This window comes from Phallusia mammillata, chromosome 2 (genome assembly GCF_965637545.1).
Source record: "Phallusia mammillata chromosome 2, kaPhaMamm4.hap1.1, whole genome shotgun sequence".
NCBI classification, from domain to species: Eukaryota; Metazoa; Chordata; class Ascidiacea; order Phlebobranchia; family Ascidiidae; genus Phallusia; species Phallusia mammillata.
The window spans coordinates 27,599,473-27,669,275 of record NC_137253.1 but is presented as its reverse complement, the minus strand read 5'-3'; the positions used below and the strand labels follow the sequence as shown (position 1 = coordinate 27,669,275).

Genomic DNA, 69,803 nt, shown 5'->3' with positions numbered 1-69,803 from the left:
TCTTTTGTTGATCCCATAATTGTCAAGTCAAATGAGCATACACTTTATCTTTATTTTTTTATTGCAGTTCACCATCCGGAAAAAATGCTTAAAGCTTGAAAAAATCAACAGAAACATTCCATATCAAAAAAATTTAAGGAAGTCTTTCATTGTGGAAGAATTTTGTCGACAAAAACAGCTCTCTCTTAAAGTGTCAGCAAAATCATTGATGTATACGACCTGTTACTTGCCTCACAGGAGAAAATTGTATGTCGAGATATGCACCACATACTTTAGTTTTACATGAATCAAATCGGAATATGTGTTATTTCTTTTCCACTGTTCTACCTGCCTGCAAGTTTATTTATTAGTTCTTATACCCAAATTAAGAATTTGTATTCAAACATTTGTAGGCGTTGATATTATTTTACCTCCATGGTGATTATGGTCTCATGTAAATTCTGAGAATGTTTTGCACTCTGATGTAGAATCGGACAGTAAAAGTGATTCATCAGACATAAATTGAGAACCTCTAGTTTTGACCAGTAATCTGCATGATAGCATGTTGTAACAATTGGGTGGTTCAACCTCATTTTTCACATGATATCCGGTTTAATTTTCTTGATAATTCAGCAAATCATCACATTTTCAGCTGTGCAATATTGTTTCACCTTTTTGTTTTATTTTAGTCTGTTTACTTAAAGATCCTTGTTTAGTATGTACTTGTAAATGCAGGTTTTTAACTGACCAATCAACCAATTGCTGTGAATGTAATTATTTATTCTCTTCCCATTTATTTCTGCTTTCATATAACTATGGGACTCAACTTGAAAATGTTGAAGTGTGGAAATTGGGTTCATAAGGTGCCTTTTCCATCAATAAAGTGTTGTCCTCACTGTGCATTTGGTGTTTCATCATTTTCATTAGTACAGGCTTTAACGTGTTTGAGACCACTAACGGCTTGAGGTATATGTAAACGGTTTTTACACGCCAACTCTAAACAAAATTCAGTAAACGCTTGCAAAATATCGTTTAAATCTGATCATAACGTCGAAAATGAGAGGCGTACATCATAAGCGAATACATGACATAACCGCTTTAAAAATGATTTTTGAGCTGTCGAATTATGTAGCCTATAAAAGCTCCAGATGACAAACGGTTAAAGATAAACACAAACGGTTTTCACAGGTCAACTTTAAAATACATCCAGTAAAGGCATACAAAATATCGTTTAAATCTGATCATAACCTCGTAAATGAGAGGCGTGCATCATAAGCGAATGCAGGGCGTGACCGCTTTAAATATGATTTTGCGCTGTCGAATTATGTAGCCTATAGAAGCTCCAGATTTTAAACGGTTAAAGATAAACACAAACCGTTTTCACAGGTCAACTCTAAAATACATCCAGTAAAGGCATACAAAATGTCGTTTGAATCTGATCATAACCTCGTAAATGAGAGGCGTGCATCATAAGCGAACGCAGGGCATGACCGCTGTAAAATGATTTTTGTGTGGTCTACCCATATAGCATGTACAGGCTCCAGATTTTAAACGGTTTAAAGTTATTATCACATTTAAACGATGTTTTGTATGCGTTTACTAGCTGTATTTTGGAGTTGACCTGTGAAAACCGTTTGTGTTTATCTTAAACCGTTTAAAATCTGGAGCTTGTATAGGGTACATTGGTCGACTGCCCAAAAATCATTTTTGAAGCGGTCATGCCCTGCGTTCGCTTATGATGCACGCCTCTCATTTACGAGGTTATGATCAGATTCAAACGACATTTTGTATGCCTTTACTGGATGTATTTTAGAGTTGACCTGTGAAAACCGTTTGTGTTTATCTTAAACCGTTTGTCATCTGGAGCTTTTATAGGCTACATAATTCGACAGCTCAAAAATCATTTTTAAAGCGGTCATGCCCTGCGTTCGCTTATGATGCACGTCTCTCATCTACGAGGTTATGATCAGATTTAAACGATATTTTGCAAGCGTTTACTGAATGTTGTTTAGAGTTGGCGTGTAAAAACCGTTTACATATACCTCAAGCCGTTAGTGGTCTCAAACACGTTAAAGCCTGTACCAATGAAAATGATGAAACACCAAATGCACAGTGAGGACAACACTTTATTGATGGAAAAAGCACCTTATGAACCCAATTTCCACATTTCAACATTTTCAAGTTGAGTCCCATAGTTATATGAAAGCAGAAATAAATGGGAAGAGAATAAATAATTACATTCACAGCAATTGGTTGATTGGTCAGTTAAAACCTGCATTTACAAGTACATAGTACATACTAAACAAGGATCTTTAAGTAAACAGACTAAAATAAAACAAAAAGGTGAAACAATATTGTACAGCTGAAAATGTAATGATTTGCTGAATTATCAAGAAAATTAAACCGGATGTCATGTGAAAAATGAGGTTGAACCACCCAATTGTTACAACATGCTATCATGCAGATTACTGGTCAAAACTAGAGGTTCTCGATTTATGTCTGATGAATCACTTCACTGTCCGATTCTACATCAGAGTGCAAAACATTCTCAGAATTTACATGAGACCATAATCACCATGGAGGTAAAATAATATCAACGCCTACAAATGTTTGAATACAAATTCTTAATTTGGGTATAAGAACTAATAAATAAACTTGCAGGCAGGTAGAACAGTGGAAAAGAAATAACACATATTCCGATTTGATTCATGTAAAACTAAAGTATGTGGTGCATATCTCGACATACAATTTTCTCCTGTGAGGCAAGTAACAGGTTGTATACATCAATGATTTTGCTGACACTTTAAGAGAGAGCTGTTTTTGTCGACAAAATTCTTCCGCAATGAAAGAGTTTCTTAAATTTTTTTGATATGGAATGTTTCTGTTGGTTTTTTCAAGCTTTAAGCATTTTTCCAGATGGTGAACTGCAATAAAAAAATAAAGATAAAGTGTATGCTCATTTGACTTGACAATTATGGGTTAAACAAAAGAGGCTTGAGTTTAGTCACCAATAAGCAGTCTAAGTGTTATAAAACAGAGTTAATATTCAATATTGGGGTTTCTAACTGTGCTAAAATTCAAAATAACATCAGCTAGAAATACAGAAAGAGTTGAGTTTAGAAAGGCAGTAACAAGGCAGCCACTTACTGTGAATCATTTCAATTCAAATCCAATCTACAAGCCCTCATATGACAGTGTGCTGGTCCTCACTTTGCTTCATATAAAGGTAAGAACTTGAAATTCTTCTCACTGAAAGGTCTCTTTGCATTGCTTCATTGCCAGAACCTTGATGCCAATCAGGTACTTCAATCTTGATTCTTGGCCCATTTTAGTGTTTAACATATTCATCTCACAGCTTGGAATGCATTTGTTTTTGTTTTGCTGTTTTACAATTAACTGCCATTTTGATATAAAACCCAATTTACCTGCGATTATTATCACAGCAAAAATAATATTTGCCAATAAAAAACAAATTTAATGCTCCACCGCCATTACCGATAAAACCGTCCGCAATCGGGCTGTGTTATAACACAGGTTCTAAAGATTCTAATCCCGCCCGATAAGAAACGCATTATTCTGCGTAACACAGCCGATTTTAATCGGGGACTTCCAGACGGATCGGGTGATTAGAAGGGCCACAGCAAAATCGAAAAAACACAATTCAGAAAAAAAATTATTGCATAGCTTTAGATAAAAACAAAACAATTGCGCGAGAGCGTTCACAAAATTCAAACAAAACGAGCATGTCATTGGAGACTCGTCTTGACAGCCTGTTTCAGTTTTTCCTGGTACATCACAACTTCTGCGTTTCCCCAAGTTGCGTTGTTCAGGGGTTTGAAAAACCTGAACATTAAAAAAAAACAATGACCCAAAACGGTTTACAGTATTTTACTTGTATTCCAGAAGCATAAACTCGGCTTAGTCGGTTATTGGCTCCTGGTCAAGGAAAAAAGTCTAGGTAGGATTAAAACCACTTACTTTCAGATGACACAGAGGTTGTGCAAAAACAATAGCCTAAAGACTTTAATTGACGCAAAAGCTGATTTGACTTACACACAACCACTTTGACTGTTTTTTTCAATTTAAAAGCATGGAGCATCCTTCTAATTATATCATCGATACTTACTGTTTCATTATGTCATCGCTTATCAGCTGTTCCTTCTCTGTTATTCCATTCCTGAAAACTTGAATATTTTTCTTCAAGTTTCCTAGACTTATTAACCAGAATGGAACAGTGGTTACTGAAACATGCTCTATGGTCTTTTATTACCACAAATTTCTGCCATAATTTGTGTATACCATAAGCACTCGAAAACCATAAAAGGGTTGTGACATATTTCTACGCGTTTTTGGAAAATTACCTAACCCAAAAACATTACTTACGATTTTTTATATCTATTTTCTTTCTGAGCCTTGGTGTTGATAAGAGTTATGTATCAACAAGCTTTTCAAAATTGTATCATGCACAACTAAAATTATTTTTTTGAAAGCTGTGGAATGTGGAATAATTATAAGACTGTCCAAAGTGTAAAGAAACTTAATTAGAAATGCTACATGTTCAATTGGGCTTAATAACCATGGCAAGTATCAATTTCTGTCATATCTAAAATATATGTTGCCATTGATGTTGGTTACTAACCTTGCAGTGCTAATTAACGTCGTGTCAATACCAGGTTGCGTCAACGAAAAGTGAGTGGCGATCCTCGTTATGTCCACCGCATTTTCCTGGAAGTAAAAACGCGCTTTCACAATACGTTGTTATTGCCAGGCATGTTATATTATAACAGCTACTGTTCTTCCAGCAATTTTTTCACACACGAGAAGCTTTCACAAGGATCATAACACACTAAAACAACAAACCCTGTGCAAAATTAACCTTATGACGGTCTTATACAAACTAGCACCAAAAATGATAAAACTATAGGTGTAAAAGCGGCCGATAACTTATCGACATTCTGACGTGCGAGTAGATATTAAATCTTCCCCTTGATAAAGTTTATTGTGCGCTTGCAGCATGGTATGTCAATGATTCCTTGCAATCGTTTTTGGCCATATTCCATTAGTGCTCTTTATGGCGGGTATTCAACGATCTACCTGTCTCGCCACGTATACTTCTCGTTTTCCGCAAGGTATAGTAATGGCACGTTAAAACGTCGATTGCTTAATAATAAAACTGGTGGTTGAGCAATAATCGTTTTGCCGTGCTTTTTTATGAAGGTGTTTCTGTATGGTTCGAGCCCAGGCAGCTTCCGAGGACGAATCCCGATCAGGTTTTTCATGTCTGTAAATGGGTCAGGCGCCCTAGACCAGTGGTTCTTAACCTTTATATCACGGCCGAACCCCTATGATATTCTTCATGGTCGAACCCCAACAAGTTACATCCTAGATAAGGGGTCTCGCAACAATTGCAATTGCTGATTTTAAAAACGGGCTCGTTCAATCATCCTGTAAACACGTTGCATATACCACTAATTGAAAATGATTGTATCGTGTGAATTTGCTGGCCTGACAGGGTATTCCGCACAAGTAAAACACATAACTTCTAAAAGTTACTTCGGGGGCCGCACAAAAACCTTTGAAGGGCCGTGTGTTGGAGACCCATGTCCTAGGTTAACTCATTTTGTGGTTTTGACTATACCTTTTTGTGCCAATAAAGATTCATTGTTTTGCTGCTTACAAGCAATGCGCACAGTGTTCTTTGTTACGTCAAATATTACCTAGTTACAACCCAATGTTTTGCAATCTAGCAAATACAAATTGCTAATTTTAGATATACTATATACCCAAATAGTTTGGTTAAAGCGTTTGCCGATTATTTGTACTTCAAAAGACCTTCGTTGAACCCCTGATTCAGCGTTGCCGAATCCCTGGGGTACGATCGAACCCAGGTTAAGAACCAATGCCCTAGAGTAGACCATTTGGTCAGTTATCTTGCATTTTAATTTAACTATGTTGTTAATTTTACCAGGCAAAAAGCTTTGGCTTTTTCACAAGTAAGTATAATTTGATTTGCTGCTGGATGCCAATCAGGAAGTTCCCGGTTTGTAAGGAGTCCCATTGATAAAATAGAAGCATTGATTACTCCAATTCCATGACTCTAAACACATTGTAAATATAAGTTAACCTAAGGTAAAAATTACATTAAATTAATACATCTTGTTAGAGATAAGCTAAAAGTACCTTAAAAAATGGAAGGTTATCTTGTAGGGAGTTGTCATTCATTGATCCATGACAATAAGTCAGCACAGCATCAATTTTTACTGTGGATCTTTCAACAACTGTTCTAAACACAATAAACCGCAAATTAAAACTAGGCTTGCTTATCCAATAAGTCTGAAAATTTAATGTAAACCATCCAGGCAATAAATTACAGGCTCCAGACAGTGCACACTGTTTCAACCTATAAGGTGCTGTTAGATAGCTACACTATCCAACATCGCTGATCACCAGCTGCACTGATAGGACCTGATAGGTTGAAACCATTTGCAATGTCTGCAGTCTGAAAATTTTTATAAACTTCTTACTTTGTCAGAAAATATCAGAAATTAAATCTTTACCTGCACATACTGATAGAAGCAGTATTTACTAACTGTTAATTATGTTTTGTAACATCAAAATTTTACCTCAATATGTCAAGAGGATATGCAGTTATGCCAATATATCTTGCTTTTCCTGATTCCTTGACTTTTTGCAAAGCTGGGAGGGTTTCATTAATTATTTGATCAATGGATGGTGCAAATTCCAAATCATGAACCTAAAATAGATCTATTTGATGTGCTAATTTTTGTGCAGATCATTTAAAGTCATAAGCCACTTTTAAACCCAACTTTCACAACCAACGCAAACATAAATTACGTTAAATACTACAATTGACCACTACATCAGAAAAACTACAGCAACAGCAAAAATACCTGTATAATATCAACGTAGTCCAATCCCAGTCTTGACAAGCTTTCATCAACTGACTGAATTACTCTTTCAGCAGAAAAATCAAACATTTTCTCATATTCTGGCAGGTACCTTCCAACTTTGGTGTTTATGTAAAATGATTTTCTAGGAAGCTTTGGCAAAATCTGCAACAATAATTTTAAATGGCAAAATCTGAGCATAATGCCAAAAAAATTATTGCCAGATACTTTTATCGCGGGATTAACTTACTTACTTCACCTAAAACTTTTTCACTTTTACCACATCCGTACCAGGGAGCTGTGTCAATCATATTGAGACCTTGCTTTATTGCTTCCTTAGTGACCAAAATTGATTCTTTGTCATCAGTTGGTCTGTACACACTACCTATTGCTGCACAGCCTGAAACATGCAAAAATTCGTGTGTTGCTTTTATAATTTTACTGTTCCGCAATGATTCTTACCAAAAGTCATTTTAGGAACCACAAGGTCAGTGTTACCGAGTTGTTTATATGCTTGTTTTGATATTGTGGCCACGTCATGAAAACCATTCACAAATGTTGGAGGTCTGCAAACAAAGCAATTAGTTTAAAACCTGATAGTTTTTAGGTAAGATTTTAGAATTAAAGATGTCTAACTTTGAATAAAATTTTCGTCGATTTGTAGGTTTATTCCAGATTGGAAAGAATGGCCTGTGCGGAGGATTTATCCTCCGCGCATTATTTTGGATTTCCCGTTGTAATCCGCGCAAATTTAGGCTTTTTACGTGTAATCCGCGCAGAAATTGTTGTCCGCGCAACTTAGCACAGCTTTCGTAGGTAACTATATTAAACTTTCTTTAAAATTTTATATTTTCGTTGCACAATGAAGTTTTATGTCGTCACAAGCCTTATTTCCCGAACAATCCACGTAAATCAGTCAAGCACATCGAAACTTACCCATCGTCACGCTTGAAATAACATTTCTATTTCGCTAACGTAGTCGTTAAAAGTACATTTCTCTGTATTTTTACGACGTAGTTTGACTATTAAAGTGACTGTCGGCTGGGCAAGTTACATAAAATAATGTTTTCTGTATGACAAATAACTAAAAACAGTTAAGAGCAGTTTGGCAATCATATACTATCCCCATGAAACAAATCAGCAAAATGTTTGAATCGTTATGAAAATAAAAAATTGTAGAATCTAGCAGAACAGCTGCGTGCGCAATAGAGCAAAACTGAAGATTTGTCGTGTTTATTACTTTATTTAGTTGTTCTTTTTGTCGGCTGGGTAGTCTTGTAGGCGTTACATACAAATTGCGTTAATCGTTAAATCCACCTGTCAATCAAAAGTCTTATCAATCCGCGCAGAAAATTGCAATTCCGCGCAAAAATCCGCGCAATTATTTTGACGAAAAAAATATCCTCCGCGCAAAAATAAAACTTTCCAATCTGGGGTTTATTTAGCCAACAATATCTGCAATCTGCCCTTTGACGTTAAAAGACTATCAAATAGCTTTCACCGATAGATTTATATCGAGTCTCTAGACATATGTACACATTATATGCGCAAAACTTACAAGGTTTCCATTAGAAAATGTTGAAAGCGATAATCTGCAGCAAAAACTCAAAAACATTTCAGGTTTATTGACGTTGTCACGGTCCTTTAAGTCCGTCACGCATGGTCACTCATCCATTGTTTTTTAGTCAAGGGGTGGTTTACGATGTTGAAAATTACCATTAATACATTTTTCGGGTTTCAAGCCTCTGTTTAATAAAGGTTATAAGAATTTCTAATGAGAAACATGGGATTAACTGAACTGATCCATGTGGTATATTGGATTGCAGCTAGTTTGCTAGTGTTCCAAAAGTTTGCATAGCACATAGTCAAAAGAAACCTAAAGGGATGTACTGGAAGACTTGGTTTAGTTAAATCGTAAATCATTTGCCTCTCCAAGAACGTCAACCATCCCTTTTGAAGTTAGACCAATGAGCTGTGGGGTTTACTTTGGGCTTATGAACTGTTCTTTTAAGCCCACATAATTAGAATTAGTTAATAGTCGTGGAGTTTGTTTGGTAAAAATGGTAGTATCAATTGCTCAAGGTTGGTTTTAGTACATTTACCCGCCTTGTATTGCTATACGGCAATTAAAAATTGTGGGTACATGTTGAGCAAAAGTTTGACACTTAACAACTTTAACTGTAGAAAACAATAGAGGAACTGAAACTACGAAGACCGTCTTGTACACTGTTATCGAAATGACGTTTTAAGTTTACTCAACGTAAAACATTAACTACGCAGCTTCATTCGATAAATATATTTTATATTTTTTTCTCAGAAAAATACACATGGAGATCACCAGTTAAACTGCCAGGTAGCACTAACATCAGAAGATAGCTTTTTCGTTTATTCACTACTATATTAGAATGAATGTTACACGGTGACCCGAGCCGGGATTTACACTCGCCGTTGTCTTATTAACAGGTATAGATTTAGTCCACTTGAGTAAGGTGTTAGCATTTTTCGCGTTATGTGCAAATGCTGTAACGTCAAACACAAATTTTATGGCGATAGAAAATAATTTAGCAAATAAGTTAAAGTTTGATCAATGTCATTCCAATGGAGAGGAAATAAATCCCAAAGAATCAGCAAAAACTTTGCATCAGTTGGGACTTGTGTACAAAGAGAAAAGTCCGGATAAAATCAGTCTCATTCAAAGTGTTGCTTTGATGACATCAGCTGTGTTAAGGCAGCCCAACAATGTTGATGACATTAGGAAGGATCTTGATGATGTATGCATGCATATCATGAATTTGGCTAACGCTGCAAATCCAGATACAGAGCTGGTGAGTAAAGCTGTTGCCGAGGCCAAAGCAGAAATTCAAATATTTCGTGAAAACACAAAAGATAAGCTTAAAAAGCTAAAACCGATATCTGATGACTTGAAAGGAGAAACGCTTAATGTAATACGAAAGCAGAGAGTCGAACAAGTGAGAAAAATACAAGATTATGTTACTGAAACATACAAGCAAATCGTGGGTCATATTGCAAGACACACTGTTTACATAATGGGGGAGACTCCTTGCAAGTTTGCTTTGGTAGGAATGGGTTCGTTGGCTAAAGGAGAAGTTACTCCATATTCTGACTTAGAGAGCATTATTGTGTTAATGGAAGGAGTTCAGAAACAGCCTCATTACAAAGACGTTTTAGAATATTTTCAATGGTTTGCAACAGTTTACCAAATGATTCTTGTTCGTTTGGGTGAAACTTTGCTCACATTTTTAGCTATTCCATGTCTTAACAATCCTTTAAATGAAGACAAAGATTGGTTTTATGACGCATACACTCCATGTGGAATTTCTCCTGATGGATTTGCTCCTCAAGCTAGCAAGAATCCATTGGGAAGACAAACAAAGACAGAGGAGAAGCCGTGGACAACTGAGCTGATTAAACCAGTCAATGAGATGGTAAACTACTTGGAAACAGAAGAGGATGTGAAAAATGGATATCATTTGGCAGATATGTTGACCAAATCTTGTTTTGTATACGGAGATTCTGTGGTCTCTGAAGAATTTGAATCACAAATTGTGCAAAAACTTAAAAAGATGCCCATTTTTAACCAACGGGTACTGCAGAATGTCAAAGAAGATTACAAACTCTACAATGTAAAAATGAGTACTTTGTTTGATAAAATAGACATAAAGCGTGTTTTGCTAAGGGGTTGTTCCCTTTTTATTTTACATCTTGCTCATTTGCACGACTGTAAAAATTTAAAATGTTTTAACGTTCTTGATGAACTGCGCTGGGGTGGGATTATCAGTGAGACATTGCATGGTAAACTTCAATTTTCGTTGGCAGTTGCATGTGAAATGCGTTTAAGGTGGTACAGCAAGACTTTAGGCCAAAATGACATTTTGCATCAACCAACGCAATTCGACCAGCCATCGTGTATGGAATGGGCTACAAAAGACATAGGAAGCAGAGCAGTTGTGGACGCATTCAACATCACATCATCGCTTCAACAGTATGTTGTTGAATGTTTTGGGGAAAAAAGAAAAACGACAATTGACTTAGTGGAATCTCCGTATAGAAAAGCAATGATAGCAATTTTGTTGTTTCCTTTCGGGTTCGCTTTGAAAGTGGGAAATGAATGTAAAGGGGAATGTAAAAATGAAAATGAAGAACAGATTTTGCAGTTGATATATGTGACGAGTTTGTTACACTGTAAAAAATTTGAAGAATGTCTTAAAATCTGTGAAGACGAACTGACACGACTTAATTTGCCAAGTTTGATCGACCTGCGTGCTGCATACTTGTTTCGATGCAACATTTGCTTATTTTACTTAAACAGATATAAAGAAGCATTAGAATATTTGAAATCTCTGGTCCATTGCAAAGAAATGCAGGGTGTATCAAAATGGGAGGTCAACGCAAACATGGGAAGATGTTATTTGTACCTTAAAGACAACGAAAAGGCAAGGTATTACTTGAAACTCGCTTACAACGAAACAGAAGTGGAACCACCGAAAGATTTAAACAGTTTCGCACATTCGCAACTGTTGAATGACTACAATGCATGCCTAAATTATTTAGGATGTTATGGCGAAGCTCTTTCAGTAGTTGAAAAATGTATATTCTATCGAAGAAAACTACATGTACAAGAAGAAACGGACCCAACTTTAAATTTTGCATTTTTTGGTAAAGGTGTCAGTCTCTGTGGTCTGATGAGATACGAAGAAGCTCTTTTTTTCCTTGACAAATCATGGGAATGCAAAGGTGTCATTGAGAAACCATCAGCAAACTGTTTCAGCGGGTTCGTTTTTCACAAAGTTGAATGTCTAATAAGATTGGGCAAGTCATCAGAAGCTGAAAGTTTCCTAAAAAATGTTTGGTATAAAAGGATAGAGTTATTCCGTTCAGAAAATAGAACTGCTGGGCTTTCTTTAACAAAATATTCTGAGTTCTGCAGTTTTGTTTATTACGTCATTTCCGAACGCCATTTTAAATTCGACAAACCACACGGTGCAATTCATTTTGCCAAAATGTCGTATCACTCAAGTACCCTAAAATCAACCGAAATGACTGTTACTTCTTTGTGGTGTCTTGCAAATACGTTATTTAAATTGCGACGTAACAAGGAATGTCTTGCTGCCGCAAATCATGGAATAAAACTTTGTCAATTTGTGCAGGAAAACTGCTGTGTAGAGAAAAGATTTGTCGACTTCGTCAATATGTTTGCGTCTTGTGAATGGGCATTGAGACACCATATATCTCTACTGTACAAATGCACACCTTCCATTTACTACCAGGCAGGGGCTTTTTTTCCGAGGATTTGTTTGTTTCGTGACTTTTCATCTACTCAAATTAAAATAGTGTTTTCCAAATATCGCAAAGGGAAAAATGGTTTTGAAAAAGAAGAGTTCAGTTGCCCTATATTTTAGGTTTTGATCGTTTAAAAAATGTATTACAACAGACAAGATCAAATGTAACCCAACAACTTTCCCGTGATTCATTAAATGTGATGATGCCACACGTATAATGAAATAAGTGGGATTTTGCACTGCTTGTATTACTTACATGTAAGGTTACAATTGCGATGAATTTTTCATGTCACACATATTTTTGAAAAGATTTTTTGTATTTGAAAACCAACGGTTTGTCCATATTCTGTTCACATCATTGTATAGTCACAATACTTAGTTTTAAAAGTAATAAAAAGAACATGAAAAACTCTGAGAATTTAATCTCTTGCTTTAAACCTCGATATTGCTGTCCGATGTCAGTTTTTAACAGTTGGATGATCTTTTGACACGTTTTTAGAAACGCAAATCCTCGCTCACACACAACTCAAGCATGGGCGCCGCCACGTAGGGGCAAGAGGGGGCACTTGCCTCCCCTTGGAATTTCAGTGTACCTCAATATAACATATTTAGCAGCAAACCTCATTAAAGTGGCAGCGCGGGGATTTGTGACATCGTTCAATGCTTTAACTTTTAGGCAACTCAATCGTGAAGTACACGATTCATGGCTTCATATGTAACAAATTCTTGATACGGTAAAGTATCAGCCAAAATTTGCAAAATTTTCTGCCGGCGCCCATGAACTCAAGTATTATTTCTCGAGTTTATTTGTCAAAAACAAAACGCGAGCTGGTGTGGCTGCTACAGGGTTGTAAACGGGCCGTAAACTGGAGCCCCGGAAGCCCATTCCAAACCCGAATCTTCTTTAGGAAACCCGTTTGGTCCGAAAGTATGATTGACAGGCGTATACTTAAAAGCCTCAGAAAAGACCAAGACAACCAACACAATAGACAATTGGTCTTAAACAAGGCGTTTTAGGGCTGTTTGACATTAGGTCAGGTCCAGCAACTGACTACTTAAAACGAACAAGCACGTTTTTTTTTGAAAAAAAAAAAAAAAAAAAACGAACCCGGCCCGACTTACAACTCTGAGATGCTAATGAAACCTTCACGACCCAGAAATGATTAATTGGATCGTTTAGGATTTAACCCCATAAACGTTTTCCATTGTCGGTTAATTTCTTCTAAACTAAATGATCAGGAATAGGTGGAAAATTGTAACATGTTACTTGGCATTCCCGAGTCGTACTTTCAATTGGTCAAGAGACTTAGTATAGACCATCTGCCGACGTTGAAAAAACAAAACAATTACTGCTAGTTTCCTAGTACTTGTTTAACCAGAAACTCGTAAAAGGGGACATGCGCCCATTAGCACTACACAAGTGTGTTACTTAGTACATAATATAAATACGTATATTACAGCATACAAAAAGGTGTTTTTGTTTGTTTTAAAATACCTTACTGTGCCATCTATTCCGCTACAGATAACTCGAAACATGCATTTATTTTAAGCATGCCATTGACTTTGTACATATGAAACACAAATGTGGGTTGAAATTAAAAGTGGTGTTTGCAATAGCATTTATTACCCTGTAAATTTTGTAAGTTACTTTTTTTTGCCAGGTCAGTTCCTAATTTGTTAAATTCTTTCAAGAAGACCAGCCATGTCGGCTCCATCGGGTACTTTCGCAGAAAAGCTGTCAAAGAAAACAGAACGTTGAAAAGTTTCACAGTTCGTTTTCGTGCGACTTCCCGGATATCTAATATTTTCAAGAAGGAAATTTCGGTGTTCATTTTTTCGAGTTTAGCGTCAACTTCATAACTGCCCTAAAGAGTGTTTTTCAAAATAGGGTAGTGAGGTAAGAGACTGCAAGTCAAAAGGGTATGGCGAGGACTTGAATCTAGGAATTTATTTATAAAAACTCGACACGAAGTAAAGCAAAGCAGTAAAGATATTTATTTTTGATGTATGAAATAAAATCACAACACATTACGGAAACCACTAGTCTACAAACTGATATCAAAAGTTTTAGATTTACAGTAACTTACTTGGCGCAGAATTGTTACCGGACCGTAAAAGATAGATTTACCTGGGCAAAATTTACGACAAAACAGTGGCTATGATTGTAAAGTCAGGTTTGAATCAAACTTAGATTGAAGCACCCAAGGGCTTTAATTTTTTTATCGTCGTAGACACGGTTGATTTAAAATTCAAGTTCAATCGTGTGACTGAGAGTCTAAAATAAGGCAACTGACATGGACAAAACAGAAAAATTTGCTCTGTAGCTCCATCTCTTGACCACTAACAAAACTCAATCGGAAACGCTGTCTGCCTCGTACACCGTCAGTCACATGGTAGTAGATTTACCACAACCAATTGAGCTTACCTTCGACATATTTTGTGTGGCAATAAATGAATGCGCACTAAAATACGGACCAATCCACTGCGGAACTAATTGTTGTTGCAAAGTAAATAAAAACGTTAACTGGTTAAAACATGTTGATTTTGCTTTGTGCAATACCTACAGCAGTAAAGTTTGCTCTACATTTCAAGGCAAAACAATAGTTGGCAAAAAATCATCAAATTTCATTTTGGAGTTTTTAATTGGTATTTTAAGATAAACAGGAAAATCACAATCTTCGAATCTTTTGTCAATATCGGTATTAACACATTAACAAGATTATAATGATTACAAATCACGATTTAGCTTATTCGACAATGCTTTAAATGATAAATGAACTTTAGTTTTGTCCTACTAAACGTATGTTTACATGACCCGAGCTATCTGCATGCGTGTATTATACAAGTGAAAAATCAATCGTATAACTTCCATATAAAAGTGGGACAGGATTTGAGAACACAAAAGGCTGCAATAAGCCAAATCAGATCATCCAGCTGATCAACTTTCGGCAATGACAAAGTTATTGTTTTAAGTTGAAACTTTCGTAATTGCCTGCTGTTATTTTGCTTCTAATGACTGCTGTTTAATTTTCTTGATCCGAAGCTTGGATGTCTGATTCAGCAATTTGTTTGGCATCTTTTTTAACTGCCTTGCTGACACCGACGCCTAGGCTACCTCCAGCAGCTCCTCCCAGGGCGCCCATGGTAGCAGCTCCACCAGCCATCGCAAGCGCAGTAGGTATACTCACTGCAGCTGCTAATGCTACCAGTGGCGGTGCAGCAATCAAAGCAGCACATCCAACAAAACCTGCGAATGCACCGCCGACGGCAAGCGCAATTTTGTTGTTTTGCTTTACATCCTTGTCTTTTTCTTCGTAAATGTCATTGAGGAAGTTCAAATAGTCATTTACGGTTTGTTGAAACACTTTTGCGTCGGTTATATATCTTTTTAAATCTTTACGGTGCTTTTCTCCTATTGCTGTAAAGGTTTTCCGCATGGCATCCTGCGAAAACGTCGCAGCAATCTTTTCTGGAACTGACAATTTCTGGATAAAAAAATAAATGATCACTTTAGGTGAAGAAGTAATCTAGTTCTTTCTTACTTACATCATATGTCTTCTTCCATTCGTTTTTGTACGTTTGGATAAGGCGTTTGCCCAGAATTATCTGCGTTTAAATATGTGAAGAATATAATATAAAACAATAAGTGAACAAAAAACTTTCCAAATATAAAAAAAACAAAGTGCAGATTTTTAAGATCATTGCATGACATTTTAGTACTTTGTTGTTCTTCTTGTTTTTTGAAAGGGAATTATTTCAATATATACAGTAAAATAATATCGAAAGCAAATTAAAACTACTCGTCGCTATCGGTTATGCCCAAACCACCATCAACAAGAATAATATCAATAGTAACCTATAGGTATTCAAACACTTCTTTTTACATTACTGATATTAGCAAGACAAATAAGGTTGTCATACGCGGTTGAAAATTATATACGAGTGTATGGTTATGTCCACAGCTTTACCTCAAAAGCCGTTTCCAAACGGTTGCAAAATTCGTTCATGTACTCATCTGTTATTATTAGTTTTTCTTCTTTAAATTCTTCCTTTACAATTTCGTGAATACGTTCGTGTCGTTGTTGTAATTGTGATATGTTTTCATTTTCGACTATCTGTAAAGAAGGGTGTGGAATTGATTAATGGCGACAAGCAGAATTCAAAACAAGCAACCAGGTGCATAAAAATCTAAAGTTGTGTCCCTCGTTTTACGATTTGAAGAATACACACTTTTGATGGCCATTAAACAAAAACAATCACTAACATTTTAGCTGGAAAAACATAACAGTATAAAAGCAGGAAAAATGTGTTTAGAAAACAAACATTTTTTTCTGTCAGATGCTCGATTCTGAACATTAATAACACATTCCAAAATATTCTTTGTGTTTGCCTGAGTTTTCATTTTTTCCTCGTACGACTCAACGCAACGTTCCATTTTCCTATCCATGTAGATGTCCTTGTAACTCTTAAAAACAATTTTCGGAAATATGAGCCTACTATATACACTTTCCTCCTGACATAAAGGTGTTATCCCATTAACTTTACCTGAAATTGTCCAGATATTGCTGGTTCTGTTGTACTCAAGTTGTTTTGATTTTTCAATTTTTCAATAAGCGCCAACATGTCGCTGCCTGTTAGCGAGCACTCTGCTAAGCCTTGCAACGTACTTTCCGAGAAGAGTTGCTCAAAAAGATTCGTGATACTTTTTCGGCATTCATCTCGTACAACTGCGGTGACAAAAACACTTCTGCGTTAGTATTTCTGCATCGGAGGTTTAACGTTCAATTCGAGTCAAACAGATTTAATAGTTAATGGAGATGTTGTCTTATTACACACCAGACCATTGGTGGCAGCCTTCTTCACTTGTTTGAAGTCCGGGATGGGGAAGAATAAAACAACTAACTTTCTTGTAAATTGTTACAAGGTCCTTCATTTCATCACTAGCTTCGGCATATTTCTTCAAATAAATAGGCAAACTTAGGAATACAAAGTTATGTTGTTAAAAAGGTTGCTAAAAACCGCAACGATAAATTCCAACCTGCTCAAAATACTTATTTCCACCTTCTAGGCCGTGTGAAATAGTCGGGACCTTTGGCCAGTCTCGAACCAACAACAGCAAATTCTAAAAATCAAGGTTTGTCAATGTTTTCACAACAAAACTACGCAACAAAATATAGAATGCTTACAGAGTGTGGTTGCTTCGATGGGTCGATGTCCTTGCTGTTTTGTTGTACGTGCACACAATACCCCTAAATGTTTGATGCTTGTTCGTTATCACAGGTAATGAATAACTTTGGTCACCATCAGGGTTTACTCACAGCTTTCGAATCAACCTCGCCCCAGTCAATTCGTCGATTGACGTTTATGATCTGATAAGAACCGAGCCAAGCGCTCAACGCAAAAATGTGCGGATCCTGTAAAGTGGATTCCTTATCTGCCTCATTGCCTTGTGTGTCCATAAGAAATACTGCACACTGTCGGTGTAATAGACTGAAAACTTTGACAAGTCTGAAGTCGTCCACCGTTTTATTAGACATTTATATTTCGCCTAAGTAATAGGCATCGTCAGTATCTAAAAACAAAACAGCGCTAAAAAATGGTATGCAAGTTTAACTATAAAGCACAAACAAACATATTAAAAACTGCTGACAGTAAGGTAGAACTGGGACCTGCAGATGGCGCGGCCAAACACGCACTAGTAAAGATGGAAAGAAAAGGAAAAAAAGGGAAAAACGCTCAATCTGTGGCGCGGGGCAAAAGAAGGTAGATAAGAACGGCAGAAGCGTTGTAAAAACCAATGGCGGAAACACTGATAAAAATGAACGGACAAAAGGCGCGTAGGAATAAACAAAAAAAATGTTATTTAATTTACTGTCGGTGTAATGGTTTAAAGATATTGATATACTGCAGTGAAAGTATACATTTTAGATTACTGTATAGTTATTGTAATGTTAAAATACTTTGCTATTTTAAATGTTTCCTAATAGTTGTTTCTATAAAGAGACACGCGTCCCAATGGTAACTTACATCCGCACGCGCAGTGCAGATTATAAATGGTTCTTTCATAATATCAATCCCAACTGTAGCTGGCTCAACTTGATGCGCAGAAGAGAATATATTTGGAATATCGTCAGTGGGCTCCTGAAAAAAGGAAGATTTGTAATGAAATCGGGGCATTGGAATTAACCCTAAATTATTGGAATTGGGCCTGGCAATTTTTGGCGGTGCTGTTAATTATTAACCTTGCAAACGAAACCACCATGCCAACTCGCTATACCAAAACTGTTTATCCGAATTATGTGAAAGCTCGCAAAAACCAATACAAAAAAACATTAATGTTAAAAGGGCACATTGCAACCCACCACATATCAGCATCAACACCACGTTTCTACTTAACGGCACAAAAAAGCCTCCAAACAAACTGGCTGCGTCCTATGCGTGGATAACTACAATAACTATAAGGTGCAAAAACGAAAAATTTTCAACTTTAAATTTTCTGAAGTTTGAAATAATTACATGGCGTTAACAAAGAAAACGAAAAAGCGCACAAAAATATTTGCTAAGCTTGGTACATGCTAAGTGCAGCAGTTTCGCAGTAAAGCAAAACAAGCTTCATGCATTTACAAGCAACATTTTATTAACATTTTTAAGTCAGTTAAAGTATTTTTTAACACGAAGCAAACCTAATTGCAAAACATGGATTTTAAAACCAACCTGGTTAACTTGAGAGTACTTGCTGTTCAAAAATCTCCATATAATATTTAGCAAAAACGATTTGCCACCACGAGCTTTTCCAGAAATGGAATAGATAAGAACTGGTAATTTTTCCAAATCACTCCGATTAAAGATTTCTTTCAATCGGTCCCATTTGACAACAACTTTTCCATTTTCAATTTCTGCTATCTTTACAACTTGGTCAGTCATCGTAACTTGTGACAGTGCGATATGGTTAAAATAAGACATCCTTTGTAAATGTTATACCAGGCCCTATATTGTTAAGGATGAAACGTAACAACTCTGTGGCTCCATCTAGCAAGCGATCTAAATAAAGCATGAGGGTCTTGTTACATCTTATTTGCCAGTAATTGCCGATTTCTATAGATTCCCGCATTTCCTCAGTACAACTTGTGTTGTAATCTATTGCGTTGTGTGACGTAACAATGGACTGCCAGTTTTGTGTGATAACGCAACGTGGTTTAGTTCTTTTCGTTGCTGACTTCCGTGGAGCACGGTGCTGCGTCGGTTTTTGTAGAAAAGCTGTTTATTGACGATTATTGCGTTTTTGTACGATATTCACGTGAAGCGTGACTTTCTACACTGTTGCTCTACATAGCTTGGTGTGTGACAGTGATTTCTGGGATCGCCCATGTTATTTGTTGTCTTCCGGTTCCCATAACAGTTGAAACCGCTTCCTATCCGTTTCCCATTCGTTTTCCATCGTTTCTATCGCCTCCCACCGTCCTGTTCATTCTTCATTGAAAGTGTTTGAATATAAGATCTACAAAACACCCTATCTGTGTGGACTGCGTGTTGGAGACCTTTAGGAATCGCGTTTCAATCCCCCCTCGTGTGACGTTCCGCGCTGTAACCGGGGCGCGCTCACGGGACGTTACAGGTCTGTTGAGAAACGTTGGACTGTAAGCTCCGAAAACAGATATGTCCTGACTTTGCAATAGGCCTAAATGGTGTTGCTGGACAGACTTTACATTGTCTTGCACTCTGCTCATCTGTGAGACTGTCTTGAATACGGTTATCACATCTGCGTGAGCAAAATTCTGGACGGTTTTAATAAATATCTTAGGCGACACCAAACATGCGTTATCTATCGTATGTTGTTACATGTTAGTAACTAACCCAGACAGTACCATTCTTGGCAAATAGCATCACTATTACAGAGACAAAAAGTGCAGTATTTTTCAAAACAGAAAATTTTACAGGATCTGGTCCTTTTAACCGAGTATTGTTAGCTTTTTAGAAGCAAAAAACACTAAATAGCCTTTAATTCATGTTGATAAGTTGTTTTGTATATCAATGTAGGCAGCATCATGCTTTATAAACAGCACCGACAACATGTAAAACGTAAGCTTTTAAGTCCCCCAGAAAAAGAATTGTGAAAACTGCTGCAGGTTAGGCTGCAAGACGTCAAATTTAAGACCGTTTTAAAAAAAATTTCTGAAAACAGATTTACGTCAAAATACCGGATATGCCCGAGAAATGTCGGACGTCTGGGAACCCTAATCTTGAAGTGAAGGCAACTAAACACCTGCTTTAGTGTTGTTAGTCTTGTGACAAAGTACAAGATTGTAATGGCGGCAGAACAAGTTAGACCAGAGACTACGAAGCAGAGACTGCACACAGCCCGCTTAGCGACGAAATAAATCGGGCGATGTCTTTGCCTATAAGTAACGGATCGAACAAAATTTTTGCATGAAAGTTTGAGTTAATTAATTTGATTTTAGGCATTTTAATCTGATACATATTAGACCTTGTTTGTGTTTTAAAAACAAAAATGTTCTCTGCAAGTGTTAAGATTGGTTTCGCTTGAACGCGCCCAGTAAGATTTCAGCGTTTACAATAGAAAAGTATAGGAAAAAGTTCTGCTGCCGTTTTTTTTTGTGTGTGTTTTTGTAGGCTTTAAAATCGGATCTTGATGGTTGATAAACAAACTAGAATACTTTGTCAGGAACATAATTGTCTCGTCTTTCGCGCCCCTCCTCCCGTAGCTTAATGGAATTTCCGCCACCTGTCGAAAATTAGCTAAATGTGGGTCTGCCGTGAGGTATGGTGTCAGTAGATTTTCCACACGTTCCCGTTTTTTGACGTTGTCACGGTCTATTAAGTACGTCACGCATGATCATACATCTAATATTTTATGAATTAAATCTTTTATTTTTCAAGGAAGCGAAAAGTTTGCTTTGGCCACAGGGATATCAGAACTTATCAGTTTGGACGTTTTATTCTTCTAACACGAATAAAGTAACATGGAGAACAAATCGGAGGCTTTACTCAATAATATCCTTTGTTTTACCCAAAAATTTGCCGAAAATTTTCAACAAGCAAAATGTTATATGCCTACTCGCATGTAGGCTAGTTCTGTCTGAAGGGGTATGTAATCATTTTTTTTTCTGTTCCAACTGTGGTTATCCAAACGTATTTCAGATGTATGACTTGATCATCAACACGAAAAAGCCAATCGTTAACTGATCAAATTGCGTTTTTACACCGTAGGCTAATGTCATTATAGCACATATTTTCTTGTTGTAACCCTTCAATTAGACCACAACACCAACCAGATGCGGGCAAATTAGCCTTCAGGGAAACGTCTATGTGCGACCCACAAGCGCAATGGCATGTTCGTTCGGTATTGGGTTGTTGGTTTAAGCTGTATTTCGACCTACGCAACCTTTTCAATACGACAATAATGGCAAATGTAGTTGCCTACGGGTACACTAACACGTTGACCACCAACGCGCAGACCAAGTTTGAAATAACGATTTCGCTTCTGAAATGTTGCGTTCTTTTAAGTTTAAACAAATACGTAAACTACTTATCGAAGCTTGAGTGCTCGCGTTGCTGGGCAACGGGATTAAATCATAATTGGATCATGATTGAATGGAGTACGCTCTATCTTGCGCTTGCATTACACAATTAGCCTACAGCTAGATTATTCAGGCAACATGAATAGTTATTAAGTAAGATATCGTATCACGGCTAGTTGATGTTTTGAAATGAAAATGTCACAATGAAGCCTACCCTAGGCTACTTCGTATGTAAAATACATTTCTATTTGTGAAAATATTCACAAAACAAAACGTATATTTGGTGTTTCATAAAAAAGAGGTTTGCCAGAGGAACAGTAGAACCACACAAACAATTGCGCCGATACACACCATTGAACAAGTTATCTCTAGCCGTTATGCTCCAGCTGTTATTTAAAGCATCGAATCTGCCCAAAAATGTTACCTACGCAAATGGAAAGGTCAACCACACAACGAATGAACTTGTCCAGCGCTATAATTAAACCCGTAAGCATGACAAATAGTTCCATGTAGACAATCAGCATTTTTGTCCACTGATACTTAGGCCAAGCTTAACAGTGCCATGTGTCAATAAAACCAAGATCACGGATGAAGCGAAAATCTGAAAGTATACGTTGCCATAACAAACATTTGGGACATTCCTCATGTGCGAAACTTTCACAGAGATAGTGTATTGATTGATGGAGAATGAATAATATATGTAACCTAGTCTACGATGCAGTAAGGCTACTTTTCAGACAAAAACATTTTTTCCATATGTATGTTTAAACTTAAAAGTGCTCTTTTTGATAAGCACGAATCCCCAAAACGTCATCAATGAAACCTCGCCCTTCGCAACAAAACTTTCATCGTGGTCCGGCAATATTTGGTCAAGGCACAAGTCTCAACAGAGCAAAATCACGCATGGCAACCCACGATACAATTGATTTACGTCTTCCTACACGCTGGTTGTACAATATCGTCGGAAAATACGGCTGCTTCGAGGTTAACATAAAAACGCACCAATCAGCCAATGAGAGTGCCGCCGGCTCAAATATTTACATCAAGCCGACCAATCAGCGTTTTGTATCTGTTGGCAACGCTTTATGCCGCCTGGGTATTCTTCGGAAGAACGTTCGTTACCTTCTAATCCCAGCGCGAGTGCGGCAGTTAAGTCACATCTGATTGTATCCCGAAGAGGTCAGCCAGCGTAAAGTTGCCCTTTGATCTACTCGTCGTTGAGGTAACCCTTTACAGCCTAAGTTTTAACCGTTTGTTAGTGTTCTGTAAGGAAAAGTAGCATGTTTTAAACTGCATTTTCAGGTGTTTTTTAGCGTAACTTTGCCCAAGGCAATACAAGTAAAATGCAAATATATAATTGGAGCAATTTTGATTTGCCTGCATTACGAGCATGCTAAGGGCCCAGATAGAGCGAAACATATACATAATCTTAAACTGTTACTTTTATTTGGTATATAAGTTACCTACGCTACGTTTTTCTATTTATAAAAAAGGACTGGTGTTGTTAAATACATCTTAATTAAAAATCTTAAAGTGTTTTTTTATTTCATGTTTTAGATATAATCAAGCTGCAAAATGTCGGAAAGAAAAGCTGTCATCAAAAATGCTGATATGTCTGAGGACATGCAACAGGATGCCGTAGATTGTGCTACACAAGTATGTACTCTGTTTGTACATTAAATACCAGATAAAAAATATTTAAATTATATATGTTTTCTCAAACTTAATTTTACTTTGTGCTAAGCTGTTGTGCTTTTGACTAAAGTGCATATTACAATCAAAAATAACATGTGAAAACTTGTTTTTAGGCCCTGGAGAAATACAACATTGAAAAGGACATTGCTGCTTACATCAAAAAGGAGTTTGACAAAAAATACAACCCCACCTGGCATTGCATTGTTGGCAGAAATTTTGGAAGCTATGTCACCCACGAAACCAAGCATTTCATCTACTTTTATTTGGGACAAGTAGCAATTTTGCTCTTCAAATCTGGATAAATTTCCAGAGCTATGTGCTGGACTTAGCTACAAGTGTTCTTTAAATGCTGCATTCTTTTTTACATGTACAACTGTTTTTTTCTGTTGCTTCAATGTGCCGCATGTAAGGTATGTTGTTTTGCCTTTGTTGACTGTTCCAGTGGTTTTGCGTTTTTCTGAAAGGTGCTTGCATTTCTTGAACACAATTACATAAAGCTGAGCAGCATTTTTGCACTATTTGGCAAAGAGACCGACCTGTTTCATTATTTTTCCATTTACACAAAGTTACAATGCGTTCATGGTGCTTTGTTACAAAATAAAACTACAAAACTAAAAATCCCTTGTACTACAGAAACCATGACACACCAGAAAAATTCCCCCATAAAAAGTTTTTCAGTCCGGTATTAGGCAGAAAGCAAAAACACTTTATTTCCATGAATAACGGTTTAAATTTTAAATCCAGAATGAATTGCACAAACTCCAAATGTCAGGTTCTCAAAAGTGACTTCCTTAAAACCCACACTTTCTATCATATCAGCAAAGTCCTTCTGTTTGGGAAATTTTCTGATACTTTCGGCCAGGTATTGATATGCTTTCCAGTCTGCTGCTATCACTTCTCCCATGACTGGTATGACTTGAAAGGAGTAGGCATCATAAACACTAAACACATTAGAAATTGATAGAGAGCTAAAAATGTGAATGCTTTTTGTTTTTGTCGGTCTACCTTCTTAGCATTGAGTTTGGAACATGGCTAAATTCTAGACAGAGAAATCTTCCCCCAGGTTTTAACACTCTGTAGGCTTCTTCCAAAACCTAAAAAATGTCTGCATGTTTACACACATGCTATAAAAAAAGGTTAAACCAGCAATTCCCAACTGGGGAGGAATATAATTTAATTTGTACATGTGGTTTTAAAATAGTCACTGGGAATATCTGTGAAGTTTTAAAAAGGCTGAATTTTAAATAATCTTTGAGTGTTTTAGCGTCTGTAGTATATCAAGCAGGAATGATAATGATTTGATTTGTTAAGTTAGGAATTCACTGATCAAGATTAGGAACCACTGGGTTAAACATTGATAACAAAGCATATATGCTGGTTATAACCAGCTTCTGTAAAAAGTCCATGAAATTAGTTTATATTAAAAAGCCTTCTGAATGTGGTCATCACCTTATTAATATCTGTGCAATTTCGGATCCCAAATGATATTGTGTATGCAGTAAATGACTCATCTGGAAAAGGCAGATCATCAGCACTTCCACAAACCCACTTTAAATCCAGATTTTGTTTTTTTGCTCTTTCCTTTCCAACATCAAGCATGTCAGAGTTTAGATCACAAACGGTTACTTCAGGTTCTACTGAACTTTTGGTCTTGACATAATTCAGTGTCCGAAAAGCAATATCACCTAAACATGCAATAAGAAATTATGAATTCATGCAAATTGCTACAATCTATATCAGCGATAAAATATTATGATGAATAGAAACATAAATAATGAAATTAGCTAAGTATACTTATAAGTATGCTTGATATCATTATTGCATTTGAACTTTAATTGTAGGGCTGCTTTCTGAACTAAATCATTAATAAGTAATGAACAGAGAATGACTAAATTATTTATGCATTTAAGCTTCTTGTTTTGCACTTTTAAAGTCCATTAAAAGTTTAAGTTCGCGTTTGGTATCGAATCACATTTTTTTAAATCATAAATTTGATTGTTTTTTAAAATTTATATTTGCCTGTTCCGCCAGCAGCATCCAGTAAAATTGTGTTTTGGTTAGGATTTAGAACTCCTACAAATTTGTCTTTCCATAGTCGGTGAATTCCAGCACTCATTACATCATTCATCAAATCATACTTTGAAGCTACTTTATGGAAAACTTCATTCACTGTCAAGTAGAAATATCAACCAGACGTTTTAGTGCAAACATTGACCAGTCTAAAATTTACTTTCAGTTTTATCTACCATAAGTTCAAGACTATTCAGCAATATGAAACCTCGGCATAAGTTACAACATAACAAAGTGCAATACCTTTTTGCGTCTTTTCATTCTTCCGAATAGTTTCGTATCCAAAGTGTGTGAATTCTTCGTCTGTATTTTCATTTGCCGCCGACGCGAATCGACACCATTCTACAAAGGCTTTGGGTGGTTTGCGCATACACCGACAAACTTGTCGAGTTAACATTTTTAGTGAAATAATCTAAATAGCAATACTACAGGGTAACCAACAACAATACAACATTTTCACTATTGATAAATAAATTCTGGCCACAAGGCAGCAAACATCATCAATATACTAGGGAAATTCCCCACGTCTTTTGCGAGATCAAAAAAATCGATTTTACAAAAGGTTCAATTTGAACTCAAATACGGTAACGACATAATTTAAATTAGTAATTTTACGCTCGAAAGAATCAACTCCAGTAATATACGATTGTAGCAAATTAGTAAAATTTTGCTGGTTGCAATAGAAGTTACCGGTACCTCATTGTCATATTCAAAACCAAACAATATATAAGTTTGCATTTTTTGAAAATAATCTTGGAATGCAACAGTGTTTTAGATAACAAATTATTTTGACCGAATAAAAAATATATTGACCTATTTTATATTTACGATCCGTAAATTTGTCGAAAATTTCGGGAACTTTCTAACTGCTGTAAAATAATGCGTTTTAGAAGAATATGCTTCACTTCTTAATTTGATAGAAACAACAACAATAATAAACTTTATTAGAACTATAGCAGTACTGTAGTACAATATATTAATCCTGTTGCAATATTTTAATATTTGTTGATAAAATGAACAACAGACAGCAGATTTTTGTGTTGTTTTTTGACCGTCGCACAAATCAATGGTTGGCTAATTTTCATAGACTGCGTACATGCCGCTTGTTGGAGAAGGTCGCACGTGCGTTTTTGATTTGCAGTTTCTTGGTGTTTCGTCAGCGGCAAGAAGAAACTGCTTCTTCTGTCTTTTTATTTTGCGTATGTGACGGAAAGCAAACTGCAAAATTGTTTGGAAAATTTTGTTTAAGTGATATTATGAAAAACTAAGATTCCTAAAAAACAGAGGCAGAAAAGATAACATGTGTATTTTTTATAAAAAAGTCAGAATAAAGGAATGGGGTTTGAAATTGGTGGTGTCAATTGGTGTATTCTTGTATGTTGTTGGCTGCTGCAATTCTGCTGTGGTAAATATGCAGCGACTATATACAAACCAATAATTTTCTGACAATGAACATTTGTAGTTTATGAAAGTATAGCTTCAGCAATGTTTACAAATGATTTTAAAAGTGTGTGCAACTTTTTTTGTCTTTGTTTTATTATTTGTGTATTTTATTTTCTAGAAGTAGCAACATTCTTTCCTTGCCACCAAAGTGTTACAGCTGTTTTATATTATAATGGCATCTCAAGCTTTCAAGAAGTTTATGCCTCTTTTCGACCGAGTGCTTGTGCAAAGATTTGCTCCAGAACTAAGAACGAAAGGTGGAATTGTCATCCCTGAGAAAAGCAGTGGTAAAGTTTTAAAAGCTACCGTTGTAGCCACTGGGCCTGGTTTGGCAGACAAAGATGGAAAGGTCCGCCCGTTAAATGTTGCGGCAGGTGACAAAGTACTTTTGCCTGAATATGGTGGCACAACTGTTACACTGGAAAATGAGGATTACTTCTTATTCCGCGACACAGACATTTTAGGAAAATTCCAAGAATAAGGAGAGTAATGGCAGTCCAGTGAACAATCATATGCTGCATTTGAAATGCTGTACAAACTGTCCTAAGCAATGTGCTTGTGTTTCTACAACACCATTTCTTTATTCAATTGTGCTTTGGTTGGATGTGAAAATTGTGTATTACATGCTTGCAATTGTAATTTTTGCCAACAATGGGTATTATCCACAACCAAATAACACGTTGTGTATTTACACAAATATAAACAAAAATGTTCAGAAGTTAAAAACTGCATTTAAGTTTAAGGTTTAAATGGTTTTCATTCATAAATTATTTGACATAAGAATGAGAAATGTAATTTCAAGTGTATCCTGTAGTCCATCCATTGGTTTTGCAATAATAGAATTAAGCATATTGGTAACTGAATTTCACACATAAGCCTGAATCAACACAGTCAGTGGCTGAAGAATAGTGTACTTTTTAGGAGCAACAAATCTGATAGTTTATCACATCATGCAAATAAGTCAAATTTAGGAAGGAATAGGTTGCTAACTACAGTTTGGAATGTGGCAGTTGAAATTGGTCTATTGCAAGAAAGCAATAATTTAAACATACCCGTCTAATGGACTCTTGACTATTTTAATAGTTTGTCCATTTCAGACCAAAGGGAGACTTCGCAACGTGATCAACAAATGACCAACATGTGCAGCATGATTTTGTGCAAGCATTATGTTGGAGACGAGAGTGTAATTTAAATGGTTTCGAAATATGCTATCACCCACTTTCCGAAAGCAAGTTATTCTGGAAAAACAATTTCTCAGGATAAAATTAGCACTGTGGAAGAGATGAGCAGTAATTAACTTGCAAAACATTACTAGGTTCGGTCCGCAAAACAATGCCTGGTTCTTGGCTAATATTTTGTTTAGCACCACACCAGTTGAACTACAAATTGTTTAAAACCTTTAGAAAAACGTCGGTATTGAGAAAAAAATAGTCGACCCTGCACTAAAGTACACGTCTTTAGAAACAAGCATTTTTAAATTTGTAAAGTTTGCAGCTGATAACGGCGTTTAAGATTGTGAGACATGCAAAACCGTTCAATAAACACATTTAAATACCAAACGTTTCCAATTTATCCATCTTACCACTGAGTGGCGCATAACAGAAGCTGTAAACATGTTGTACAGCTCCGGATTAATTGTTCGTCGGTGTGGAACGCAATTTCTGAAGAGAGAAGTCTGAAATTTTTTCCTGTTTTCGCGCCGTTTCCTTGAGTTTGTAATTGTGGTTTTTGTTGTTTGTTTGCTCCGTCAGATTTTGCAAAAGCATTTAGATATAAATAGGCAAACATACAAAAGTGTGCATTGCCCGCTGCTTTCTTGTTGTGAGCTATTATATCAATCTAACAGTCAAATGAGTTTTTAGAATTGTTTTTCAGCAAAATATATATACATCAGTTTTTTTTAACATTGACATTTCAAAATGTTTATGTTTCAAGTTTGGAGATTTGTATTTGCAAATCTATATGATATGTGCAATTCCGTTGATAACACAATAAATAATATACTTCCCAATGTTGTGTTTCAGTTGCTTGAAATACATCATTTCGATTAAACTGCTTTTCAAACCAATTAAACAAGTGAAGAGTTATCCATGGATTCTTCGAATAGCTTGCGAAAGCGAATGCCAGCACCAGGCCTCCCTAATGGCTGGATGAGAGAAGAAAGTGTGAGGCAAAATGGACTTTCAAGAGGAAAAAGTGATGTTTATTACATCAGGTAATGAATCAGGTTTATTGCCTTGTTCTATCTGTACAATATGGTAAAAACAAACTTATGCAGTAAGTGTTTAGGAATCAGTTATTTTTGTTTATTGATTAAAGTTTTTAGTGCCAATTTAGGTTAAGCTTGTCTATATTTAAACAATAAATTTCTAATGCTTTTATTGATATCTATTTATTTAGTCCGATTGGGAAAAAAATTCGAAGCAAACCAGAATTAATTCGTTATCTTGGATCATCTGTGGACCTTACATTTTTTGATTACCGAAGTGGAAAAATATTGTCTGACAAGTCCAAGGCTCTAAAAAGACCCAGAAGTGCACTGGAAAAGGTTTGGAATTTAAAGTCTTATGCTTGTGAAAAAACAACTAATGCTTTCAGTGCACCTTGTATTTTTTATGGCAGACAAACTAAGCTGTAGAATGTTTTTGGGCAATTTATTTTTCTTTTTTTTTTTAATAGTTTTGATTTATGTCATGTTTAACTGCAAACACTTTGTTTGTAAGTTGTTGCATTTTAAACATTAATTTGACTTCTGCAATCATTACTTAGAATGGAAAAGTTGACTTGGACACATCTATTCCAAATCGCCAAACTGCAACCATTTTTAAGCAGCCTGTCACAAAGAAAACAAACCACAAGGCAAACAAGGTGAAGTCCGACCCAGCTCGAAGCACTGGAAGGCCCCCACAACAGGTTGGGTTTCACAATTATTAAAGTGTATATGTTTGTGTATGTTTATTCTTGTCCTATGGTAATGTTTTTAGGTTTGAATCTCTTGGTTCAAATGTTGTGTGTATATGTATACATTACCATGCCAACATATACAAAGGGATACCAGACCAACAAATACTAGCCAAAAGTAATTGTAGTTGCTGCAGAACTAATATGTGGCAAATGCAATTATGTTAAGTAGGTCTGTTTCTAATTCAATACAGAAATAAAATATTTCAGTTTGAGTCCCTTAAACCTCAAAGGCAATTGCCCATACCAAAATATATTACATCACATTGAAATAACCATACATTTCAATTTCACCCACTTGTATATCGTGCATGTTGTGCTGCATACCACATATGTTTTCCTGTTAATCAGTCTTAATATCTTGCAGAGTTCATGTACTTGTAGGTCAGATTTGTTATCTTAAAATCAGCTGCACGTTCTATGTGCCATTTATAAATGTCTACAGTCTTTTTGACAAGCTAACACTGCTATTACCAACACATGGACAAGATATTACCGACACAGTTGTCTAATAAATCCACATACATATTACATCTTTTCACATTCGTTATGTGTATGGGCAGTGTTAAAGGCATTTTTCAACCCATTTTGATGTTCTGTATAAAATAAAATCCACACATTTTGTGTTAAGGTAGCATGAACCATTGATTTGTTGAATGAAGTGTCAAAAACATTTTTATTGAAGCCAAATCCCGAATGTTGCATATAGACATACAACAAAATAAACCGCTGCTGTTTACCTATACTGGGGCGTTTTGTGTTGGTCCTGAGTTAATGAGCTTCGTGCTTGCGTCACTGAGACCGCGGGTTAAACCAGGTCAATTCTGTTTGCGGCTCCGTCATGTGTTTTGTAACATCGCACCTGTACACGACCGTGGTGCAACACTTTAGCACCTACAAGGGTGCGTGGGCCGTTTTAGTGCGTTTTAGGTATTTTTGACAGGGTAATTGAAATGAGCATAATGCCACATGTACAGTATTGTGCATGTTTTTCCTAAAACGCCTGCGCATCTGAGAAAAACAACATGAATACCTGCACGTTTTAACATCACATGCTTTTAATGTGCGCGTTTTTTTTTTTACTTTTCTTCACCTTTGCCCATACATGTATTTTCCTGACGTTGAAAAACAAGTACCACTGTCCAATGTTCAAAATCATAACCTATGTTGTCATTTGTTTGCAGCTCTTTCGTGAAAAACGCCTGAGTGCGATAAAACCGGTGGATATTGCAGAAAAAGTGATTGAGACCATCGATCTACCTTCCACAATACAAGGTAACATTTTCACTGGCTGTAAAACACCACAACGTCACGATAAATGTAAGAGCGATGGCTTTATTTGCCTAAATGCTTCGCTAAGGCGTGTGCGCAGTAAGGGTGTTGATGAAGCCAAATTTGGCCATTTTACCATCTATATGGTCACATGATTGGAACCCAACCTAGACTTTCGCAAAATAACACGAGCTGTTGTCCCCTTTCTCTTTGATTGCGAAACAACTGTACAGAACAACAAGTAATGTACATTAAATGGGTGCGTTGTATAGTGAGTCAAGTAGGTAAACATGCCATGAGATGTTTAAATGTTGGCATCCACACTCATGCGTCGTGCATTTGACAAAGATTTTTATTAATAACAAAAAAAATATCCCAAGCTGTGACATACCGTAGCAAATGCAAATAAACCTTAAAATGTCAATAACCAGCGTTTTGCTTCAAAAATGAGGGTCGCCCTGTAAGCGTTTTTTGGAGAAAGAAAATAACAGCAACATTTGTTTAGAGTTAGACTAGTAAATCAAACTTGGTATTGTTTTATTCCTGGCGCGTTGCCTAATATACCAAGGGCGTCGCACAAAAAACAAAGAACCACTGCTATAGTTTATAATGCAACTGTAAATGTTAGAAATACAAGATGGCTGACCGTGGACTCGATTGTTAACGGTGGACTTGTTTCGCAACCAGTGCACGTTTGTTTACTTTGGTAGTAATTTTCTCACTCCGCGCGACCGCGATTGTTGCTTATGACGTCATAGGTCATCTACGATTGACGTAACGCGAAAAACAAGTTGTCTTGTCACTCTCACAATTGTTGCAACAAGGTTGTGTAATCGCCTGTAACTACGCGGTTTGTGGGTGTTTGCGTCATCTGTTCACAATTGCCACTTTTCACATGGACATATTTGGCCATGTGTCAATTATAAATAAAAATTAAAAACAACTATTAAATTCAGCTGGGGACAAATTTATAGTTAACAGTACAAATCTGTCTGCAAAGCATTTTTATGCCGTTGTTTACCTGTGTTACTTCAATTTATGTAACAGCTAAAATGCGTTATTACTAGGGCAAGTTTTTGTTGCACTAAAAACGTGAAAAAGTTGCACTTAAAATCAACAAAAGTTGCAGTAAAAAGTTGCATTTATGCACAAGTTGCATTTATGCATACTTCTTGGAGTTAAAATGACTAGTAGGCCGCAGGTTGGACAATCCCTGCCTTAGACTGTCATCTTAACAGATATCAAGGTTATCGCTTCTTACTTGCAAAATAACGAATGCACTTTTATATAACGCTTTATGCTTGGCTGGGGTTGTTGAACTTCTAGCTTGCAAGCCAACTGTTGCGTCATAGATAACATTGAGATGCAGCTAATCCATCACACAGCTCTTTGTTATGCAAATCAAAGAGAATAGAACCATACTAGAAATAGTTTTATAGCGTGTTTTGTAAATCACTTCTTTACATTTTGCGCAATACTTGATAAAAGTTGCAGTAAAAAGTTGCACGAAAAATAGAAAAAAGTTGCAACATAAAATTCCTACAAACAGCTTATAACATCATACTACATAAATTCTGAGTATTTAGGAAGCTGCCGGAAGCTGTAAAAAAAAAGTTGCAAAAGTTGCAAAAACTTGCCCTAGTTATTACCTTTTCCAAACGCTCTGCTTAAAGGTATAGTGCTAAAGTTAAGGTGCATAAGTTTGTATCGCGATATACGTTGTAAATTGAACAAGAACTAATTTAACACGGACAAGTCAATACATAATATTTGTGAAAATATCACGCTTTGACAATTTAAGAAAGGCTTAGAAGCGGCTGTTTAAAGTGTTTAATGCCGCATTTAGTATCTGCTTATGAGTGACTGGTTTCTTCTATTTTGCGTCAACTCTTTACATGGTCGTATCTCGTATGCACATGAATTGGTTCTGATTTTGGTTTTGTATTGAACCTACGCAATGTTATAGCTGTTTATTAAAAACCCCGTCAAACATCGAGGTTAAAGTCTTTGCACGACCCCATAAACGACTCTTTAGGTGATGTTGGTTGTGTGGGGTTTGTGAACCTTGGTCCATTGATTTTGGAAATCCTGCAAAACGCATTTAGACATCTAAAAATCACGCTTTTATTTGTATAGATTTTTTTCGGTACTGTGTACATTTTTAATAGTGAATCCGACGTCCTAACAGTAAACAAATCCGAACCAGTTGTTGCTCGTGTCTTCTTTCTTTCATTCATTTACAGCAGTGGTTCCCAAACTTTTTCATTATTTTGTCAAAACGGTCCCTTTGCCATTATTTCGAGGGCTCGCGGTCCTTAAGCTGGAATGTGTATTTCAGAAAAACGAAAGTTGATTGCAGGATATACGCTAGTTATGCAAAATTGCGCATAATAATGATCTAAAATCTAAAGACAGCTTGTGACATTACAGACAACATAAAAAGCAGCACGATTGTGCGCGAACAATTGCATTTTTCATAGTTGTCCATTCAATAAAGGCTATTGTTTAGCAATGGAGACAGTCGATTTCTCAATTCTCTTGATTTAAACTTATTCAGTGGCACAAACTGACGCTAAATAAGATTATAGAATTACTTTACCCGCTTCGCGGTCCCCCCAAAATTGCCTCACGGACCCCTTAAGGACCGCGGACCCCAGTTTGGGAACCGCTGATTTACAGGGAAGTCGTTCTTCGCACCTACTACCCGTTAATAACCTTCTAAAGTCTTGTTGATATTAGGGCAGTATTTCTTGCCAAAGATAAATAGTTACCAATTTCTCCGCCAAAGAGGAAGTGCTTATACATTGTAAGAACAGTATCTTTGCTGCAGCAGCCTTATCGAAACACAAATAAATAGGAAACACAAGCAAATAAAAATGCGTTGGTTTCGGTTTCGGGCAAAATTGAACCAATGTTTGACCTGGTCTGCTGTATAATTGATTAATCACAGACTGTTTACAATAATTTATTCCCTTGAACACCATAGTGTCCTTATAACGAAACACTACAAAACTAAACATTATCAAACAAACTTTTGCTACATACCCCTTTAAGTTGAAGTGCAAACCCCTACAAAATTTGTATATATTTCGTTCATCTTTACAAATCGCCTCGCAAAGTTAACAAATACATGTACACACCGAACCTAACAGTTCATTACTTGTGATGGTGCCAGCGTTTCCTATTTCCGGATTCTAGCGTTCTGCAAACTAAAAGAACAATTGCGCTTAATCGTTCGTTACTACACTGATAGATACAGTAAAACCGAAAGACTGTAAATCCTTGGTAATTTAAACCAAGGATTTACAGTCTTTCGGTTTTACTGTATTAAAGTTCAAAAGGCAAACAGTGATCGTCAGTTTAAGACATGCTGTTGATGGTTTTGATCTATTACTAAAGTTATCGTTTTGATCATTCACTTGGACATTGGATCACCATGCACGACAGCAAAGAACAACGAGTATTCATGAGAATTGTTGAAACGGAGCCCAAAATCGCCTTTCTACAAATTTAAACCAAGGATTTACAGTCTTTCGGTTTTACTGTATTAAAGTTCAAAAGGCAAACAGTGATCGTCAGTTTAAGACATGCTGTTGATGGTTTTGATCTATTACTAAAGTTATCGTTTTGATCATACACTGATAGAGATTTCGCTGTATTACATTACATAGGGAGTAGTGTTGATCTTGCATATGTTTGTTACAGCGGTGGGAGCAAGCACAACATCTGAAGAAATCATCCACAGGATCGCCTCACAATTGCACGAGCCCGGTTCGACTCCTATCACAGGTTAAAACTGTCTAAATTGCCCTCCAATTATACTACTGTACATGCAACGATAAAAATCTATAAGTGTGCCTAAAGTCGACCATGTCTTATGCCACTAAAGCATGATGACGTCACTAATATAAGACGTAGCAGTAGAGAAAACGCTGTTTTTCTATTCCAAAAATTTTGCAAGCCCTACCCTAAAAATACAGAATTCAACAAAATTTACGCATGATGACGTCAGAAAATATGACGTAACAGTAAAGTAGACGTTGTACTTTTTTCCCTTTCAAACTGAAATGTTTTTTGCAAGCCCCACCTTAAAAATAATTGAGATGTATCGAACGTAGCAAAATTGACGCATGATGACGTCAGAATAAATGACGTAACAGTAAAGTGGATGCAGTATTTCTGTCCTCCCAAATCGATTTTTTTGTAAGATGTTGAAAGGACAACACTTCAAAACTAAATGAAACGTATACAATAACGGTATTGCTGTAGCATTATTCACGACAACATTTTACCAATTTATACAGGCCAGCCTTCAACCGCTTTAAACAAGGACCCCTGTATCTGGCTGGACACCAAACAACCAATCTGCAAGTCGTTTATTGTCACCGAAGACGATATCAAGTATGTTTCACGACTTAAGTTGGCTGTAGTGATAAATTCGGGTTGTTGTCAACGTATAGAGGAAATTGTTTCCTTTGGGAAATATACATTTCAAATCTATGGGGAGAATCTACTACAAAATTAGGTTTTGCACAAATAACAGAACTACTGTACACTTTCCTGCCTTTAAACGAAAAATTTTAATATTTTTTTTAAAATAAATAAAGAAATGCATTAAATTACCAACCGCTATATCCACAAATTTTTCTCGTATTGTTATGCGCCCATTGTTTCCTATTCAATTGTCATTTGTTTTTTATTTGAGTGCAATTTCGTTTAACATAAAAATACTGTAAGAGATGTTTTTTTGAATAAACTACTTGCATGCAAGAACAATTTGCCACTAGGCAATGTTTTAAACCATTTTAAGTTAATTTAAATAAACGGAATATAATTTTAATCGCACCAGCCTGTACTGTCACAAAAACATCGAAATCGTCTAATGTTTCGATTTTTCACTGATTTGATTAAATTATTCAACAACACAACCTTAAGTTTGACACAACGTGGTGAGTTTGCACAAATGGAAAAGGATTTTCTGAAGCACAACATAAAAGTCATCAAGCCAGCAGATAAGATTCCCTGTGCTCAATAGTGACCTCTAGTGCAGTAACCCTTTAAGTTGTCCGTGTTTAATGATTTTGTAATTTTAGTTAGAATAAAAACACGCTATATATTTATTAGAAATATTTATTATGGGTCCCCTTCCCTGAAGGGGACACATATTGTTTTTGTCCGTATTTTTTTTTTTTTTTTCTTTTTTTCTTTTTTTCTTTTTTCTGTCTAACGCTGGTTTGTAACGCTCGTTTGGTCAAGAAAGAGTGCTTCAAATTTATTCAAATTTGGACATATGTTAGATATTAATCCAAACTTGGTCCACCTGAAGTTTGACCCCAAATTACCCAGCGGTTCACCCACAGGCCCCCGAAACGTAAAAATTTTAACGCTGGTTTGTAACGCTCGTTTAGTGAAGAAAGCGTGCTTCAAATTTATTGAAGTTTGGACACATGTTAGAAATTAATCCAAACTTGGTCCACCAGAAGTTTGACCCCAAGTTACCCAGCGGTTCACCCACAGGCCCCCGAAACGTAAAATTTTTAACGCTGGTTTGTAACGCTCGTTTAGTAAAGAAAGAGTGCTTCAAATTTATTCAAATTTGGACATATGTTTAATATTAATCTGAACTTGGTTCACCTGAAGTTTGACCCCGAATGACCCAGCGACACACGCTCGTTTGGTCAAGAAAGACACTGTAGGCAGAAGTCCCAAGAGAGTACGTTTACGAATAATAGGGCAGAGCGGGAAGGCTCAGCTTGACGTCGGACAGACGTTTTACGAGACGTCGTTTCGGTGATTAGAAATCAGCTGTTTTGCACAGCAATGCTATGTCGTTTTATTAAGTTATCACTCACATTTTCAGTTTCGGCAAAGGTTTCACACTTATGACGCGATTTAAACCTAATAAGCGTGCTTCGGTTTTGTATAATGTCAAGCAAAACTTTGTTAAACAAACTAAATATAAAAAAATAAACTTGACTTTTTTACAAGATAAAAGTTTTTTTAAATGCTCGTTGTCAGGTTGGCCGCTGCATGACCACGGGTTACTTAAGGTCAATTAGTAGGTATTACTAACACAGTTCAGAACTTTCTTTCGTCATAACGTAGCGTTTTTTTTTTGAATCAAATACCCAAGGCATGTATAAATTAGGTCAAACGGTGTTGTTGAACACCAAGGACGGCGTGCTATTGAAAACGGTGTCAAAAGGTCAAACAGTCGTTTGGTGTGTGCATCCTAAAAGGTTACTACATGTCAATGGTACTCGTTTTGCGAAACAAAGTTAAATGAAAAACTCGTTTTACGAAACAAAGTTAAGCAAGAGATTAAATTGAAAGTATTTGTTTCGTTCTTTTTTAATGTTTTTGTAATTATACGACAATAATAGTGCAAAAAAATACAACAAAATTTTTCATTGTTGGGTTAATGCTTTCTAAAAATTTGTTTTAAGAATTTAAAAATCACTGCAACATTAGTTTACCGTAAATCCGCACAAACACGCGTGTGGAGACCCATTAGTTTTTGTTTACAAAAACAATCATATGTGTAGATCAAATGATGTGTATAGTAAATTGGTAAATATCGTATAGAATATATAAAATGGAAGTATATCAGAAAGCCACCATTCTAGTTAGAAAACTCATTGTACCCCTGCAAATTGTAAGTTGTAGCATGTTTGCAGGCGACAGGAGAGCCGAGTTCGGGCTGCCCGTGAACGACTGGAACGAGCTCTGAAGCAAGACACCGACATACAGCGACAGGAACTCATGCTACTCGCATAATCTGTACAGTTTGTTGGTGAGCACCGTTTTAATCGTTTTTTTTACTCCTTCGCTATGCTAGGGACCATGCAGGTCTATTAAACAGTCTTCTAATGGCAACTTAGTTTCTGAAAATAAGTCAGAAACTTTGAACGCCAATCTAAGTGCGCTGCCCAGTAATTGAAACGCTGTACAACTTTCATGACACTTGACCTAATTTAGTGTTCGCGACCCATGGTTTAGGACCGATGTTAAGGGCATTCTAGGGCAAAATTGGTTTTAGGGTTTTCTTTTCTTGGCCTGGTTATTATTACTTCTGGACTGCATCAGAACCTAAAACACATCTAAAGTTTGAAAAGAAATGCAATGACAAAAGTTTGACTAAGACTTCCAGTGAATACATCCTCAAGCTAAAGCGAATTTGGCCATGTGGTATATAGCGTCATCTAACGACCGAGCTAATTTAAATGTATTAAGCCACCAGCGGAGCGCGAGTACAACCTGATTGTTTACCCCTCGTGGCTTTACTCCCGCTCAAATGCGCACGTGTTGCTGCGTAGATCTGAGATGCATAAATGCTGGTACATGTACACAGTAATTATGCTTTCTTCACAATTATTTACCACAATGGAGAATACTTTTAAGTAGACGTGGTCAAGACATTTGGTCTTTATTTCGTAATAGAGGATGTGAATGTTTTCCTAATAACAATCATACCGTTAGTATGTGCACAAAAGTGATACAATATACTAAATAACATGATAAAACCATTTAAATTATTTAAAACACAACAAATCTGAAACATTTATCAAGTGGTAACAAATTTAAGAATAATGCACATGTCGTACAACAGGTGCAAAAAACGCAAAACCTGTGTCGAATTTCGTTGCCTAAAATCGAATGGAGCCGCTCTCTTGGCTGAAACACGTGTTTTGCACGTGGTCTGAAGCGGCATGCTTGTTTGCACGCGGTCTGTAGCATATCCTGCTAAAGGACGCGACAGCAGATCAACATAGTTTTCGGGTTGTTTGACTTTCGCAATACCGTGGTTCCATGGGCAAGAATTAATTAGCAATGTACACAACATATTTAGAGTATGATTATGAAATGATTTCGCGTTGTATTATATGGACTATATTGCTGCTGTCGCGTTTTAGTGGGCGCTAAATAACTGGCATAATGCGCTTAGGTGGTTGGCATGTTAGCCTTCACTTTCGCGTTAATGGCATTGCTAGATGTGTTTTATTAAGTGTTAAATTACCTACTGGGTTTGTACAAGGCATAGTAAAGCGTTGCTATATCCTTGTTCAAACAAAACAACATTCTTCCTCTTAAGACTGTAACTGTTTTATATTTCAGTTAAAAAAATGGGTATGAATTGACATTGGAAATTGCTAATCGTCTGACATTAGGCGATTTATTATGTGGAAATCGTGCAAAATACGCGCACATGTTACATTTAGTGTGTATGTTTAATGTCATAAATGCGTTTTTTGGTGTTTTATCACCTACGAAAGACCCATATATGAACACAACAGTTTTGTCTGCTTTCAGAGTCTGGGAGGTTTTGTATGTCCAAATGTAAAATTTTGTATGCACAGGTGTCACTTTTCAGCCCTTAATATATCGCATATGATGACATTAGCTTTTCCCGAGCGTTTAAGAATCTAGCATGTTCCTTTTTGCAGCCATTTTTCTTCCAGGGCGTTTAAAATCCTCACAAAGTGTGGGCGTCTCGTCGCTTTTGCATCACATTGCCGTTAAATCGACAGATAAACTCTTCTCAACTTCCTAAAGGACCGCATACACAGTTTCCGCTTAAACCTGCATGATAGCAAACTCCTCGCTTGATCTTAAGCCCGGATTTCTGCTTTAGCGAAACCGACACTTTCAGGCGTGTGGATTGGTTCGTTTCTGTCTCGGGAGTCTTTTTTTTCTTTTAACTTAGTGCGTATTTTCGGTGACATGGTTCGAAACATTTGACTTTGTGGTTTAATGCTGATTTTTCTAATTCAGGATTGCTTTAAAAAAATCGGGTGTACTTAATCCTCTATACAGCACACTGACTAGTACGTTCTGGCAAGAAACGGATAAGTCAATGCGGTTGTAAAAACCTAACGTTTGGACACTTTTAATTTTGACAGGTTATCTTTTTGCTAATATCTTGGCTTGTCCGTTTCTTGTCAGAATCTCAAAACTGTGAACTGTGTACCTAACTATAACGTTGATCAAAAACTTCTTTTATCGCCGTTAAAGCACTATTTGATCTGGATTCGTTTTATCCCAAGTGAGATTTATGGCTTGGTAAATATCTCTAGTTTATTAATGACGCAATGTCAATAAGGCGACAAGACCACGGTTGCCACAGGGGCGTATCTACTGTGCGTAGGAAAGGCCAAGTAAATTTGGGTTGGTTGGTAACTGAAAACCAATGGCTATACACTCGACTGTTTTTCCAACATTGCCAATACTGCTAGTTTTGTATTAAGTAAGAATCTGATGTATATTTTTTACAACTTGTTATGTTGGTGGTTCAGTTACAAAGACCCCTAACACGGTATTGTAATTTCCAATTTTTCAATATACCTCTGCCATTTGCTGCGCTTCGGTTTTAAAAAAATATTTTTTATGAGATTGATGTAAAACTCGTGGTTCAAGTCAGACGAACCCTGGACCACAAGTTTATCCTGCAATCCGAGTCGTGTTAAACGGAAACGTCAAAAACGCCATCTTGCTGCACACAGTTGATTGCTGCTCTAAAAATCGGCTTGTTGCAATTTTTTGACAATTTAGTTAATGAACTTGCAGTGAACACGTTGCTTTAAAATTGTTTGAAAAGACACTCCGTTGAGCGTTGCAAGTATCTCGCAGGGGGCTACCTATATTATCAAAGGTGTTACCAGACACTTAAAGTATGCACCCTTTTTAAACAATTGTATGATGGGAATTGTATAAATTGTATGAATGTGCCCCCTTCAAGGCACAAAAGGTAGTTTGTTGTTGATTTTTAAACCGGGCACACAGGTCTATAGTTTTAGATAGCCTACCGGCTGTATATACGGCTAGATGCATGCACGAACATGGCTCACAATTTGTGCAACTTTATGTACTTTTCTTAAACAACCATAATTATAAAAATTCCCGTCTACAACCAAATGCAGTTTTCTCTCAAGAAATTAAACCGTTCATGCTGTGCTTTAGTTTTAGACATAGCCTATCGGTTGTACGGTTAACAGCTTGCGCGAATGAGTATACCAATTCCTGTGGAACTTTATGCGGTATATCGTATTCGTGGGTAAAGGAGGGGAAATGTGTTTGCAACTGACGGTGTTTTGTTGCTTAACGTAACTTAACACTAGCCAACATCCTGTCGGGCGTATGGCTGCTAAGTTTCAAATACGTATAGGCCTATGCGTAGTACACTGCTTTTTGGTAAGACTTCCAGGTGAATGGATGCTCACATAAAGCTAAAATAACTAAATATTTTGTTGTAAGCTAACTGTTTGAATTATAGACAACTGCAATTATGTAGTTACCAAATGTATTTACGGCCCCTTCTATATCAAACATAACCTAACATTTCCGACTGTGGTTAACACTGCTTCTTCGTAACACCGTATCGAGTAAGGCCTACGTTTCATGCACCGCATTACGGAAAAAGTGGATTACAGCTTTAATTGCTAATGTGATGCTAATAAACAAAATAAACTGTTTGTCATTTAAAAAATTACTTCTCAATTTTAGGGTATTGTTTTGCATTTCTCGCGCAAGTGTTGGATTGTATGTTTATCCCCAATTTTCACGCTGACAATCATTCGAATAGCAAGTCATGTTGTGTCAGATTTGGTCGTATTGCACATAAACCCACATGTCAGCTTCGACGCTTCTGGCAGCGTATTTTAAGCTCAAACCAAAACATGGTGGGCATTTAAAGTTAAACATTGCGCTTCCATAAAACAACAAACAGCATGGCTATAATCCTTTACAGTTGTTGCAACTCATTTTGGCAGAACCATTTTTGCTGCCCTCTAAAACAAGCACACTTATGATTGTCCTACCGCGTACATCTGCTACAACAGGTGGTGCATTTGACGTACATTTTCATTTGACGTACAAGTCCTTGGTTGATTGAAAGGGCAGGGATGTACAAAAAAGCCGCCCGTTGAATAAAGCCTCCTCCAAAATACGCAATCTACTTATAAAACGTACGGAATTTTTTTAAATGTTTACGGTTAGGGCTTTTATGGTCGGGGTGAGGGTTTGTGAACACATCATATAGTACCGCAAGTTAACGCTTGTAAGAAAATAAAGTTGAATTATATAGTGTTTACAAACCTGGCCGTATAATAGCCCTTGCTGTCAGCATTTTTAAGTTTTATTTCTAGATTCCGTATTTTGCGTATTTTGGAGCCACCCGTTGAATAAGGGTTTTTCGACCTAAAGAGAAATTTAAATTAATGTTTTGCCTGTTAAACTATGTCTTGGCCCATCAGTATTAACCCAGTGCGCTTGACCCATATACATACGCAAAAAAATGATTTAAATTCGTATCTTTATAGCGTCGTGGGTTCGAACCTCACAAAAAATGTTTTTATGGACCACAAAAAATCAGTTCATTACCTTTTAGTTGTAAACCAAAGTCTTTGTTTTGTTGAAGCCCATATGACAGAAACCAAGCGTGAACATACATGAGTAGCCATCTATACATTACTAACCATGTGTTGGCGTATTGGCCACAGTAACTTATGTTCAGTATGTCACGTACACCAACGGGCCCAAAAACATACGATGATCAGATACATCGAAATGGCTTGAGTTTCAATATGTCGATTTGAGCCGAAAGCCGCAGTTCATTTCGCGGTGGGTTGGTTCAAAGCAAATGCCAATACAGTACATTGATGTTTATTACTATTTATGTATTTAATATTTTTAACCTTAACGTTGTCACAGCGTAACCAAATAAACCGTAGATCATACAAAGTACACACTGTGTACAAAATCAATACAAAGAGCATCAGAATATTTTACCTCAATGACCTTCAGAAATTTGCAGTTTAATTTCAGTCCCGTAAACGTAAACAGCTTTGTTTGTAACCTAGAGGTCAACGCCAAAACGCGATGCAAAATCAATGCAAATTGCGTTTGTTTTAGAGTTAAGCAAATTACTTTTGTTTGTTTGCTCATCCTGGAAAGCACCGTGCCTGTTGTTGCAAAAACAAACACTACGGTTGTCATAGCAACTCAGATCTGCGCTGTGACTGGCTGATTCACGCGTGGCTTTTCATTTTATTGTTTTTTTGCATCATATACATTTTCGATTTTATATGCACTGGTGTGAACGCTGAAATGATGGTGTGGTTTCGGTTTATATGGCAACCCAAAAAAAGGTCGTTGCTATGGCAATCCAGTTTGTGTGTGTTCAGATACGGACCGATTTTCTTGTGAGCTATTCTTGTTTTACTTTGTCATAGTAGCGCAATAATGTTTTCATGCGGGTTTGGTTGTCATGGCAACTTGAATGTTGTGCGTTTCGGATAGCAACGGACTTTTTAAATTTTTGCTTTGTCATAAAAACGCTGGTATATTTGAAAAGTGGGATTTTTAACGTTTTGGCCTGTTCCTATTCGTCAGTCCTGTGCTATTGCTAAATCAGTTTACGTTAATTGCTTATTTTGTCCTTTACTAAATCTTAGGAAACCTTCGTGTCTTTTAGTAATTCCCCTCAATATAAACTGGCGGTCGAGATATGGAAATGAAGTAAGGAAGCATTTTCGGTTAATTTTTATCCATTGTGCATTTGCATATTGCCATAACACACATTTATTACAAAATCGACTGTTGCCACCAAAACCGACTTAACACACGAAAATAGCTCACCCAATTTTTTAGCGATGCTAAATATACGCACTTTGGACCCACTTGCGTAGATGGTGTGTTAAAAAATTTCAATTTTAGGCTGTGGTGAAAAATGACGAATGTACACAATGCGTCTAATGGTTTCGTACACTTAACCATACAAACATGCCTTATGAGCCAAAATGAATTGCAGTGGCTCCAGTTTGTAAAAATAAGTTGTGTTGCTATTTAAAGGTATGTGAGGGCCAAAATTTAACAACCTAGTAATTTTAGATTTTTAGAAGTCCAATTCAGTTTCTTCCGGCAAACGGCGGATATATAGAACTTAAAGCCCTCGGGCCTGGTTTCTGACGTAACAGTCCTGACGTAAAGCTCACTAAAATTGCGGTCCGGTCAGTTAAATTCGCCGACAATACTTGACTTTAGGGTCAGATCCGTTTAAGAAAACCCACAAAATCGTGTTAAAATCTGTTCATAAAGTCTTACTGTATGTTAAAAATATATTGTTTTCTGCACATCTTGCGTTCATTTCTATTTTTGACACAGAATTAAAACAGTTTTGAAGTCACATCTTTGGCACAGTAACCTACTCTATTGTTAAATATAGAATTCGGTTTTTAAATTTAGAACAGGTTTCTTAATTTACCGCAAAGGCGAAAAATAATCGTTAACAAAGATTGCAAAGCTATAATTTTTGCTTGTTTATAGCGTCGGTTGCTTTTCAAAATAGAGTTGCTACCGTTTCCACCATGTTACCAGTACCTAGTATTTTAGGCTGATATATAGTGTGAGATTTTTCGCACGGTATTGAACTTTCACGCACCATAGCTTTTTCACTAAATGAAAGCAGTTCGTCATAAAAAAATCATAATGCCTTTAAAAATAATTATTTTCACAAACTAGTGAGGAATTTGTACTTTTTAAAATCCTATTGCGCAACGCTTTTCAACCTTTTACAGTTACTGAACTAAGATTCGGCAACTGTTAAAAAAGCAATACACTCAGGGTTGCCATACCGTCTTTATTTCTAAGATTTGTCCTTATTTTAAAGGACAACGTCTTAGAAAAATTTATTATCCGTATTTCTAAGAAATGTTCTTGTTTTTTTTTAACAATTACATGTCAAGTTCCTGCTACAAGCAAAAGTAAACCAAAACTTGAGCTGTCGTGAGATGCACGAAGTACATTTTCTACGAACAAAGAGTTGCTGGTATAGATTGTTTCTGGCTAAAAAAACATGGCATGTGATATGTTAGGGTCGTATAAATGCAAAGATTTGTTCAAAAAAGTTTGTTTCGTTTCGTATGAAAGTTTAATTTTTCGGTTGTCCTTATTGTAGTGTTTTATTGCCAGGAGCCAAAAGCACAACCGCACAGCACGCGCGCGTAACTAGAATGACCTCCAAGAAGGTGGAGAGGTACAAGAAAGACTACGTAGTAGAAAACCACCCAAGCGTATAAATACGTCACAAATTCACTACATCTTCCCTCTTCAGAAAGATTGTAAATACAAACATAACAATAATAGACAAAACGAAAAATACGTAACACTATTCGCTAAATCGCTGCGGTGCGTGTATAGTCCGACCAGACCGAGTGTGGTATGTTGAACCTTCCAGTGAAGCACTCCGAGCGTCATCATTTCTTTCGACATCTTCTGTGTGAGGGATAATGGGCTCAAACCGAGCCTTGTACAGAAACCGTCGATTTCGCCTGAGCAAATCGTCTTTTTTATCCTTGATGATGTAAGAACGATGCTTGTGAGAGGCTTTGATAACAGTGGCCGGTTCTAGATTTATGTCACGTCGGTGATAGATTTTGTCTCCAGTTTGAAGTGGTGGAAGTGGTCGAGCACCTCTATCAAAATACTTCTTCTGTTGGTTCCGCCTCTCACGCATATATTGTTGTGCGACTGATACAGGCACAGTCCTTGGCTCAAGATGTCTGGATGTCATAGGTGACAATTCTCTTAATCTTCTCCCCATCAGCAATTGCGCTGGCGAGCCTTCGTTTCCGATCGGCGTATTCCTGTACTGCAAAAAACTTAAATACGGGTCTTCATTAGACTTGAAGGCTTTATCTAACAAACGTTTTACAGTTTGTACAGTTCTCTCGGCCAAACCGTTTGATTGTGGATATAATGGACTCGATGTTTTATGTAATATGTTCCAATTTGTACAAAAATCTTTAAAGTTTTGACTGTTGAACTGCGGACCATTGTCTGATATGATAACCTTCGGAATCCCATGCCTTGAAAATAAAGATTTTAAATGAGAAACTACAGCTGGACTAGTTGTAGTTGTCAACAAAACCACTTCAAAATACTTGCTGTAATAGTCCACTACAACTATATATTCATTTCCATTCCATTGAAATAGGTCTATAGCGACTTGCTCCCATGGCGTCCTAGGTATTTCATGATTGACTAAGGGTTCTTTTGGGTGCTTATTTTGAAACAATTGGCAAACTTTACATTTGGCAATGTAATCACGGATGCAATTTGTCATTCCGGGCCAGAAATACAAATCTCGTGCTTTTTCTGTACACTTTACAATTCCCATGTGTCCACCATGAATGCGTTTTGTGACAAGTTGTCTCAGAGACGAAGGAACAACGATTCTCTCACCTTTTAACAGGACATCTTCTGTTACAGACAGTTCGTCTCGAAATCCCCAAAAATCACGTGTCTGCGGAGTGCATGAATTTCGCGCGGTGGGCCAACCGTGAAGAATATACCTTTTAAGCATTTGCATACATGGGTCCATCTCAACAGCGCGTTGAATTTCTTTGAGATCATGAATCCCATCTGATGGCAAATCTATAAAATTAACATGCAAATTGTTGTCACATTGGTCCGATTCGTCACTGTTTTGAGGGTGGTTTCGAGATAGGGCATCTGCAATCGGGATATCTTTTCCAGGTTTAAACGAAACAGCAAAATCGTAATCTTGAATCTTTATCATCATTCGCTGCAGTCTAGCAGAGGCTGTCGAAATCGGTTTCTTGAAGATGATTTCCAAAGGTTTGTGATCGGATTCAACTGAAAAATGTCGGCCATATATATATTGATGAAACTTTGCGCACCCAAAAACTATTGCTAGCATTTCCTTTTCAATTTGTGCGTACTTTTGTTCAGTTTCGCTTAATGCTCGGGATGCATACTCGACAGGACCATTGTCTTGTAACAAGACAGCGCCCAAACCATGTTGCGATGCATCCACTTGAATTTTTAATGGCGAATTAGAGTCGTAAAATTTAAGTACTTTACCGGTTTGAGTAACGTGTTTCTTTACAGCGTTGAAAGCTGTTTCGTGTTCTGTTTCCCAGCACCACTGCTTGTGTTGGAGTAATTGCCTTAACACAGAAGTCTCTTCGGAAACCTGCGGCGAGAATTTGCGCAAGTAGTTAACCATTCCCGAAAAAACACTGAAGTTCCTTTAGGGATGTTGGCGATTTCATTTTTGATATTGCCTCAATACGTTTCGGATTGGGCTGAATGCCATTCTGGCCGATCACATGTCCAAAATACTCTACTTTCGGACAGCAAAATTTGCATTTGTCAAGATTAAGTTTAATACCTTGTTCCCGGCAACGTTGCAGCACTTGTCTCAAGTTATCTATTGCTTCATCTAACGTGTCCGCCCATAGCAATATATCGTCGATTATGGCAGCTTGTTTGGGTAAACCATGCAAGGCTTGTTCAATTCTCTGTTGAAAAACGTCTTGGGCCATTTTTAGACCAAATGGCATTCTTAAGAATTTGTATTTTCCGAAAATAGTGTTAAAAGTAGTAAGTTTTGAGGAAACTGAGTCGAGCGGAATTTGCCAATAGCCCGATCGTGCGTCTAATATCGAAAAGTATTTGGCACCAGATAATTTACTAAAAATGTCGTCAATAACTGGTAGTTGATAATGTTCTCTTTGGATTGCTCTGTTAAGAGGACGTGGATCCAAACAAAGGCGAACACTACCATTTTTCTTTTTAACAACTGCAATTGCGTTTACCCAGTCAGTGTACTCACATACAGGTTCAATAATTTTCTTTTTCACTAAGTAGTCGAGTTCGTCTTTCACTTTTTCCTGAATAGCAAACGGTATACGTCTTGGTGGACTTACGGACGGTTGAACACTGTTGTCTAAAATAATGTGGTAAGGCTCTGAAAAACATCCAATACCTTCAAACACATCTGAATATTCTTTACACAGATAGTCGGGAGTTTGACAGGGAATATTTTTATTTATTTGCATCAGTATTTTTATTAGGCCCAACTCTATGCTTGGTCTTAACCCCAAAATTGGTGGTGAATTTGAATGGACAACGTAAAACACTTCCGTGATTTCTTTATTCTTGTACGTGCATGTTAAATTAACTTTTCCAACAGGGCGGATTACTGATCCGCCATAAGCGATTAAAGTCACATTTGTTCTTTCCAGTTGAATGTCCTTCATTGCTCCGAATGGAGGCGTGGGTTCGAATCCCACTTCTGACACCATGTAGTGTTTTATTGCCAGGAGCCAAAAGCACAACCGCACAGCACGCGCGCGTAACTAGAATGACCTCCAAGAAGGTGGAGAGGTACAAGAAAGACTACGTAGTAGAAAACCACCCAAGCGTATAAATACGTCACAAATTCACTACACTTATGTTGGGGACCATGTCGATAGTAACCCGGAATACAATAAAGGAGTAACTAAAAACTACTTTTAGATTTGCACGATTTCAAAGATAAATTTGTGTCCATTTTAATGCGCAATCGCATGTCTCTTGTCATTTGTAGAACTGAATATATGTCCCTACTTTTTTGTAAAGAGGCGAGTTTCGTTAAACATACGTTGGAGCATGCCAATTGTCTTGTGGCACTTCGGTCAGAAAACACACATACCCTGAAATGCTGGCGGCCCTTGAAACATTGTGGCAGCCAATATGCGGCGTTAGCTTAGTCATAGAAATTCAGGCCACGCTTGTGTTTTTAACACCTCGATGTCGTAACAATGTTGCATCAGAACAGGTGTCCACTTTTCACATGAGATTTTTTTGTCATGTTTATCTTAATGTTTAGAAAATAGGTCGCATGTATTGGTCGATGTGGCTTCAATGACCCACTAAATGTACTGGAAAAAAATGCAAACGTCTTGTCTGGTGGCTGTTTTTGCACAGCCCATGTATTGACGAATTAGTTATGTAACAACTATGGGTTTTTAACCAGGGCTAAATTTCACTTTATGTTGTTGGAGTAAATATGAACAGACGCTATTTTGGGTGGGTGTGTTTGAGTAGCGTGATAAAGAAACTTGGTAGTAGATGTTACTTCTATGCCACTTGATAAACGAGAGAAAAAACGTTGACAACCTATTTTTCAGCACTTCAAATTCATTTTAAATTTCGACAAGCTGAATGTGTTTTACATTTACAAGTACTGTCATTACATATGAATGTAGGATTTTTTTTCCGTTGAAAAAGCTTCTGAAATAATAGCGAAAGACTTAAGAACACTATACACGGACTTGAAAAGTTATTTCATCAAAAACGTAACTGCCATCATGCAGACGTTTTAATAATCGCTGTTGCATCTGCCTAAAGTATTCTATATACGCACAAGTACTCGGGCTAAAGATCAGTTGCAGTTTTGCCTTGGGTGGTGACCAAACAAGGCCCAATCTTCTAAGCAGTGCATAATATTCCACCGCAAAATCCAGTTTCGGTGATTTTTAACCACCCGGAAGGAAGCCTTTTTGCCAGTAAGTTCGTTTCGTTCCGCGAACTTCCTGTGTCAGTCATGCTGTTGCTCTCTATTACACTGCGCGTCATTTGTGCAGCTGACGTCATCGTTACATCACAGGGTCGGTTGCAAGCACCAGCGCGGAAGCGATTTTCGGTTGCCTGGCAGTGCAAAGAAAACTATTTTTCTATTCATAACTTATGAGTTTCTAAGTAAAGGTCGTCGGAAGGTCACACCAACTATTGGGATACTGAATGGCAGAATTATGGGTGTGCGGTTACCATAGAAACGTCCTGTTTTATGAATGGAAAATAATTGCGTTTATGCACGTCAATATAAGTTCCATTTTCTGAACGCGGGTTTTGTCCCAATTTTATCAGTTTCTTGACGTAGATGGCCGTCAAAAAATACCCCAACGTGGATTTTTAGTTCCAAATGACCGCTGTATGCCCATTTTTTATTGATAAGGCTGTGTGTTTTTTGTGCGTTACACAATGAGTAGAGTTTCTCGATTCATGACGTAGTTAATTTGTAACACGTCATCCTCTATTTTTCCAAGCGTTCAACGAAAAATCTAGCCGTGTTTTTTATCCCAAGGGCGAAAACAGAAAACACTAATAGCGCAAGGCTTACTTGTGACTGAAAATGGGAAGCCGCAGACTCGCATTACACTGTATACGCAGCGAGTAGAAGCACTCCCGTTCTTTTTCCGCGACCCCGGGCGACCGCCTGTTATAGCAATTAAGTTATTCCATCAAAACTCGTCAGAAGGTTTCCCCCAATAGCTGGTTCTATGCCTCACTATCGGAACCTTGTTTCGTGTTTTCGCCGAGGTCGAGGCACGTTGATTGTGTGCAGAAACGAGATCGAATTTACCGGTTACAGGGCTTGTAATGAATGCCTTCCTGTGCCGCCCATGTATGTACGCGGGGTTCTGGCCTCCTCGCCTCATTTGAGTTGATTAATCGATACTCTGTGACGTTTAATTCGATTTTAGAGGAATGAGAAAGCCTCAGAAATATGCTTTTGTGAAGAAAACTCGAATAATTCACCTGTTAACATTTACAGTTTTTTTCTAGTAGCCTTGATGCCTGAAAATGCAACCTAAAACAAAGCCGGCCAGAATGGAATCGCTAAAATTAAATTTTATAAAACTGGCTTTAAATTTTCAATTTTGCTTTACAGTGGGATGTTTTGCCAATTGCTCGTTGCGCCAAATTTAAGTAGCGTGACACGTTGATGCCATGCGTTCGTGTCACTAGTTTTTGTCTAGTGTGACCTTTCGACAACCTTGAAATAATTCCTGTGCAAAAATAAAATTAGAAAAAATTCTATGCAGAAATCCAATTAAATAATTCATATGCAAAAATAAAATTATAAAAATTCAGATGCAAAAAATTTAATTAAACAGGCCCAGCTATTTAATCGTATTATGATAAACACAGGTTCACCTATAAAACACGACAATATAAATTTAATTCAGCAATGCAAACAGTAATCCAATACAAGTGGCCCCTTGCGTACTGGACGACACGAAAATTGGGTTACATCGATGCTTGGCATGCTTTTTCCCAACACGGCCCGTCATAAGCAAACAAACTTATCAGTGTCGAAGTTTGTTCTAAGGCGCCTGTCTCTATTGTTTGTGTGTCGCCTGGTTTTCCAAATGCAATGAACTGTGTGGAACACGTAGGGCTGTTTGTCAAAGGGCACCTGCAGGTCTTACGCAAGTCCTGGCGGATTACGGTGTTTTTTATGTCGTCACTGGCTGCACCTGTCAAACCGGCACGCGCCCGTGATTACTTTGCCTAGTTTTGTTGCTATGTACTGTATGTAGATGTACATGCCCAAAATTGCTTGTCCCTTATTAGGTATTTCCTAAGCTTTACTGGTTTAGTTTAGTGAACGACATCGGACTGTAATTCTTAACTTTTTTGTCGCCCGTGTCAATACCCAAACGAATCTTTTTTACCCCTGTTTTAAAGCTAAAATTATCCACTATGACGTCACGGAACAAAAACTATTACCCTAAGGCAGTGGTTCCCAAACTATGCGCCGCGGCACACTGGTGTGCCGCCAGATGTCATTAGGTGTGCCGCAAAAAAATATTGAAATTAAAATCAATCAAGTAGGGAAGTAGTACCAGGTGCTTAGACCACTAGGCCAACATGCTCCACGTCTCTGAGATGTTCAACTAGGCTATTTAACTATGAAAGTGACCTGTATAGCGGCTTTATGACCTCATAGTTAGTGCCTTTGTCAGCTAAAAAAATTATTCAAATGTTCGAAGTGCGCCAAATAATTTTTGTTTTTTCTAAAATGCGCCTTAAAAGAAAATAGTTTGGGAACCACTGCCCTAAGGCAAACTACCTCTTTGGATGCAGTTACCCAAAAAAGCATTGGTTTAGAATAGGAATTATGTTATTGATGTCCTAAAATAAATTACTCGGTTTAAGGCAAAAACCATGAGGTTTTCAAACATGCGTTTTTGGAATAAGCAACTTGTGATTTCGGTTATGTTTGCTGTATTAGTGTGTTACTTAAAAAAAATTTACCGTATTGTTGTAATATGATTTATTTTTGTTACAGACACATTTCCAGACTTTCTGAGCATTTATTGTGCCGTGTGCTGCCACGAAGGTCGAAGGGCAAATTTCTTTTCTACGGGTTCCTTTCCACTAAAACGTACACTTTCACTAGTGTACTAACAGCAGACAGTCAATTTACATGTCCATACTGTAATGAAAGTTGCAAAAAATGAGAAATCACAGTAACACACAAATGTACAGCAGTCAAAACAGTGGTCAAACGTTCGGACATTTCAATTCCTGACTTTTTATGATTTGTCGTTTCGAGTGATTTTTCAGTTATTTTGCCATTCTTTCCAAAACCACGTATACTATTGTAGATATCATTGGTTTATCACAACTGTCTTGGTACGGTATGACACTTTTTTGGCTCCATATATTACAAAGTGTAGCGAAACGTACTTTCTAGTCTGACGGCAGTGATGGACTATTTGTGTTTAAGGACTTTTATTTTTCATGGCGCTAATCGTGGCCTTTGTTTGAAGTGTACACATGTATTTGTGCGCTGGACACGCGTAACACAGGTGAAAAGCACATTACTAGTTAAGCTTTGTTCCGTGATGTACAATGTTGACCGATAATAGCATTTTCCGTGTTGGTATTTCTTTAGTACTTCAGTGTTTTTGCCTGACATGTACTGTTGTTACACACCCGGCATTTTTAAATAGAAAATGTTCACTGAAAACCAATGACACCAGATATTTTCTTCCCCCTTTAATTTTTTTTTAATAACGCGTAAAACGAGTAAATTTCTCAAAACGAAATAGTTGTGACAAACGGTATTACTCATTGTTTTTTGGTAGGCTTATACAGCTGTCAATAATATAGCCAAACTGACTGATACGTTCAGTAGCAATTTTGCTCGTTTTTTCAGTGTGACATTTTTGTTGTATTTCAGTCGTATAACTGCTATATTTGCTATGCTTTCAGCCAGCCATAGTCATACCTCTTGCGTGCCTTAAAATGGTAAAAAAAACAGAACAGGACACCATAAAAAAGCACACGTTTAAAAACCTTAAAACTATTTTTTGAGTAAATACCTTGCGTTCTTTTAACAGTTTATTTTCTCGCGACCAATTTTGTTCACTGCCGGGTCATTATTATCACGTGGCCCAATTTTTGTTGCTTTTTTGTTTCGTCACAGGCTTTTGCCCCACACACGTTTTTTCCTCGCTGCTTTTTTTCGGGCTATTCTCAGTTTTGCGCGGCGCGCTTCGGTCTCCTGTTCGGTGAAGACCCACTTTTGTTTCATCGCTTTTCCTCTTTTCCAATAAAAAACGCAACAAAATAACTGGTTTTGTGTTCTTGTAGAAATATAAGGATAAGGCTGTTCAATCTCCCGTACAATAGATATTAGTAAAGCACCCCCCCCCCCAAAAAAAAAAAAACAGTTTTCTTCACTGGAAATTACAATTGTGGTCATCAACGCCAAAGGTGGGTACAAAATATATTTTAACACTTCATTCGGGTTGCATGTTTTTGCTTTCTATTAAGTGGGTCATACTTCAAATACATTTTTTTCGAAATTGAGCATTGCAATGCAGCATAAACACCACCTGACCTTTAAGAACACTTTTATTGGTTATATACTAGCAAACTAGTGGTGGCATACACTTTTGGTTTTATACTAGGAATGCACACGTTTTTTTGGCGGCGCCAATTGCTTGCAAATGCTTTAACCTGATTGTTGCCTTTCCACCAACGCACAAAAAATAGGTCGATCAAAGGTTTTATTACCAGAGGTTTGCAGCACATTCGCTGCTAAATCAGACGCGCAGGCTTTTCCGTACTTCCGCAGGCTTCACATTTTCAATTAACTTCTCACGTTGATTAGAAGGCGCGGCCTGCGAACAAGAATGCAGTGAAGTAGCCCTGTAATCTAAATTCCTTTCCTGCTGGGGTGCGCGCCTATTTGAAAGGTTGACCGCGTGGCGTGGCTGCAGCCGGGACCTGCAGTTTCAAGGATTAACGGTGTGACCTCTATGGCCCATTAAAGCTTTAGCTGGATTTTGGATACCTCCCACTGCTGTAGTGACAATATCACTGCTTGGGTGTTCAGCAATAACAGGGTTTTTGTTGCCTAGTGTAGGCTATGGGTTGAATAGTAAAAGTAGTTGTAATGTAGCCTATGTTCTGTAGTTTAGAGTTTCTAAGCAGCAGATAAATACGACGAATTTATGCTTGGCTTTTTTATTGTGTTTAACATTTCCAAGTTACCCTTTTTAAAAATGTCAATGGCAAAAAATTCACATAATATTATACTGTTGGCCCAGGCATGGCGCTTCAACCTTTCGGTAACCATATTTCGGGTTGCATAAACATTGATGCCGCGTTTGCAAAAGGACGCCGTTCTCATAATTGCCGGCGACACCCATAGCACGGGGAAATTGGATGGAAATGGGCTATTACCTGACCGCTTTTGTGCCTTGGCCAGGTTCGCCATGCTATCCAGTTACCAATTAACAAGTTGGCTGTCTTCCATAGCGCTCCAGCCATATCCCGTTGCTAGCCTTCTACAGAATTTAGAAGCCTGGCTGGGCCATTTAGAACGCTGCATGGCGCTGATCAAGAATCGCAAGCCAAATAAAGTTGCCGCCTCTGCCACATCGTCGCTGCGGGGCACCAAAGTAAACAACAAATTAGCACCCACAGGCAAATCCCATATCCATGGCTTCCCAGAAAAAAGGCAGCGGATTAAATGAGCTTTAAATGAACCTACTCACGGTGGAACCTCATCATTCAAAACGTGCCCTTGTGTGATCCTAGAGATCAGATCAGCATAAGTTTTGTTACTGCAGTAATCGTATAGCAAAAGGCCATGTGGGGGCGCTAATGAGTTATTATCGATTGGTTTCAGTGTACCGTATGCACCGAGATAGCGTCTTTGTTTGTTTTTCAGCTCTGTAAAATAGTTCGTGGAATTGTTGCTTCTAGGGTACGTTTTTGCTTAACTTTCAGCCACGACGGTGAATTTTGTCCTATTTGCTTTGACTTACAATTGCCTGATGTAAATCGCGAACTTCAAAGTTCAAACTTCAACATATTAAGTATTTTTTGTGTCAAATACCAATGTTCAAAAAGGGTTCCAGCGCTTACGTAAGTTTGCTTTAGGTGCGTAATATGTCTGACAGCAGCAGTTGCAATACACAAAGAAGAGTGAGCTTGGTTGTGGCGCGAAAAAAGCTTTACACGTGCGGTAGGCTTTTGTTTGTTTCTTTGGAGCGCAGGGCCTCGTGGTAGAAACGCGAGGTGGTGAATCACGTGTGTCGGTTTGCGACTGCGATTGGACAACGCGCGGGTAAAAGGCGCGACAACACGAGGCAGCGTCATAAGTAGGAATGGAAGAGCTCGTGCGCAGCTCATACTTGTGTTCGAGACGCGACGAGTGGGTTGTATGAGAGGAACTGGGCCGTCTGTTAGTCTACTGGCTGTGTTTGTACCCTTGCAAACTGGCTGATTTTTGTATTCTTGCTCGGTGTTACTGAAGTTAGAATAGTCAAGCACGCAGATTTTTTAGACAACAAAACTAGATTTCATTATTGCGACAGCCTTGCGTCAAACGGAAGCAACAGTTGTGCAATTAGGCTAAAATTCTGTAAGTTGTACTTAAAATATTTTTGCTTTTTTGCCAGGATTTTATTGTTTGAATAAAGAAATAACAGCTGTACAGCTTAGCCTATTTGGATTACCTTGAAATCGACCAATGAAGGCAGAAGTCGTGATGCAAAGCCCGACCGTCTTTTCGGAACCGACCGTCGGCAGCACGCAGGAAGACCAGCGCGCTTTGCAAATAGCTTTGGAATTATCGAACCTTGGATTGCTGGGCAATTGCGATGATGATGGATCTACTTCCAGTTTTGATGAGGCTATGAAAAACAAGAAAAGTCAAAATATGACTGAATGTGTCCCAGTACCAAGCTCTGAACATGTTGCAGAAATCGTCGGCCGCCAAGGTATGTATAATTTAAAAAATTGGTTTGTTTTTTAAACATTTCTTGGCGAGTTGCATGTTAAAAAACTTTAGGACTATGTAATGTAAAAAAAGCATTGCTGCGTATTAAAATGGTATATTTTGTTTTTTTTCAGGTTGCAAAATAAAGGCCCTTCGTGCTAAAACAAACACCTACATCAAAACACCAGTGAGGGGTGAGGAGCCAGTGTTTGTTGTTACTGGCCGAAAGGAAGATGTGGCAATGGCAAGAAGAGAAGTCCAATCTGCTGCAGAGCATTTCACACAAATCAGGTAAATATCATTTCAAAAGAAAACTACAAACAAATGTGTAACTGTTGTTAAATTTTACCAGTAAAAATCTGTCTTGTTTTACTGTAATTAATGGGTCAATTATACTTCGCAGAGCTTCCAGAAACAGACATGCTGCATTAATGAATGGACACAATGTTAACGATGGCAATGCAGGCACCAAAACACTGCAAGTCCGTGTGCCTTACCGAGTTGTGGGCTTGGTTGTTGGCCCAAAGGGTGCTACCATAAAAAGAATTCAGCAGCAAACCCACACATACATTGTGACACCTAGCCGTGACAAGGAACCGGTGTTTGAAGTTACAGGTATGTAAATGTCTGTTAAAGTAATATATGATGTATATGTATGATCAATCAAAGGTTTAAATTTGACATTTTTCTATTCAGGACTGCCTGAAAATGTTGAAAAGGCCAAAGAGGAAATTGAAGCGCACATTGCTGCACGTACTGGCACCCAGCAAGTCAGTGTCGATGACGACTTCAAAAACAATGGCACTGAAGTAGGAAGCCCATTGCAAGCTCAAATCAAACCAACAAGTTCAGTTTCCAATGCTTTGTACAAGACGAGGTAATTCATTGCTTTCCTACATATACTTTTATTTAAACACTTTTGTGGTAGATGTATTATTGTAGCACATTACATTGAAATTGATTTTTATCCATTTGTTTTTGCAGTTCACTGGTTTCAACATCATCAGCCTTCTTGCCTTACAACACCAACAATGTGAACAGTGCTCTTCGCTCACAAGCACCTAGCTTTATTCCATCCAACGCTGGTGCTCAAAATCTGCACCAATCAGACCTTCTATCCATGTCACAAGCCAATCAAATGAACAACAACTTAGGTAAGGGTTGTCATAGCCACATAGTAACTAAAAGGTCGAACAGGAAAATAAACATTTTTTTTTGCTTTTCTTTCCAGATTCCTCTTTTGCACCGAACTTCATTCCTGGCTTTTCCTATTCCTCAAGTGCCTTCGAACAAGCTGACAACATCCCTTCCACTGTACTTGGCAGCATAGCTGGCCTAAACACAACCCCTGCATGGAGCACCGGATCTCAAAATAATCAGCCAGATAACATCAACAGTGCTGCCACACAATTCCCATTTACTCCAATGAGAAGCAGCAGTGCTACAGGAAGCACTGGAGGCAGCACCAGCAGTGGATTTAGCCCCACTTCATCGTATGGAAATAACGGTCTTCAGCGCTTATCTCCTACACTGTCAGACCCAGATTTTTCCATCCTGCCCCCGTTTATGCCTTCCAACATCAACAGCCACAATCCTGTCAGAAGGGTTGGTTCAGACTCTGTTGATTCATCAACCAGCAGCATTGACCATTCCTCCATAAATGGATTGGGCCCATTCAGCAGTTTTGCCATGACACCTGCTTTAAACATTGAGAGTGGATATTCATCAGGTAAATAAAAAACATAACCCTTAACAATATTGTTCATAGTTAGTATTTTCGGTGATCAGTTGTGTAATCAGTGTTAATGGTTTTTGCAGGTGAAGCCACAGACAGTCTAACATCTGGATCTCCCATTGAAACAAGCAGTGCTCTTAGCCACTTGACAGCTAGAGCAATGGAGACCACTGGCAAGCAACGTTTGCCACAAAGATGTATCATATGTGGAGAAGGCTCAGTGGTAGCAGCCCTAGTTCCTTGTGGCCACAACAACTTCTGCTATACCTGCGCTAACGAGGTAGTTTCACAACCTTGTGCTGCATGCCCATGCTGCAAGCAAACAGCCTCAATGGCTTTGCTGATCAAAAAGTAAGGACCAACGGTCTTTCAAAACTCTTTGTTTGCTGCTGTACAAAACGTCAATTGTGATGTTTGGTAGGTTTCCGTTCTTAATTTCATTTCAAATAGTGTGCCTGTTCTTGTGTGCGTGTGTGTGAGTGTGCATTCATATTTTATACATACTATATCTGTTCTCTACTGCCATGCATAAACCTATAGTGAGAGTTGTCTTCCACTAACAAATTCCATAAACAGATATTTCATGTTTTGTATCAAGAATTATATTTTCATTTAGGTATGCGTTTCATATATGCCATGTATGGATGTATCACATATTGCCTAAATTTTCTGTGCAAACCCTTTGAAAATAGCTGCCACATTTGTGTATTCTGGTAATGCCTAGATCCACTGCACCAACACCAAAATTGCCATTGTTGTTTTGCCCCATAATCATAGCTAGGGGTATTCTACCTACCACGGCACAAAACAGCCACAATCATTATGTTATTTGACTGCTTGTGTATAGAATTGCCTGCTAGTCACTGCCTTGAAGTTAGAAACAATCAAAAATGCTCTTTGGGCCCTTGAAATCCTCATTTACTGTTTGACACACAATGGGTGTAGTTTTATTCAGGCCCATGAGTTCTTATTTTTTTATTTATTACTAAATAATATATTTTGTATATTCTCTGTATGGCAGATTCTCTGTTTTATTGTTGTCTCATTGACTATGCTTTTAGTTAGCGTTGCTGCTTATTCACTGGTTTTCGTGTTCGTTTATTCCCACCAGAGTTAAAGGTTTTTTTTCTTGTGTTCTACAAAGTCACACCCCTTTTGTTTTATCATGTGCACTCACCCAGCTATTTACTCTGCCAAGCGTTGCAAGTTGATGACAAAAACATGTATGTTCCCCATTCACTGTCCGACTTATTTTTGCAATGGCAAACCTTTTTGTTTTACAGAAACCTTTTATTTTTATTTTGCATAGCAGATGACAAAACGACTTTAAAAAATACCGCTGCCCCTAACTTTTATCCACTGTGTTTTTGGGAGCCTTTAAACAGTATCTAAACATAGATAGAAATACAGTAAAAAAAGGTTTACTATTTCACCCAGTACCTATTGCTATGCACATACAAACATAATTGCGGCTTAGTTGTGCCCTTATTTTAACGTGCCATAATCCATTGCCAACGTTTTAAAACTTGCGCTTTTTCACAAAAGTCCGGTTCAATTTATTAGTAACAGTTTACCCATGGTGCTATATAACAAGGTTTTTCTGTTAAGCTTTCAAATGTATCCAGGTAAAAAGCGACCGAGCGCTGGGCTAGTTCATCGCCAATCGATAATTGCTGCTACAAAACTGCTCGCCTGTATTTTTTGGTTAAAATGCGCCTTGGAACTTGGGCAAAAACACGGCTATCGCATTGCGGTGGCGCACACGCACTCCGCGATCGCCGCGCAGGCACACACAATTTTTCAGACTGCGCGCATATCTCTGTCTACCTCGAGGAGAAAAACCAACACCAAACCCCTTTGCGCTGTTTAAGGCAAAATGTACCAATAACCCAGCAGTAGGCTATAACCCAACCTTTAACTTTAACTCAATCGTGGCCTTAACAAAGTGGCAGTAAGCAAGTGCCTAAAATTCCTTTCCTTTGGCTTCAAAGTTTATTTTGTGCGTCCCAATTCTGTTTACACCTAAACCGAGTTCGGCGAAAAGTTCTCATTTCTTTCTTAGCGATTATGTTTACCAGGGCCCACCACTATTGTTTCCCCTTTTCAGTTTTTTTATGTGTTCTGTCGGCTGAACGAACGGGAACGATTCGTTACCCTTGTGCATACTGTTACCCACATATTATTATATCTTTTGCATACGACGAGGAGCGCTGTATCACAAAAAATGTAGATTTTTATTTTGCTGCCATTTGTGCAACATATCCTTCTGTGTTGATGTGTTATATACGTAAAAATGCGCCCACGTTGATTTTCGTAGAGTGCTCCAATACCACCGCCGCCACACAATTCGATCGGTTGGCTGGCCTATAGTGTATGTCGCAGACGCTGCTGATACTCTTGTTGCTTGGAAAGTATTGAAAGAGATTGTAAAGAATTTTATTTTTTGCCATTAAAACTTGTACTTCGTTCTTCACGACTTCTCGGTTTGACCTCCTTGAAGCAGCTTTAGGCAGTCACACCAGACAGACAGGAAAACCAGTAGTTATGGTATAGCAAGTTAGCGTAGCCTTAAGTCGAGACGCTGAGGCAGTCGCTTGTGAAACATAGCCGCCAGGCATCACTTGGCGAAAACTTTGGCGTTGACGTCACGTTCGTCAGTGATGCGCGACGGACTGTATATGGCGCGTCGTCGCTACACCGGCGTCTTTTTTTACACCGTGAAGCCGTACGGAATTCGGTTAAAAGATTCAGACTATATGACGAATTGAAATAGATCATTGCACTCACGAAGCATCGAACCTTGACGGGGTCGGTCGTGCTGTTTTCGCGCGCCATATGTGTCTGTTTGCCGGACAAATTTATTGGCTGCTTCCAAACATTGTTATGCGAGTTGCGCGCACACGGCCGGGAAGGCAAACAGCGTCCGTTTCGGAGAATGTCCCGCGCACCAGAAGCGATTGAAACGAAATTTGACACCCGCACAGCACAAAGCCTCTATATGCCAAAATCCTGTTTTCAACCTTCGTTGAGAAAAACACCAATTGAAAGCGTGCCTGCATTGCGCAACAGCTGTGTAATACGAAAGCAACTATCGCCACCAACTTTTTGTTTCCAACACATACATATCTTGCTTTCGTGTTGAAAACAGCCGGTACTTGGTCATTACAAGTCTCAAGGAAGATGCCTGGCCGAATGTTATGGTTGGAGCCTTGTACTGCAGCGCGAGCAACAGGAAACGATAAACGCTTGGCGACTGGGCGCGCGTCCGAAGGTCTCGCAGACCACCATTGAAACTGACATTTGCCTATTTCCGGCCCCTGCGCGCTCTGTTGACTCGAATGTAAACAATGCCCGCTCGTTACTTAATGCTGTAAAGGTTTTACGGTAAGTGACTCCAAATGGGACCGAATGTTGACGAAGCATTTATCTGGGTGATTCATCAAATAAACACACGCGCTACAACAGTACAATAAGAAACTGCAAAACGAAAGTGGTTTTCAATTTATTGTGTCACCTTCTGCAATGTTATGAAAAGCATTTTCAAGTGCTTGGCAACTGGCAGACGTAGAAAAATGCACATCTAAAAATAGAGACAAGAAAGAAATTAACAGACAAATTACCAACAAGCGCCTACGTACCAAATATCCGATAAACACAGACACTGAACGTCATTTTGTACAGGGAACACGTTTGGACTTTCGTCAAGTCGATGTAAACCTACATGTGGTTTAATTAAACAATTAATAGGTTTGAACCCTTTGAGTGATGTTTTTTAAACTTACTGTCACTCGAAATTGTCATGTTTTTAAACGCTTTAACCCTCAAAGATGGTGTTGTTATCACGTCATAAATGATTGTGATTGGTAAATTACTGGTAAGTTGCTTGTCTGGGGACGTTAAACCATTCAAATTAGACGCAATGTTGGGTCTGGTATTCCTAATTGGGATTTCGATGGCTTATTCTTGTACAAACATTCTGTCCGACAATAGCATGACGTAAAAAGCCAAAAGTAAGTTGATTAGGCGAAAAAATTTTGGGCGTTGACTAACAAGCGTTGGATTCTAAATCATTTTCATGTAAATTGTTTAAAACAGAATTTTTCACCCTCTAATTAAGGCTTGTGTTTTTTAACGCATGATTAAGTCTGGATACCAAGCCGTTCTTTTACACCGGTGTTGCAAGTATACACCCTTTAGCTCATACGTAAAAGGCAAAAGTCAACACCTCTTACTAGCTGTCAATTCATCAATGCCGGTACACGAAGGCACTAATCGCACGAAGGGAAATTAAGTCACGTTAAGGCAGAACGCTTTATTGTTTTCGATTAGCTTTGACCAGAAGGTAAACAATACCTCTGCGTGAACCTATCGTTGCAACATTTATGTCACTGCACGAGTTGTGCGAATTGTTTGATTGATTTACAAAATGTGAATACATGTGAAGTACATTCTTTTTAAACTCTCAAATGCCAACTATTAGCTATTTACCCAATTAACATTTAAGTGATGAAGTTATTGATACCGGGAGCTCGTGACAAAATTTAGACAATTTAGGATGTTTTGCACGACGTTTGGTACAGCCTGAGTCTTTATAAATTACAACACTAAATGGTCTTTCAGTTTAAGGAAATGGTACGTTCGCATTAAGGTCCGCTTCTGCATGAAGAGGCGGTGTATATGCAAATGACAACCGCTTATCAATTGTTTTACAAAGGGTCGCTCGGCGTGAGTGCCCTATGATAGAAAGCCATCGAATCACCAGGAAACAGATACCCGAGTGTCAATGACTTGGATCTGTACAAAGAATTACCGAAAAAACAGACCCTGTTTGAAGAATTCACAATGTGATGACTCACCCTAGCGTCATGCAAGAGATGAAATCTTGTATGTACTCAGCTATGTTTCACCATGTACTGCAATTTAAAGAAAATGCAGCATTGTTTTGTGACATATGAATCATGTTGTGCGTTTAACAATCCGAAAACTTGCGTTTTAATCGACTATTCCAGGAGTCACCAAACTTTTTTCACTGCGGGCCGGATAAGTTTAACAATGATTCGCGCGGGCCGCATTATTTACATGCCCAAACTTAGCACGTGAGGCGATTTTTTAGGTGCGCCAAGATATGGTCTTTCTACAATCCCATTCAAAAACTGGTCATGCGAATGTTGAACTGTATAATTAGTCTCATCTTACGAGCAATGCTTGTATATTACGGCACAAGTAACTATAGAGGGTAATTGTTTGCGCACAATTAACACGTGTAGTCTTGCCTGTGACGTAACAAACTGGCTTTGGATCAATCCTGGGCGTTGTAATCCCATGAAACTCGGTAATATCAATTCTAAATATCCCCACAGAAAAACTTTTGTAAGGAGTAGATTAACTTTTAATGTTACAAAGTTATTGATACAATTTGGCAACCTAAAAAATGTGGTCGCGGGCCGGATGAAATGACCTCGCGGGCCGGATCCGGCCCGCGGGCCGTAGTTTGGTGACTCCTGGACTATTCGGAAAGCTTCAGTCGTTTTTGAATGGATTGTTGTTTATGCAACAAAAGCATCATGCACTTGTGATTATGGACTAGAAAAAGTAAACTGTTAGAATAGCTTTAAGTCCAAAAACGAAAACTTGCCATTTAGCTTGTCATTCATTGATGGCCACAATAGTTTTGAAAAACATTTAAAATTTCGATACACTGTGCATGTGTGATGATTTATTTATTAATCACCTTTTGCCACAAACCAACCACAAAGGAACTGGAATGGTTTCGGGCTGGCATAAAGTGTTGACTGAGTGAGTCATCTGCAAGGCTTTACTGTTCCAACACAACGGCTTTGACTGTCGTTTCCTATGAGCATTTTTTTACCACCGGTTGACGGACAGAACAGACAAGCCGTTTTTTTCGCGCGCCCTACTGCGAGGTTTAAAGCAAGTTCCGGCGAAATGCAAACAACAGATAACCTTTTGTACCCTTCGCTGATGTGAATATGTGCTATTGTCAGCAATTGTTATTGAACAATGCTGATAAGCAATGAATTGTTGCATAGGATTGTTCTCTGTTCTGCTTTTCAACCAAGCAAGTTTATTAGGCTTTCCAAGTTTGTATGTTCCTTGATGTAGAGTACAAAAATAGGCTAATATTTAAATTATGCATGAATATATTGTGATTCAAATTTGCTGAAACCAAATTAGCATTTGGTTTCGTCAGAACAATTTAAACAAATACACTTTGGCTTGCATTAAAATGACAAAAAAAACATTTGCATAGCTTTCCATCAGGAAATTTTTAAGTAACTTTCGTATTTGGTTTCAACCTAGTCTTGTGTCACAACGAATCATCATTTGGTATTGTGTCAAAAATCAACACTATCAAATCGATTTCCTTATACGAGGTCGTAGCACTAGGTTGTGGGTGGATCTTTTGAATATCATATGATTATTTGTTCTCAGCAGACTGCTCTCACGGAGTGTATGAATCATCTTTTACAAACAAGCAATTCGATACGTGCCAACCCTGAGTGTTCGTTGCTGCTTTTGGTAACCAACTTTTGACTAAACACGGCGGCTTAACAGGCTTCCGCCAAGGCAGAAGAAACAAAGCATTCTTGGTGTAAATTTGTGGCCGCGAATCTGATTTAAAAGCCGATAAACCGCATTGGTTTTCGCACTTGGTGTGTGCGCGTACATTTGTATCAAGTTTAGTGGGTTCCCTTTGACGCCAAGCAGTCGGCTGTGCCGCCGTTGGGAGGCCAAAAGTAATTGACCGAGTTCCTTTTGGTCGAATAAGCAACGGAATTTCGTGGCAGTGTAACCTGCCATTATCACTACAGTGTGTGAAGCCAGACGGAAACCGAACGGTGCCTTGAAAACAAAAACAGTTGTCAACAAACACCAACATACTGTCTTATAAATATCGCATGGAGCATTTTATTTATGTCCACAGACAAATCAGCCCATTCACTTTCCTGGAATCCGAGGCCTTTACTGCAAACCTAATGGCGGGAACTTAATTAGGAGTGACACGACTGTACGGTGTATTTGGATGTGTGGCACCACAGTTGTTGGAAGCAATTACACCGCAGCGACGTTTCCAAATATTTGCTCTTTTAGCGGGTTGATAAGAAACGGCTGTATTATTGGCTATAAGGCAACGCTTTAGGTAGGCTTTGCAACTCTACATCTATAATGAGACTGTTAAAATTGTTGCATACGTGGCTTAACAATAAGTATGACCCAGTTGCTGTTGGTACAAATATTTTTTTACTGTTGGGATTAAGGGGAACACTATATATGGCACTGTAAAAAGCGAGTGGTTATGATTGGTAGTTTCCTTTGAATAAAGAATATTTACACTTACATGACCTACATTATGCCCACGAGTAAATGCTGAGTCTGTTAAAAGGCGTTTCTCCGCGCGCCCACGTAGCGATGAGTAATTGAACAATATCTATAACCCAGTGAAAAGCCTCCATTAAACCACAGCCCGGCTACTGAACGGGAGTGAACTGTTGTTTTGATGACGCATGCCAACTCAGCGCTTTGCGCAAAACCCTTGGGAATTGCGGCGCCCATTGCACCTCTCTCAGGAACCTAAAGCTCCCGCAAGATTTACAAATCAAAACACTGCGAAAAATTCCAGCTGTTTATGTGTTTTTTGTATTACCAATGAATGTCATTAAGGGTGCTAGCACATGAACATCAGCACCCTGATTGTTACCAAACAACGAAGTCATTGTTATTGACTGGGAGAGAGAATTAATGCATACAAGTGCGCTAAAACTACACCAGCTGAGTAAATTCGATCTGTTATGTAAGGGACAACTTTTGGTCATCCGTTCAGTGACGCAACTGTTTGTTGATTCACGTCATTGGCTTCCCTTGGCTTTTCCGGGTCCATCGACCAGTACGGACTGGACAATGCTTATTCTTTAAAATCCCTAAAGGCTAGTACTGCCTAGCCAAAACAGGTCGTATAAACACCATTTCCATATACGTTGAGGTTTCAGCCTTTCCATGTATGTTTTGTTACTGTTCTCCTTGCCAAATCAAAGTGACATATTGGCTGGTTATTGACTAGACGAGATCATTTTGGTGATAAGCCGTCAAGCAAAACACAATTTCTGTGCAGTACCAGTCACGTTTAACACAAACATCACACGGCAGTAGAGATACTGCCTTGTATAGGACGTCGAAACGTCGATTATTTATAATAAAAACTGCTGGATGAGCAATACTTTGTTATACAGTATGCCTGGCAGCAATAGCCTATTTCATACTGCCTTTTAGTTGCGATAGCTGCGAATGCTGCATCGTAAATCAGCATTCCATTATGTTTATGCTTTATTTTTGTACGTTGTGACGAAAGTGTATGAAACAGACTTTTGTGTCAGTCTGGAGCAGTGGTTCCCAACCAGGGCCCATGGCCCCCCAGGGGGGCCACGAGCTGTGTTCAGGGGGGTCAGAGGTGTAGATTTACCAGAAACACCCACTAAAAATTCCCTAAATTAATCAACTATTTTGCATACTATTTGTCTATATTGAGGCTTTTTTACGAATGCGGACCCTTATTTACTCTATTCGACCTGCGTTTAAAGCCGATATTAGTATCCAATTTCCACACGAGTTTGCCATTTACATTTTAAGGGGACCACAGGACTTACAAGGTTACATGAAGGGGGCCACAAGGCAAAAATGACACTTTTAGGGGGCCACGGTTCATGGAAGGTTGGGAACCACTGGTGTGGAGTGATACGACTAATGACCCAAGTGCTTATACTTACTAACTTCATCGTGTTTACAAACAATACTTACTAACTTCATCGTGTTTACAAACATTAATGGCCCTTGTGTTAATTCTAGAGTCAAACTTGATTTGATGCGTAACAAAGAGATGGCAAAATGACCTGAGAGAAATTAAGCGTGTCGCATATAACCCACACGCGTAGGTAGCCTATTTTGTAGTGCACTTACACAACATTGCTTTGTTGTTTTCTTTTCGAGTTATATTGGTGGATGATGTAACTTGCGGCAGCGGAAATTTGTGTACCCGTGCCTCCGATAAACCTCCCACCGTTATGTTTCTAGACTTTAAACTTACACGAATTGTAAACAACTTTACATCGATATAGCTTGTAAATGAAGGGGTACTGGCGGTCGCTCAGACATAACGATCGCGACGATCAGATGACGCGTCGCCGTGTGACGTCACAGTCAAAACAAAGCATCCGCCCTCTGCGGGTAAAGAAGTCTTTGAAGTTAACCCTAGGGGCGGACTGAACGACTGCCTCAACATGATTACCATCAAAACGCCAACAACTAATAAGTAATTGGAACATTGATAAGCTAGCGACGCAGGCGTGAACACATAAACTATAACAAGACGGCGTAGGCCTGAACACAAGTCATAATTTGTGGTATGAAGGCTGCCGGACTACTTGATTGCACGCGTCGCTGAGATACTTGTAATCAAATTGGCTTTTACATGAAACTGGAAAACGCTTGTTGGAGGTTAATTTGTCGTTGTGAGCCGTGTGATTGCCTGCAGGCTATGTGGGCGCGTGCGTTAACCAGAGAAAAGGTTCAGGTTCGTTGGTAAACTTGTGCAGTGGCATTTAATTTTCCTGAGAATGGCTGATGTTTTTCCGTGAAGTGTTTTAAACCTGTTATTGGCACCGAACAATTGTTACCTCCCATTTGATTTTCGTTTGCATTTTACAACAGTAAACAGTTTAAATTTATGGCGTCTCAATTTCCAGTTTCGTTTTTATTACTATTCTTTCGTTTACGTTTGTCTGACTTGAATATAAAGCAGTATTGGTAGTAAACAATTCAATTTAAGAACCTGATTTACGATTGACATTGAAACAGCTTTTGATTAAACCGTATAACTTTACTGGCAATTGGATTTTTATGCCTCGAGATTTATGTTGTGTCCCCACTGATCTTTACAGCTTATCAGACATCTCCTTCGTATAAAAGATAAAAACAATCAAAAAACAATCTACAATAGATTCAGATCCCAGCTGCACTTATCAGTTCACTAGCCATTATGCGTTATAGTGAGTACATTGGCCACATGATAAGGCACAACCACCAAAACAACGCCTTTGTTTACCACTATTTTCACCAAAGGCGTTTTGTCGTAGACAGCATTCAGACATGGCCTGATGCTTTTTCTGTCACCATTTTACATCTTTGACCTTTTCATGTTTCCGACATTAAAAAGTGTTGTGAAGAAGGCCCTGAAGTGCTCCGAAAAATGATTATGTCAGTTCCAACGACCAACTGTACTAGTGTGATTTGCAATCACCAGAAAGTGCATGATATATTGTCACAAGCTAAAGTTAACACCCAGACTTAAAACTCAATACAGGGTGTCAACGAATATAAAATAAAACGATTATTAAAGGCGAAAACAAACACATTTGTAATGTTAACCAAGGTCCACTTTAACTGCAATGGGTAAGATTTGTAAAAGGAACTGTACTTGCCAGTGTAGCCCATTGGCAAACTGTATACAGATTTCATCAACCAAAAATGCATGTTAATTTGACAAGCGTGCCCAACTGTATATTATTTCTGCACCACAAATATTATAAAGGTCAACACTACATCAGGTACGCCTATCGAAATAAATCTTCGGGTCCAATTTGCATTGAACTCATTTTAAAGATCACAGAGATTTAATCGTTTATCTAATTTCAACTTCTTTGCAAGTTGCATGGTCTGCGGTCTCAACAAATATTTTCTCCCATTTGACGTGTTTCCAGTCAGATGTGTACATTTGATTGTAGAAGTAGTCAGGGCAATCGCGCCTGTTTGATGTTTCCGGACGAATGTAAGGCCATATAGGGTTAGCCGCAGTAGCAACGTATGTGGCAATTGCTGCGACCAACACTACAATTGACAAGAAACTGTTTGTAACATTGTATGGAACTTAAGTAGAAGGAAACCTAGCCCTGAGTTGTCGCGAGACTTTTGGGTCTATGTTGATGGTATAACCCTGCTTATATGTTTTATTGCACTATATTAACTGTACCGAAACTCGTTTGGTTTGTCGGAAAAGTGGTGTTGGTTAGGCCATCATATTGACTTGCGTGTTTTTAACTTAGCAAACCACCAACTGTACACCTTTGCGTTTTGCTCCCTATATAATACGCTTTGTTTGGTAATGATGAAAGGGAAAAGGGACACATGCTTATGAAGTTCCAAGTACCACTTTGAGCCATTAAAAGTAATAAAAAGTGTTTTCTGCGGCATGTCGCTTCGTTCGTGATAGATTTTAGGCTAAGGAGAAAGTACTGAGAAACGTTTGCATGCAAGTCTGACAAATGCAGTTACAAAATAGAAGAAAGTCTTTCCTGTGATTGCTCAGTTTTTAGCCAAAACGTTTCGTGCGTATTCGACAGAAAACCAAAAGCAATGTTTTTCTTGTGAAGCTCACAAAATTCTTTTGCTAACTTAATAGGGTTGAAGTTGCATTTTTAGGCTAAATCGATATCCTCAGTCTGATAAGAAATACACAGATTGATTCGAGTGTACTGAAATTATCAGATAAAATATGTTAATATATGTGACTGGAATCGTCTGTTGAGCATCAGTGGATGAGAACGATTTCCGTAATAGTCCATCTTTAAAAGGGTTTATCATTTCGAAATTCACAAGATTTGAAGACTTTATATTTTAATGCATGTGATGTTACAAATATAACAAAGCTTCCTGTTTAAATATGCATAAAAAAGAAGTGTAAATAACATTACGAACTTGCAAAGTAATTCATGACAGCGTGACATAATGATGGTTCGAACATCGGAAGCTAAGACCATTTAATTTCAAACTAGCAAACTTCGTGACGTTTTTAGAAGTGTCCGTTATCATTAAACGTTCATCAGTAAACGCCGTTTCCATTTTGTTGCCAGAACGCAAAGAAAAAACATAAAGGCATTTTTTCCGTTTTGCTTCAATGTAAAGTGTCGATCACGCGTCAATACTAAAGGTTTGGCCTTGTTAATGCCACAAATTTAAAAG

General features: G+C 37.9%; 7 protein-coding genes and 1 long non-coding RNA gene across 14 annotated transcripts in view; 5 read left to right on the top strand and 3 right to left on the bottom strand.

Moving 5' to 3' along the window:
- LOC145213693 (uncharacterized) overlaps positions 1-879 on the top strand; it is a 1,511-nt gene extending 632 nt beyond the window's left edge. Inside the window, exon 2 of the long non-coding RNA XR_013856882.1 lies at positions 68-879. This is a non-coding gene — a long non-coding RNA (uncharacterized LOC145213693). The remainder of the gene's footprint in view (positions 1-67) is intronic.
- A 1,420-nt stretch (positions 880-2,299) lies between these two features.
- On the bottom strand, positions 2,300-8,528 carry LOC145213691 (uncharacterized). Of its 6 annotated transcripts, none has more exons than XM_080082053.1 (11): positions 8,446-8,528; positions 7,350-7,453; positions 7,142-7,287; positions 6,891-7,052; positions 6,603-6,733; positions 6,160-6,262; positions 5,945-6,076; positions 4,619-4,704; positions 4,106-4,192; positions 3,127-3,822; positions 2,300-2,903 (listed from the first exon to the last, which is right to left on the bottom strand). In XM_080082053.1, exons 1-10 carry the CDS (start codon positions 8,454-8,456, stop codon positions 3,726-3,728), a joined length of 1,059 nt encoding a protein of 352 aa, XP_079938179.1. In that variant the 5' UTR covers positions 8,457-8,528; the 3' UTR covers positions 2,300-2,903; positions 3,127-3,725. The 6 variants fall into 6 exon arrangements, with proteins under 6 accessions (XP_079938179.1, XP_079938180.1, XP_079938183.1 ...); XM_080082054.1 differs by having other exon boundaries at positions 4,106-4,156; XM_080082057.1 differs by lacking the exon at positions 8,446-8,528 and adding an exon at positions 8,128-8,213.
- A 5,592-nt stretch (positions 8,529-14,120) lies between these two features.
- Positions 14,121-18,029, bottom strand: LOC145215132 (uncharacterized). The gene is made up of 9 exons (XM_080083788.1): positions 17,506-18,029; positions 17,374-17,436; positions 17,226-17,309; positions 17,024-17,144; positions 16,733-16,914; positions 16,578-16,652; positions 16,156-16,302; positions 15,734-15,793; positions 14,121-15,672 (listed from the first exon to the last, which is right to left on the bottom strand). The coding sequence occupies exons 1-9, from the start codon at positions 17,722-17,724 to the stop codon at positions 15,211-15,213; spliced, it is 1,413 nt and encodes a 470-aa protein (XP_079939914.1). The 5' UTR covers positions 17,725-18,029; the 3' UTR covers positions 14,121-15,210.
- A 4,789-nt stretch (positions 18,030-22,818) lies between these two features.
- LOC145214799 (dynein light chain 2, cytoplasmic) lies at positions 22,819-23,928 on the top strand. Its single transcript, XM_080083403.1, has 3 exons — positions 22,819-22,948; positions 23,284-23,382; positions 23,535-23,928. The coding sequence occupies exons 2-3, from the start codon at positions 23,302-23,304 to the stop codon at positions 23,721-23,723; spliced, it is 270 nt and encodes an 89-aa protein (XP_079939529.1). The 5' UTR covers positions 22,819-22,948; positions 23,284-23,301; the 3' UTR covers positions 23,724-23,928.
- Positions 23,929-24,106: 178 nt separating this feature from the next.
- On the bottom strand, positions 24,107-26,000 carry LOC145214798 (2-methoxy-6-polyprenyl-1,4-benzoquinol methylase, mitochondrial-like). The gene is made up of 5 exons (XM_080083402.1): positions 25,735-26,000; positions 25,441-25,590; positions 24,871-25,106; positions 24,427-24,515; positions 24,107-24,362 (listed from the first exon to the last, which is right to left on the bottom strand). The coding sequence occupies exons 1-5, from the start codon at positions 25,886-25,888 to the stop codon at positions 24,149-24,151; spliced, it is 843 nt and encodes a 280-aa protein (XP_079939528.1). The 5' UTR covers positions 25,889-26,000; the 3' UTR covers positions 24,107-24,148.
- Positions 26,001-27,020: 1,020 nt separating this feature from the next.
- Positions 27,021-27,792, top strand: LOC145212412 (10 kDa heat shock protein, mitochondrial-like). The gene has a single exon (XM_080080522.1). The coding sequence runs from the start codon at positions 27,107-27,109 to the stop codon at positions 27,413-27,415; it is 309 nt and encodes a 102-aa protein (XP_079936648.1). The 5' UTR covers positions 27,021-27,106; the 3' UTR covers positions 27,416-27,792.
- Positions 27,793-28,546: 754 nt separating this feature from the next.
- On the top strand, positions 28,547-53,377 carry LOC145212411 (methyl-CpG-binding domain protein 3-like). Of its 2 annotated transcripts, none has more exons than XM_080080521.1 (9): positions 28,547-28,649; positions 28,959-29,149; positions 29,335-29,482; positions 29,704-29,847; positions 31,080-31,170; positions 34,873-34,956; positions 35,472-35,568; positions 37,845-37,960; positions 52,088-53,377. In XM_080080521.1, the coding sequence occupies exons 2-8, from the start codon at positions 29,025-29,027 to the stop codon at positions 37,942-37,944; spliced, it is 789 nt and encodes a 262-aa protein (XP_079936647.1). In that variant the 5' UTR covers positions 28,547-28,649; positions 28,959-29,024; the 3' UTR covers positions 37,945-37,960; positions 52,088-53,377. The 2 variants fall into 2 exon arrangements, with proteins under 2 accessions (XP_079936647.1, XP_079936646.1); XM_080080520.1 differs by having other exon boundaries at positions 28,577-28,645.
- A 2,319-nt stretch (positions 53,378-55,696) lies between these two features.
- LOC145213947 (RNA-binding E3 ubiquitin-protein ligase MEX3C-like) lies at positions 55,697-60,249 on the top strand. The gene is made up of 7 exons (XM_080082360.1): positions 55,697-56,039; positions 56,173-56,329; positions 56,442-56,653; positions 56,735-56,915; positions 57,023-57,192; positions 57,270-57,767; positions 57,857-60,249. Exons 1-7 carry the CDS (start codon positions 55,790-55,792, stop codon positions 58,126-58,128), a joined length of 1,740 nt encoding a protein of 579 aa, XP_079938486.1. The 5' UTR covers positions 55,697-55,789; the 3' UTR covers positions 58,129-60,249.
- Positions 60,250-69,803: the final 9,554 nt, after the last annotated feature.

Bases quoted from the DNA above. Each gene is read 5' to 3' on its own strand.
- LOC145213947 (XM_080082360.1), top strand. From the start codon at position 55,790: ATGAAGGCAGAAGTCGTGATGCAAAGCCCGACCGTCTTTTCGGAACCG. The intron at 56,654-56,734 runs GTATGTAAATGT...TTTTCTATTCAG, and splicing joins ACCGGTGTTTGAAGTTACAG to GACTGCCTGAAAATGTTGAA. The intron at 56,916-57,022 runs GTAATTCATTGC...TTGTTTTTGCAG, and splicing joins AATGCTTTGTACAAGACGAG to TTCACTGGTTTCAACATCAT.
- LOC145215132 (XM_080083788.1), bottom strand. From the start codon at position 17,724: ATGTCTAATAAAACGGTGGACGACTTCAGACTTGTCAAAGTTTTCAGT. The intron at 17,145-17,225 runs GTTGGAATTTAT...ATTTATTTGAAG, and splicing joins GAAATAAGTATTTTGAGCAG to AAATATGCCGAAGCTAGTGA. The intron at 15,794-16,155 runs GTAAAGCTGTGG...ATTTAAACGCAG, and splicing joins GTTTGGAAACGGCTTTTGAG to ATAATTCTGGGCAAACGCCT.
- LOC145212412 (XM_080080522.1), top strand. From the start codon at position 27,107: ATGGCATCTCAAGCTTTCAAGAAGTTTATGCCTCTTTTCGACCGAGTG.
- LOC145212411 (XM_080080521.1), top strand. From the start codon at position 29,025: ATGGATTCTTCGAATAGCTTGCGAAAGCGAATGCCAGCACCAGGCCTC. The intron at 29,848-31,079 runs GTTGGGTTTCAC...ATTTGTTTGCAG, and splicing joins CTGGAAGGCCCCCACAACAG to CTCTTTCGTGAAAAACGCCT. The intron at 34,957-35,471 runs GTTAAAACTGTC...CAATTTATACAG, and splicing joins CGGTTCGACTCCTATCACAG to GCCAGCCTTCAACCGCTTTA.
- LOC145213691 (XM_080082053.1), bottom strand. The intron at 7,288-7,349 runs GTAAGAATCATT...TGCATGTTTCAG, and splicing joins GGTTCCTAAAATGACTTTTG to GCTGTGCAGCAATAGGTAGT. The intron at 4,193-4,618 runs GTTAGTAACCAA...CTGGTTAATAAG, and splicing joins ACGTTAATTAGCACTGCAAG to TCTAGGAAACTTGAAGAAAA.
- LOC145214799 (XM_080083403.1), top strand. From the start codon at position 23,302: ATGTCGGAAAGAAAAGCTGTCATCAAAAATGCTGATATGTCTGAGGAC. The intron at 23,383-23,534 runs GTATGTACTCTG...ACTTGTTTTTAG, and splicing joins CCGTAGATTGTGCTACACAA to GCCCTGGAGAAATACAACAT.
- LOC145214798 (XM_080083402.1), bottom strand. From the start codon at position 25,888: ATGTTAACTCGACAAGTTTGTCGGTGTATGCGCAAACCACCCAAAGCC. The intron at 25,591-25,734 runs GTATTGCACTTT...TCTACTTGACAG, and splicing joins GAATGAAAAGACGCAAAAAG to TGAATGAAGTTTTCCATAAA. The intron at 24,363-24,426 runs GTAGACCGACAA...TAATGTGTTTAG, and splicing joins CCAAACTCAATGCTAAGAAG to TGTTTATGATGCCTACTCCT.